Source organism: Octopus bimaculoides, chromosome 16 (genome assembly GCF_046866305.1).
Source record: "Octopus bimaculoides isolate indiv1 chromosome 16, ASM4686630v1, whole genome shotgun sequence".
NCBI lineage: Eukaryota > Metazoa > Mollusca > Cephalopoda > Octopoda > Octopodidae > Octopus > Octopus bimaculoides.
The window spans coordinates 7171548-7229047 of NC_142943.1; the positions used below are offsets into that span (position 1 = coordinate 7171548).

Sequence of the window (57500 nt, forward strand, 5' to 3'; positions counted from 1 at the left end):
AGTTACAGCCCATGTTTCACTGCCATGTAGCATGGCTGTTCGTACGCATGCGTCATACAGTCTGCCTTTTACTCTGAGTGAGAGTCCCTTTGTCGCCAGCAGGGGTAAGAGCTCTCTAAACTTTGCCCAGGCTATTCTTATTCTAGCAGCTACACTTTCAGCGCACCCACCCCCACTACTAACTTGGTCGCCCAGATAGCGGAAGCTATCGACTACCTCTAGTTTTTCACCCTGGAATGAGATGGAAGTTGTTTCCTGTTTGTTTACAGTCTTTATTGCACCTGAACATCTGCCACAAACAAAAACTAACTTGCTAGTTAACCTGCCTTTGATGTTGCTGCACCTCTTATGTGTCCATAGCTTGCACCGGGTACATCTTATAGTGTTACTACCTACTCCTTTTCTACATACTGAGCAGGGCCATCTACCTGAAGGGGTTTGTGTTTTATCTACCTTCCTACTTATTAGGATTTTGGTTTTAGCTAGGTTGACTCTAAGGCCCTTCAATTCTAGACCTTGCTTCCACACCTGAAACTTCTCCTCTAGTTCTGATAGTGACTCCGCAATTAGGGCAAGGTCATCAGCATAGAGGAGCTCCCAGGGGCAACCTGTCTTGAACTCCTCTGTGATTGCCTGGAGGACTATGATAAATAAGAGGGGGCTGAGGACGGAACCTTGGTGGACCCCTACCTCTACCCGGAATTCATTGCTGTACTCATTTCCAACCCTCACCTTACTGGCAGCATCTCTGTACATGGCTTGCACAGCTCTCACTAACCATTCTTCTATCCCAAGTTTCCTCATTGACCACCAGATAAGGGATCGGGGGACCCTGTCAAAGGCTTTCTCCATGTCAACGAAAGCCAGGTACAGAGGTTTATCCTTAGCTAGGTATTTCTCCTGCAACTGTCTCACTAGAAATAAGGCATCAGTAGTGCTTTTACCTGGCACAAACCCAAACTGCATCTCATCTAAATTGATTCACTCCGTAATTAGTTGGGCTATGACCCTCTCTGTAACTTTCATAACCTGATCTAACAGCTTGATGCCTCTGTAATTATTTGTATCTAAAGCGTCACCTTTACCTTTGTAGCAGTTGACTATGATGCTGCTACACCAGTCATTGGGTATGACTCCTTCGTGTATCACCTGGTTCGTAATACGGGTGACTAGGCTATAGCCAACACTGCCAGATATTTTGAGCATCTCTGCAGTGATTCCTGATGGGCAGGGGGCTTTCCCTGTCTTCATACTTTTAATTGCTTTATCTACCCTGGTACTATCAACTCGGATAGCTGGTCCCTCTATTGGGTCGACATACGGCAGGCTCTCTTTCTCCCATTCATTCTCTTTATTAAGCAATCTATCGTAGTGGCATCTCCAGACCTCTTTCTTTGCATCCTCATTTAATGCAAGCGTACCATCATCCATGCGAACACATTTCTCTCCTACAACATCACTATTCTCTCTCCTACACTGTCTTGCAACACGAAATACCTCGAGTCTTTGTTCCTCACGGCGCAGAACATTGGCAAATCTTTCCTTATCTGCTTCCCCTCTGGCTAAATAAACCTGTCGCCTAGCCTCCCTTCTGGCACATTGGTACAATTCCCTGCTACCACCGTTCTTCCAGTCCTTCCAAGCCTGTTTCTTTTGTCTAATAGCCCTGTCTACCTCCTTGTTCCACCACCACGTTACTCTGGGTCTGGAGGGGACCTTACACCACCCACAAATCTGGTCGGTGGCTTTCAACAGGTTGTCCCGCAGAAATCTCCAATTGTCTTCCACGTTGTATGATGCTATATCCCCTTCTATTTCGTTAAATGCTTCAAGTAACTTGTCTCTAAGTCTCTGTCCGTTTGCAGGGTCTTTAAGCTTCCACACCCTTCTCCTCCAAGCCTGTCTAATTCTGGGCACCCATTTTGCCTTGATCCCAAAGTCGCTAACTACTAATCTATGTTGTGGGGTACATTCTTCGCCAGGGTAGGTTTTGGCATTTATAAGCCGCCCTCTTTCCCTATTTCTGGTGAGGATGTAGTCGATTTGGCTAGAGTGTCTGCCGGAGCGGTAGGTGACTAGGTGACTGGCAGGTTTCCTGAAGTTGGTATTGCAGACCATAAGATCGGTTGCATCACAGAACTCCAGCAGTCTGGTTCCCTCCTCGTTGCGGGAACCGAAGCCATAGCCTCCATGTATGCCATGGAAGCCTCCAGCACGACGTCCGACATGACCGTTGAAGTCTCCAGCCACAAAGAGAAGGTCCCTGTCACTCGTCGACGAGGTAGTTTGCAAGAGGGTGTCATAGAATTGGTCTTTCAGACCATCTGGTAGCCCCGGTTGAGGTGCATAGGCTGAGATGACAGTAGCTAATCTATGATGAAGCACTAGTCTGATCTTAAGTACTCTGTCACTTACTCTAACGACCTCGATTACCTTATCCACCCATTTCTCCGCTAGAAGTATTCCTACGCCCCCGACCCCGTCAGTGTTCCCTGCCCAGAAAATCTTGTACCCGTGTTCTTTGCCTGTGAGGAACCTCGCAGAACCTCCTCTCCATCTTACTTCCTGGATGCAGCACATATCTACGCGTCTCCGTTCAAGCATCTCAACAATTTCACCAGATCTACCTTTCAGCGTGCCGACGTTGAGAGTGCCAATCCTAACAGTATGGGTGTTGGGGGTGTGGGCCTGTAGCCTGGGAAGGGGAAAAGCAGTGTTGTGTACCTGAAAAGAAAACTTGCAATTGGAAGAATTCATAAGCAAAACAGTACCTACAACCTGCAAACATTTCTCAAACTTAATGCGCTACCCAAAAGTAGAGGAGAGGATGGCCAAGGCCACTATATGGGTTCCGGGAGACAGCCGAGGATGACAGGATGACAGAGGAATGAACTTCCGTCAGCGAGTAGATAGGGCTCTTAATTGTAGATTTTAAATATTTGAGAGACAACAATGCATAAATCGTAAATATTTAATCATAAATATATTCATTTATTTATATATATATTTAAATTTATTTATATATATTTATTTACTTATATATATATATATTTATTTATATATATATATATATATATATATATATATTTATATAATTTTATATAGATATTCATATATATATATAATTATATATATGTATATTTATTTATTTATATATTTTTATTTATATATATATATATTTATTTATTTATATGTATTTATATATATATATATGTATTTATTTACATATATATGTATATGTATTTATTTATATATATATGCATTTATTTATTTATATATATATATGTATTTATTTATACATATATATCTATTTATTCATATATATATATATTTATATTTATTTATATATATATATATACATATATATATATATTTATATACATATATATATATATATTTATATACATATATATATATAGATATATATTTATATACATATATATATATATTTATATACATATATATATAGATATATATTTATTTATTTATATATATTTATTTATTCATATATATATATATATATAGTTATTTATTTATACATATTTATTTATTTATATATACATATTTATTCATTTATATATATTTATTTATTTATATACATATTTATTTATTTATATATATATATTTATTTATATATGTATTTATTTATTTATATATATTTATTTATTTATATATATATTTATTTATATATATATATATTTATTTATATATATATATATTTATTTATAAATGTTTATTTTATATATATATATTTATTTATAAATGTTTATTTTATATATATATATTTATTTATATACATATATATTTATTTATATACATATATATTTATTTATATACATATTCATTTATTTATATATCTATTCATTTATTTATATATCTATTCATTTATTTATATATCTATTCATTTATTTATATATCTATTCATTTATTTATATATATATTTAATTATATATACATATATTTATTTATATATATATTTAATTATATATACATATATTTATTTATATATACATATATTTATTTATATATATATATATATGTATATGTATATATTTATATATATATTTATATATATTTATATTTATATATATTTATATATATTTATATTTATATATATTTATCTATATATATATATATATATATATATATATATATATATTTATATATATATATATATATATTTATATATATATTTATATATATATATATATATATATATATATATTTATATATATATATATATATTTATATATATATATATATATTTATATATATATATATATATATTTATATATATATATATATATATTTATATATATATATATATATATTTATATATATATATATATATATTTATATATATATATATATATATTTATATATATATATATATATATTTATATATATATATATATATTTATATATATATATATATATATTTATATATATATATATATATTTATATATATATATATATATTTATATATATATATATATATTTATATATATATATATATATATTTATATATATATTTTTATATATATATATATTTTTATATATATATATATTTTTATATATATATATATATTTTTATATATATATATATTTATTTATGTATATATATATTTATTTAGTTATATATATATATTTATTTATATATATATGTATTTATTTATATATATATGTATTTATTTATATATATATGTATTTATTTATATATATATTTATTTATTTATATATATATATATTTATTTATTTATAAAGTGAAGTATATTGCCACTTAAGTGTGGCTGACCCCGAGGGGTGGATGTTACTGTTACTTTTAGCCCCAGGAGGACATCTCCTTCAGCTGGCTTATCGACACACTTCTGTGTCCTGTTTGTTTTGCCAAGGGAAGTTATCCCTCTCATCGTGATCTGTAGCACGAACGGACCCGGCTTTCAGGGCTATCGGACGCTGACGAAGGGAAATAACAGAGTTGGCCTGATTCCAAAATGGCATGATATGTTGAGCTGCAGCCTCTAGGAGTAAAGTTGAAAAAGTGTGACACACTGACATTCGTATTTATTATATTAGATGAAATGAATGAGAAGCACTTAACTTACCTGTGTTTCTCAAAGTTCTTATGAGACAAGAAAGTGAACATCTGTACATTTTTGATGTTTCGTTGAAATGCTCGCTACACTCTATACCTTGTTTGGTTGGGGTGATGGTGTATTGGCAGCTATAACACATTTGACGGCATTCTGTAAAGTAGGTAGACATAGACAAATCAATGTGCACACACACACAAATACTAGCAGTAGATTTGAGGAACCGCTACTACTATTACTACTGCTAAGGAATTAACGAAAGGATTGTCCACAATTAAAAATCTGATTGTAATCCATCCATCTACTCTGCTTGCTTTTCCTGGGAGGGTCTGGGGACAAAGTCCTCAGGCACCTTCATCATAGGGTCCTACCAGAAACAATTGTCATTACAGTTTGTTCGAATTCCCCAACATGACCAACCGAGACTAATGGATATTATCTGACCAATTTGTCATTTGTATGATTTGGAAGCACCAGCTCAGACTACAAAATAAACTGACCACAACAACAAAGACTACGATTAAATTAGAGAGCCAACAAAGCTATTTCTATGTGGTTGCTGACTCTGCTTGAAATAGCAGTCAAGCATCCCTCAAACCACACTTTCCTGCTTTAAGAAAGGAAGGACAGATGGGTTAATGTAGTGCTAGATACATTATTCTTTTATTTGTTTCAGTCATTTGACTGCAGCCATGCTGGAGCACCATCTTTAGTCAATCAAATCAACCCCAGGACTTATTCTTTGTAAGCCCGGTATTTATTCTATCAGTTCCTCTAGCCGAACCGCTAAGTGACGGGGATGTAAACACACCAGCATTGGTTATCAAGCGATGTTGGGGGGACAAACACAGACACACACACACATATAGAACGGGCTTCTTTCAGTTTCCATCTACCAAATCCACTCACAGGGCTTTGGTTGGCCCGAGGCTATAGAAGACACTTGCCCAAGGTACCACACAGTGGGACTGGACCCAGAACCATGTGGTTGGTAAGCAAGCTACTTGCCACACAGCCACTCCTGCGCCTATGCTGAGGAAAAAATCAAAGACAGGATGGTCTTTTCAAATGTTTTATAGTTCTGCTAGACTGTACATGATCTGGATTAAACAACAGTCATTTAGTTATGTGATGACTGTTAAACAATGGTAGGGTGTAATTAGAGTAAATTTGGCTGTCATTTCTTATAAATCAAGCAACTTGGTAGAATTTCCTGCATTGTTTGTGTCTAGGAGGTAGCCGGTCACAGGTCAGTTTGATCCGGACTGCCTAACACAATAATTGCTGCCTCTGACCATTAGAGAAATATGTACGCACTGTAAAACTGAGTAGAATTATCAAGTGCATGAAGATGGTCAAGTACATGTATTCTATCTAGTGAGTACAGTCTAGTACTCTTCCAGGAGTACAATTTATGGTAATCTACCATTTATACCATTATCTGCTATAATGCTACCATTCTATTGCTAACACCTCAATAATAATAATAATAATAATATTTATAGGATTGAGGTTACTCCTCCAGAAAGTATAGAAGCAAAAAAAGAAAAAAAAAAAAAGAGTGCCATTGTTATCAAGTGAACAATATTTCGACATTTCGTGTGTCTTCCACAGGTTCAAAACAATGAACCTGTCAACCTACTTAATTTTGGTTAATAGTTATAGGATTGAGCTTACTCTTCCAGGAAATATAGAAGGGGAAAAAAAAAAAAAGAAGAGTGCCGTTGCTTCTATACTTTCTGGAGGAGTGACCTCAATTCTATAAATAATACCAAAATGAAGTTGATTGACAGGTTTATTTTTTGAACCTGTTGAAATATCTTTCACTTGATAAGAATGTCACTCCTCTTTTTTTTTTTGTTTCTAATAATAATAATGATGATAATAACAATAATAATTTATTTCTTTATTGCCCACAGGGGGCTAAAATAGAGGACAGGCAAAGGGATTAAACGGATTACATTGACCCTAGTGTGTAACTGGTACTTATTTAATCGACCCTGAAAGGATAAAAGGCAAAGTCAACCTCAGTGGAATTTGAACTCAGAATGTAAAGACAGTCAAAATATTGCTAATAATAATAATAACAATAACAATAGGGCCCCACCTGCAAGGTCATGCACTGCTTATCTTGATATGAGATCACCATGTCACTCACATATGGTAGTGATGATGGGTGTACTGGGCTTTGTATATTTTACTCCGGTGTCATATTGATGGCATGCACTGCTCTCTCACTCAATAAAAATGATATTCCAAAAATCTCATTGAAGTAATAAATTCAAGAGCAGTACCCTTAATCAGATATGGAGTTGGAATTATAGACGACCAGAAACTTGACAGAAAAACTAGCAAGTTGTTGATGATGCATTGAGCCTACTATCCGAAAGCTGATACCAACAGGTTGTACTTGAGGAGAGACCAGGGTGGAAGAGGCTTAATAGCAGTAGAAGAATGTGTGTAGGTTGTTAAAGAACAGGTGATGAAGAGCCTAATAGGAGAAAAGGAGAAGAAGGAATACAAAGTGAGCACGTCAGACAGAACGAAGAGAAATCTCTGCATGGTCAGTTTTGGAGAGCCACTGAAGACGTATGTGGAACAAAATCCTGGGCTTGGTTAAAAAAAGGGACAATTATAAAAAGAAACAGAGTCTGATTGAAGCAGCCCAAGACCAAGCGATAAAAACAAACAATTTGAGAAAAAATATATATGGAGAGAATATGCCAGAAAAAATGTAGAGCTTGTGGAACTTGGAATGATGGAATGAGACAGTAGCACACACATTGTGACAGAATGCCCCAAGTTGGTACAGGAAGAATATAAGAAATGGACCCCTTGCAAAGTAAATTGTTATCAAATTTTTATGACTTGTTTACCACTTATGAGGACACTTTCGATTGGTCGCTTGGCAGAAAAGTTATATAATCACCTGGTAAGTAACAATCAACTTCTAGTGGAAAAGAAAGTAGGGCAACAAAAGACCACTTATTAAATAAAGAAGAAGAAGAAGCTTTGTCTTACCTGCTGAAGCCAGAATGAGAAGAAAGAAAGTCAAGAGGACAACCATGGTTGATGGCATCTGCCAGAGTCTCTTGATGTTGTTGGTGGTCAGAGTTTGAATGAAAATTGTTCTCCTGACAGAACGCTGATCCTGCTTTTACCTTACAAGGAGTTGGGTAGAAGACAGAAAGGAAAGCAGAAACAAGTTAGCCTTCTTTTTTTGCTGTGTGAATAGAGACTACGAAATCCAGTTGAGAGCAGCATTCCAACCTATGCTTCCACACACCTTTCTAATCACGATGTGAATAAGGTCTCTAAAGTGCATTCTTGTTCTGCAGGCGTGGTTTTGTTTTGCTTTGGGGTTTCTTTTGTTCATTTTTGCTATTATCATCATTATTATTATTGCTGTTTTTCGCGTTGCCCTGTTTTAAATCCAGTTGAGATGCATCAATAATGAGATTCTGTCGAAGTAGGTGAACTTTGCACATTGATATTATTTCCGCTATTATTAATTCTACTATCAGGCTGCTTATGATCGCTTCGGTTGCTATCCAACTCCATTTCCATCGTGCTATCAGATAGAATCATTCCCACAGCATCAGGCATACTAATATTTTCTATTTCCATGTATGAACTAGACCCATAATTCACATTATCATTAGAGGCGCTAAGCAAATATTGGTATCTCAAGTATTTCAAATTTAGCATATGTAAAACAATACTGATTAATGAAACCTATGAATAAACATTTACTATATCTGTACACAATATAGCAACTTTATTTTATATACTTTCGACCTAGGTGCCTTATGTTAAAACTTCCCCTGCTCCATTATAAACTGGTCTACTAGTAGAGAAATCCCCCCACCTATAGTAGTTTGTCACCAAATCCCCAAAAATTTTATAACCGTATCATCCATGTGTATTGTTTACCCCTTTCCCTTTTCCTATAAATAAAATGCTGGTGCCCTCTTAAGCTTTGAATCCCTAGGTCTGATAAGATGATCCATAAATCAAAAACAAAAAAAAAAAAGAAAATCAGTGACAGTAAAAAATCTGCTTAGAATTAATTACTAGCCTGTATGGTCTAGTTAAGTCAAAATGGTCTTTTGTATTCTTCCTTTCTACTTGGAGAGTTTAAATGTAGTTATAAAAATGTCCTTCTGTTTAAATATAATTTCAGTAAATTTCTATATCTTTCTGCAGCTGAGGATTGCTCTGCATTTTACATTTAATGTAATGCTCACATTGCTTAAATAAATGGAGTTGCATGAAACGATCGTACTGCATTAACTTTGGATATCCTTGTTGCTTATTTTGATATATATATATATATATATATATATCTAGGAGGTGAAAAGGCCTGGCAGTTAGGGCAGTAGACTCATGGTCGTAGGATTGTGATTTCGATTCTCAGACTGGGTGTTGTGAGTGTTTACTCAGCAAAAACACCTAAAGCTCCACGAGGCTCCAGCAGGGGGGGGGGGGTGACCCCTGCTGTACTTTTTCACCACAACTTTCATCCTGATTCTGTTGTACCGGTAATTCAAAGGGCCAGCCTTGTCACACTGAATCTCCCCAAGAACTACATTAAGGCTACACGTGTCTGTGGAGTGCTCAGCCACTTGCACGTTAATTTCATGAGCAGGCTATTCCGTTGATTGGATCAACTGGAACCCTCATTGTCGTAACTGACAGAGTGCCATGATATATGTATGTGTGTATATATATATATATATATATATACATAAAAATATATATATTTATACACACACATATATATATATTTATTTTTATATATATATATACACACACACGCACATATATCTCAGATAAGTTCACCGTCATCGATTCACCACAGGGAAAGTTAACAATTTTTTATCAATAAAATAATTTTTAACTATTAATGGTGAGATACTTTGGATATATTTTCTCAGTAAACTTTCCTCACAGTGAACTGACCTGTAATCAATTCTAATATGGGCCATGGTTAGCCATCTGGTTTCACCAGTCCTCAGTCAAATCGTCCAACCCATGCTAGCATGGAAAGCGGACGTTAAACGATGATGATGATGATGATAAACAACGTTCTAGGCTTGAACAAACAACAATTTAGAGGCGTCTGGAGGGCAGAAGAAAACTGGTTCTTTAACCCTTTAGCATTTAAACTGATCATATCCAGCCTAGATATTGAACCAGTCAGATCCTGCCTTTCACACAGATCCTACAATGTCATTCTAAAAATATATAAGCACGTCATCAGAATCTCTAAGCTATGAAATTATACCTGATTAATTAAAAACAATGGTAGGGGTTCCCTGAAAGGGGTCTCAGAGAATAGCATCCCTGCCTTCCTGAGCTAAGTTTTCCACCACATTTCTTAAAAACCGTGGTAGAGATCCTGGTCTTGGGACCACTCATGTCTAGAAACTGAGGTTGGGGGTAAGCAAAAATCATGCTCCCCATAGAAAATCCAGCTCCAAAAAATCCTCATGATAGCAAAGGAGAATGGGCACCAGCCAGCCCCAAGGTTGGGGTGGGCTGCACCTGCCAGCATGGAAAACAGATAAAAGATGATGATATATATAAATCTGCTTCATTTATTATTATTATTATTATTATTTATTATGTGGTTCTGTGTGGTTAAGAAGTTTGCTCCTCACCATATGGTTTCAAGTTCAGTGCCCGTGTGTGGCACATTGGGCAAGTCTTTGTCTTGACCTTGTTTTAAATGAACGTCATTCATTTCCAGTATGTCTGGCTATGGGGAAATATTATCTCGTTTGGAAACGGGTGAGGTTTAGCGACAGGAAGGGCATCTAGCCATAGAAAATGGATGTTAAAAACGATGAAGATGATATCTGTTTGGTAGTATCTTGGAAGAATGATTATAATAGATACACAAACTCGTTCTATTTCATTTCTTTTATTATTATTAATCTCCTAATCAACTAGGTTCGTCTGTCACCTGAGGTAGAGAGGGCATATCATTGATAAGGTCACAAAAGGCGACTGATCAATTGACAAATATAAAACTGAAATAGCAATTTACAGTTTTGAGAGATTCAAGGGAGATAAGTCCAATAGTTTCGGGTAATCTCCCTTTATGATAAAGCTATTTATGCTGTTAGTTTAAGAAGCTGTAAAGCACTCAGTAGAAAAAGCGAAGTTGTTTACAAATTACTGTCGACCTTAGGACAACGGAAGACATTTTAATCTATATTACGTCTATTTACACTTTGTTCCTTTAAAGACAAGTTTATGCAAACACCACGTCATTAGGTCTCCTTACTCGGACAGTTACTCTTTTACTTGTTTCAGTCATTTGACTGTGGCCATGCTGGAGCACTGCCTTTTAGTCGAGCAAATCGACCCCAGGACTTATTCTTTTGTAAGCCTAGTACTTATTCTATCGGTCTCTTTTTGCCGAACCGCTAAGTTACGGGGACGTAAACACACCAGCATCGGTTGTCAAGCGATGGTGGGGGGAGACAAACACGGACACACAAACATATATATATAAATACATATATACGACGGGCTTCTTTCAGATTCCGTCTACCAAATCCACTCACAAGGCTTTGGTCGGCCTGAGGCTATAGTAGAAGACACTTGCCCAAGGTGCCACGCAGTGGGACTGAACCCGGAACCATGTGGTTGGTAAGCAAGCTACTTACCACACAGCCTACCAATCTGATTCAACTTATTTGATCTGATAAACCTATTCCCATCTTCCTCCGTCCCAACGACAGCTCCCATCCTTACCAACATGGCGTTTGAACTTCATTGCTGCTGTTATATGCCAGAGAGCAATCAGTGGCACATTTCATCCCGACTCACATACCACACTCCTGTGGCTCGGGAGGTACAGTATATTAACTGTTACTTGTTTCGGTCATTGGACTGCAGCCATACTGGAGCAGCGGCTTGAAAAGTTCGCTCGAACGGCTATAAAATGGGGAAGTAAACAAACCAACGTCAGAAATTTAAGTATTGGTGTGTTTCCGTCAGTTTGTAAAATAGGTCTGTTTCGATATTTTCCCCTTCTTTAATAAGGATATCCAGAAATGGTAGTTCCTTTCTATTACACTCCATGGTAAATTATATTGCTTTATGAAGCCTGTTTATAATGGAATGGAATCTTTGCAGGTCTTCTTGGTTTCTTTCTATCCCAGAAGATGAAGCAATTGTCTTACATATGTTGGGGCTACTCTGGTATTTGTAAGTATAGTTCGTTATCAAAGAGGAAGTAGTTGCTCTTCAATATTAATTTGAGCCCTTCCAAAATAAACTCTTTCAGGAATCTCTCTGAAATGGAGTCTGGGTGTTTTTGTAATCCAGAAGTCAATGGCTTCTATTCTTAAGTTGTGTGGGATGTTAGTATATAAGCTTGTATGTATAGTTTTTGTTTGTTTATATGTTGGGAAGTAAATATGTGAGCTAGTATGACCTCTTTCCATCCAAACCAAGATATAAATATAAAAAAATAATCAACAAACATTCCCAGTTTAACCTTGTTTTTTTCTATCTCCTCTGCTATCATCCCCTTTTTATCAAAAGACATGTATCTTACACCCCATTAACACACCTAAACTCAGCTTTAACATAGAAAATTACTGAAGCTTCTCATTATAAAATCAAGATTAATTCAGTCATAAGTGAATTTGAAAAACATCTGACCATTTTATTTTCCACCATAGGTCCACTATTCAAATGGAGCCAACAGGACACTTTTCGCAAGCCCTTCATAAAACACTCCTTAAGCACCCCACCACCTCCCAGCTCCACCCTCAATCACCTTGTTTTTACCGTTCGCTATGATTCATTAACACTCCTTCACTAAGCCCCCATCTCACCCCAGACATACCCAAATCTCTTATATGTAGAACTAGCCGAGGTACCTGGTAATAAATTACCATTAATAAGATGTCTGTTTATAGCCATGAAACATTTTTCGTGAAATTTCGACATTTTCAAAAATTTAAAATCTATATTAATGGGTAGGACCAAGTTGACGAAATAATGAGCAGAGCCTGGGAGCTAACCCATGTCGTCGTCATTTTTGTGAATTTTTATGCTTTGGGGCAGATTTCGTTAAATTGCTGCTATTCTTATACTTTGCAATAGTCTTTACTCTTTTAATTGATTCAACATCAATCAACTGGAGACGTGCTGAGCATCTGCAATACACATATACCTACACTCCATATATTCTGTCAGTTTTCTTACTGTGAAGACTTAAAATTGATTTTATAATATTTAATCACACAGTTATTAATTGGTTATGAAATAACAAACCCACACCACTCCACCTAGTAGATAAAAAGCATTACCAACCCTCTTAGTACAAACCTGCCTGATGCACACCCTGAACTTAGGATATAAAACTGCTTTAGAAAATCTCCATTGAATCTGCAAATATTGTAAGTTTGAATAAAATGTTTTAACCCTTTAGCATTCACCTTATTTTGTCAAAAGTAAGACTTATTTATTCAGTCTTAAATTAATCATGCATTATTTTAACTCTGACAGATTGTATGAGGTGAATTATTTCAATGATAATGCAGGTCTGGTGTAAGGGGCCAGATCTGGCCAGTTTGAATGCTATAGAGTTAAATAAATAAAAAATTTTCTTGTCTCAAATTAGATATTTTAGTATCATCATCATTTAACACGTTTTCCATGCTGGCATGGGTTGGACGGTTTGAATGAAAACTGTTAAGCTGTTCCAGGTTCCATAATCTGATTTGGCAAGGTTTCTACGGCTGGATGCCCTTCCTAACGCCAACCACTCCAGAAGTGTTGTGGGCGATTTTTATGTGCCACTGGCATGGCTGTCATTGACCTGACAGCAACATCGGCCATGACTACAGTCTTGCTTATATATCTTGCTGTATATTGCCAAAGATCTCGAGTATGAAATTTGTTTATGATAAATGAAAACCGATCTGATCCAGGACAACCAGCTGGAAACTGAATGAAGCCTGCAATATTTGTGTATGTATGCATGCTTGTCTCCTCATCTTCACACTGTGTGAAATGAATGACACAAGCAGTGTCATTCATTTCCAGTATTCTGCAAAAGCATGTTTGGTTATAGGGAAATACTAACTTAAAAAAGTGAGGATTGGCACTAGGAAGGGCATCCAGTCCAAGAAAATCTGCCTCAATAAGCATGGAAAACAGGTTAACACAATAGTAACGATAGTTTAAATTGTAGTTATTTTAATTTATGAGTAAAAAGGTGTTGTCAGTCGGACAGCTTGTGAAATATAAAATCGTAAAAACACATACCTCAAGTACATCATTTGTGAAATCTTTCCCAATCTTCATTATAGTTTTAACAATTTTTGAACAGGTCTCAGCCATTGGACCATGGACATGCTGGGGCACCACATTTAAGGGTTTAAGTTGATCATACTGGTGCTTAGAAAAGAAAGTTACTTTATCCACCTCTATTCAAGAAACTAAGTTACAGGTCATTAAAGATAAATACACACACATCATCATTTTTCGACTCTTCCAGGTTTGCATGGGTCAGACGAAATTTGTCAAACAATTTCTTTCTAACCACAAACTGAAGGGCTGAACATGGTTCCACATGCCTGGCCATTTGCATCACACTGACACTTGATACCAATTAGCAACAAGATATTAAGACAAGAGGAAACACAAACACACACAGGGCTTCTTCCAGTTTCCACCAATCAAATTTCTCTCACAAAATATCGACCCACCTATAATGGTAGTAGAAGACACCAGTTGACAGTGTCCCCATGGTGGACTTTTATGATTGTTGCAAACATGACCATGTGTTTAAGGGTTCCTTCATCTTCAACTCTTCCACATTCGTCACCTCCTGTAGCCACGAGATTCTGTAGTTTTCGTACAAGTCTGCTACTTATTCTATCAGTGTCGTTTGCTGAACTGCTAAGTTATGGGGACATTAAGACATCCACACCAGTTGTCAAGTAGACGTGGTGGGAATAAACACGCATTTGCAATGGGTTTCTCTTAGTTTCTGTCTATTAAATCTACTTACAAGACATCAGTCATCCCAAGGTGCCATGCAGTGATTGAACCCAGAATGAGATTGGGAAGCAAGCTTCTTACCAGACCCATTTTTGTATGTATGTATGTACCTAACAGGCTTCCTTAAAGTTCCCAGCAATCCAGTTTTCCTTACCCGGCATTGGGTAATTCAATGTTACAGTAAAAGAAACCACTTGGTTATGAGAGCAAACTTGTGAAGTACACAATCAAGTCTACCTGAGAACCGGCTCATCACCTGACAGGGTGGTCTGCAAATTCTGCCTGACCCATGAGAGAAAGAACTGGACCTTAACACTTCTGGATTGAAATCAGCCTTATCTGGTCTCGTACACCTACCCTACAATGTCATTCTAAAAATAAACAATCACATCATTGAAATCTCGAACCTACAAGATAATGCATGATTAATTTAAAACTGAATAAAGAAGCATTACATTTGAGAGAGTAATCGGAATGTTAAAAGGTTAAAATGAGGATGATGATAAATAACGATAATGAAATTATGGTGTATTATACTCAGGTGCACTACATCTCATCAAAGGTGCATGTACAGTACATAGAATTATGTACAAAATTCAGGAAAGTGAACAGTATATGAGTCATGATATACATGTGTGCATGATAATGAATAATTCACTCAAAAACCAACCAAGATTGATGGATATAAAAACAGGAATATATGTAATAGGAAATTTTTTTTTACCCAAGTAACTGAGTCAGGTGTCACACTGGATATTTGTAGGATTACCTTGAGGTAGGGAGAATACAAGCAAGAAAAAAAAACAAACAAACAGTAAGTCTCAATAAAAGATTAAAAAAACATGTGAGTCTCAGTGAGAGAAATCAAAGTAGACAGGTATCAATAATACATCCAAGCTATGACCAGTTACTACCGTCCATAGCTGTTTATTGTGATCCAAAATGAACCTGAGTCTCACCCACGGCACTCCCTGGAAAGAATTAACTGTGAGAAGCTCTTGTCAAAAAACTTCCACATAACAATGCCTCCACATATTCCAACAAATAACAGTTTTACTTGCTAAAAAGTCACTGGACAGAACAGTTTCTAAGAGTTGATTCCATTGCAAAGAAATGTGGTTTGTCTTTTGGAGTTTTTTTTCCCCCTTTCCTTTTAGAAAAGAAAAAAAGCTCTTTTTCTCTTTTATAAAATTCTAATAATTGTGTGCAAAATTGGCATTTTTTGTTTTGTTTTGTTTTTTTCCCCCCCATTTTGGTGATGTTTGTAAAATATTAGCAAAGATTTGAAAGTTTTTTTGTATGGAATTTTACTGCAAGAAGAAAGGAAGAAAAAAAAAAAAAGGTTCCTTACAGACCTGAATAAAACATAAAAACTAAAAATGAATGTATAAAGAAAGAAGTAGAAATTGTATTTTTTTTTAAATGACCAAAAACGAAAGCAGAGTTTAGGACACACGGATAATGAAAGGACAGCTTCACAAGTTTAGAAATAACGAAACGTCAAATCTATTTAACCAGACCAATTTTCCAGAACTAGGAAGAAGGGGGAAAAAAGATTTATCACAGCAGGTTAATTTTGAGTTAGTAAATATCTCTCGAGGCAAGAGGCGCTGGAGAAACAGCAAAAGATTGGTAATTAATATTTTAAAGCAATTGACAGTTAATTGCTAATCACCAATATGCTTATGTTGTTTGTCAAGCCAGTATATTCTAGCAAAATATATACTTTATCACCACACCCAGATATTCTTAAAACATCAACACCCCTTTTTTGTTTGGTCCTCATTACAAATTCCTCGTATGCGTTTCTTTTGGAAGATATTCTTTAAAGCTAACCATCCCATGAACCAAAATGTATTTTAGGTCAATGCTCTTCTCTCCTGCTTTTCTGTTGGCATCCAAACCGATGAGATGCGCTCACCCAAAGATAAGACACGAGTCTTTTTCTGAGCAACTTTACCCATTTTCCAGCTGAGTAAATAAAGACTAAATTCTCCAAAGATGTCTTATTCAGGTGCAGAAAGCAAAGGAGATACAAATTCCTGGCCAATTTCTTCAGAAGATTGGTTCGTCTGATCTTTTAATCAACTCAACCTTGGTTACCCTTGGAATCATTGTAATTAACAGTTTAATAAGCTATTTATTGAATCCACAAATAAATTTAATTTTTTGGAAGATTTCATGCTTTAATATTGTTTTGTTTCCTCTCCCTTTTTTTTTTTTCCAAATTAAATTTACATTATTTTAAGTGGAACCAAAAAAATTATAAAAATAAAAAAGCTAGTTAAGCTTGAGCCTGTTTCCTGTGACAACTGTTTAATAGCAGTTATATATATATACATATATATATATATATGCATATATATTAAAAAATAAAATGTGTAAAATGGACTAGTATGACAATAAGAAAAAAAAGAAAAGCTTCTTGTCTATGATTTTCCAAGTGACATTTCATTAAAACTACTCAGCTTTTGACATAAATTGTCCACTTTTAGACATTGGGAATCAGAGAGAGAGAGAGAGAGAGAGAAGGAGAGAGAGAGAAAGAGAAATTGACTGCTTTGAACTGGCAATGGTGTGGCAAACCGAACCAGTAGCAAGCAGTCTCTTATATAAAAAAGCTACATGTCCTTTGAACTACAAGCCAGCAGCAAGTAATTTGCTAGAGGCAGATATTCCAGGCCAAGTACAGTTGGTTCATCATCAGTTTATCATCAGTGGACCTTCCCTTCACATTTTTGGATGGCGTCTGCATTCTCAGCCATCATTCGGTCGGCTTTTTTCTTCTTCTTCTTTACACATTTCCGTTCAGCTGAACTTGCTAAAAGAGCCTGAAATGGAAAGATAGAACAACACTCGATGAATGAGTGGTTTGGAAGAGGAAAACAATTCAAGTCTTAGCATGATGCTCTTCCAGTGACCCAAAAACCTCACCCGTTTCCAAGCAAAGTCATAAATCCCCAAGGCCAGACAGGTTCTCACAGAATATTGGAAATGAATAACATTGCTTTTATGGCTGTGACAATCACTTACAACTACCACACAATGTCTAGACAATGAGATACACAAACACACACACATACATTCAAATCCACTCTCAATCTTTGGTTGAACCAGAGGTATATAGTAGAAAACACTTGCCCAAGGTGTCATGCAGTGGAACTGAACCTAGAACCATGTGGTTGGGAAGCAAGCATCTTACCACACAGCGACACCTGAATGAAACAGGCTTGTAACCATGTTGGTAATAACAAAAATATCTTATCTCCACTTCAAACATCGTAACAAAACTATGAGCTGTTGAAAATTTCATCTTTTACAAACATATTTAGGTAGAAATAACTTTATTTTGTTACGGTAATTATTTTTAGAAAGACATTGTCGGGTAGGTATAGATATGGCTCATTTAACCCTTTAGTGTTTAAACGAGCCAAAATATTCTACTTGTTTAATGCTCAAACAGGCCATATCTGGTCTGTTACACCTACCCTACAATGTCATACTAAAAGTATTTCACATCATTGAAATCCCAAAACTACAAGATAATGTATAATTAATTGAAGAAAATGTTAATAAACGAGCATTTCATTTAGAAGAATAATCTGAATACTAAAGGGTGAAATGCTAAACGAGTTAATTAAACAGGTTAGGATCAGGCCAATCATTTGGAAACAGACATCTGAAGTTACATTCTCATTTCACAGTTGGCTAGCTGGATACCTGTTAACGAACTGATTGGGTAGCCTACTTCTTAGCTAGCCAAACATTAACAATGTACCTAAACAGAACAGTAAAAACACAAATACACGACCCAGCTGTAGCTAACTCAGCAGCTGTAACCGTTTTGATATTTACTTGCCTGACATCACCACTACTTCTAATATAAACTTTCAATTGTAACCCTTTACATACAATATAAACCAGATGTATTAAAAAACAACAAACAAACAGCCCCACCACAACAGAGACTGCAGATTACTCACCTTCAACTTTTCATCAGTTACTGAATGTTCTGATTCATAAATAGAGCTATCAAAAGGCGGGTTGGTGATTTTCAATGGTCCGTTTGGCATTAATATTATAGTGAATTTAAACTGGGCAACAAACTCTCCTAACAATAAATGAACAGAAAACAAAAACAATTTCAATTACAAAAGTTAACTTGAAGTTTCCATGTCAGGCAGCGAATGGGGTCAGTCTAAGAAACTGGATGATCTGCAGCAAAGGCAGTATATCAAAATAATCCTGCCCTAATCGTACAATAGAGATATGGCCTCTGGTGCAAGATGCAGAGAGGGCAACCTATATAGGAAAGCAGTAATTTCGAATAAAAACTGTGATAGTGTTGTGCAATGGTAGCAGGGTATTCAGTTGTGAAAATCTGGCTGAGTGGAAGTAACAAATGGAAGAAATGTGATATATTAAGTTATTTAGTCGTGTTAGAGAAAACTTCCCTAATGCCAGAGACATGCTAAGATATAATGCAGTCAAAGTCATAAAATGGGTGGAGACAGGAAGTGCTTACAAGTCTAAAAATCTAATAAAGACACAGGAGGCAGATAGGAATCTTTAGTACCACAAGTAATTTCTCTGGTGTCAGTGGCACCATAAAATGCAGCCGTGATTTACTGTGTGCATAAGAGGACAAGGATGGCAAACAGGAGATGAGACCTAACCAAATTATGCCAGAGTGGAAAAGCCAGTGTTCTACACTATATAACTATAGTATTCAGTTGGATGGTTTCAATGGTTGGATGCCATTCCTAACTCCAACCACTTCGCAGAGTGTATTGGGTGCTCTTTACATGGCCCTGGCACCAACGAGGTCACCAAGGAACTTGCAAGACAAGATTGTTTGACAGAGCAGAGGCTGCAGTTTCAAGGGAGCTGGCTCTGTGTCAGGTGTTGAGAGACCAAAAGTTATTATAGAGAGAGAGAGGGAGGGGGGGGGGGCAGGTGTCTTGCTGCAGGAGATAAATGGCCACTCCAGCTGAATGGTAAAGGTTTAAACCGTTTAGTACCTAAATTACTCTGGTGACTATGCTACCATAATGGTGTCTTGAAAATATTGGTAATTATAGAAGAATCAACCTCCATCTCGAATGTTGAATAAAAAAAATCTAATGTTAAAATTTCACAATATTAAGAATCACAATTAGGTTGGAATGGCTTTATTTCACATTATCTCGAAGCTAAAAGATTTTTCTGGTGTGATACTTGAATATTGTAACGTGGGTTACGGTCAATCTGATCAGAAAACAGGTAGCATCTGGTCCAGATACGAGTGACTTATATACTAAAAGGTTGAAGTAAAATCTGAGTGTTTGTGTTGAATAATACAAATTTTAACCAGTTCTTAACCATTGTCAACTACAGACCATTTTGGCATGAAACATGTTCTGACCGTTTTACTCCCTCAACACCTCTCTCTCTCTCCCATTAGTTTCAGATATTTACAACAACAAGTCCAGAGTTAATTAAATGAAAACACAAAGTCTCTCTCTCTCTGTTCAATGAATCAGTAACAACAAGAACAGAAATATACATACCTTCTTTTTCATATAGAACATTGTAAGGTTGCATCAACTCATGCTTGACACACTCCATTAATCCCATTTTAGCCTTCTTTTCATCTTCAAACAATCTGAAATACAACAACAACAACCAATTAGAGAGATAAAGGGTCAATGAAGCACAGGGTCGCACACAACCCCTTTAACAAATAGGAATTTAATTAAAAAAATACCAGACCCGTGGAATAAAGGAGCAGACCCATTTCATTTCAGTGTTCCACTAATTTAGCTCCTATGCAACCCCCTTTTTACTCTTTTCTTATCCTATTTCGACTGGAACACACTGCATTTGTCCCAGTTAATTTTAAAAATAATGGAACCATGTGGTTGGGAAGCCAGTCTCTTACCACACAGCCACGCCTGTGCCCGTTTGAATTTAATTTAGAAAATGACTAAGAATTTACTAAAATAACTTTGTCGTTATTAAGCTGGTGAATAAAAGATACATTGCAGTGAAAATTTAAATTTAAATAATTTTAAAATAGTTTGTAGCATAAAACCAGGTGGGTTGATCTCAAATAGGTCGAAACCTTTCACTGACTGCCATAATATAAACTGAGTTACTTACCGTACTGTGAAAGGCATCAGCCCATATCTTTTATCAACTTCACTGAAAATTTCTAAAAGAAAAAAAAAAAAAAAAAAAAAAAAAAAGATCAAATTAAATTATATACACAATTTCACCTGAAACTTTTTTTTTTTTTTACAATCCTTTCTATTTATATCAATACCAGTCGAAATAAATACTGTAAGACATTTTGTCCAATGTTCCAATGATTCTAGCAATCCACCACCTTGAAATAATTTCTAACATTGACTAAAAAGTTACCAATTTTGAAAGATGTAAAGGATAGTAAATAAACTGACACCAGTGTGTCATCGATACCTAACCAGTAGCAGTTGACCATTGAGACCGGCACTTATATTTTACCAGCCAGCAGTGATGTTTGGAATACAGAACATAAAGGGATGTAACTAAAAAGCAATCTTATTTCTTTACTGCCCACAAGGGGCTACACACAGCGGGGACAAACGGATTAAGTCGATTATATTGACTCCAGTGCATAACTGGTACTTAGGCGAGGTTGTTTGCTTCTAGTTTTCTGCAAAAAACAGGTCTAGCCATAGGAAAGTGTTAGTTTGCTTGGAAACAGGTGATGGTTGGTGACAGGAAGGGCATCTGGCTATAGAAAATCTACCTATAGATAAGTGGACATTCGGTCACCCCATAGTTATAATAGAAGACACCAACTGACAGTGTCCATCAAGTGGATGGGAAACCAACCTTAAACTGTGTGGTTCTGAAGCAAACTTCTAAGCCACATGGCCATGCCTACCTTTGTCATGAAAGTTTGATGTTCTACTCAATGAAACATGTGGGTAAATTTTTAATTTAAAAACAAAAACTTACGGCGAGAGACTCTCATCTTCAATTGGTAAATCGCATCTTTTTTCTTGTAGATTGTCGTCCTTGTGTCAACTTCTTTTCCCTTTAAAATAAAACGAATATTAAAATTTGTAATTATTGCTTTTTCAATGAAACGGGACTAGACACAACCCTCTTCAGACCTAATCTTGATATATCACCTAAAATAAATTGATCACAAAAATTTGCTCTATAAACAGCACCATTGGTTACTGGTTTCCAATTATTGGTTAACTGCACAAGAGATTTGAAAGCCCAAGTGAATCGGTTTTCATATTTATCACTCTTGATACTCACACATAATCTCTATATCCACTTTCCATGTTGGTATGGACTGGAGTATTGCCATGGTCCCAGTCAGTCAGTCAAATTTACTGTCCATCTTTCAACCTGAGGTTAGGCAAAAAAGGATTGGCCCAAGACACTGCACAATGAGATATGTTACATAGGCACAGTTGTGGTTAAGAAGTATGCTTCCAAACCACATGGTCAGGAGTTCAGTTCCATTGCATGACACCTTCGGCTTTCTAGTATTGTCCTGGGGCAACAAAAACCCTGTACGTGGATTTCGTAGATGGAAAGTAAAAGAAATGTATGTAAGTGTCTCCTTGTCTTGAACTCACATGAAAGTTGTAAATGAGTACCACTGTCATACAAGCAGTGTCAATCATTTCCAATAGTCTACAAAAATCATATCTGACCATAGAAAATCTGTCTCAAACTGTCCAACCCATACAAGCACGAAAAAGTGGACCTTAAAATGATAATGATGATGTTCATAACTCTCTCTCTCTCTCTTTCTCTCTGTGCCCTTCTGCTGATACTGTAGAGTGATCTCCAAACCAGAACCATGGTGAAGATTTACATAATGGAGAATCTTTGACCTGCTCCAGCTGGCCACTTTAACCAGTCTACTTCATATGCTGATAGTCGCATTTGTACTAGAAAAGGCTAAATTTAAACTTAAACTACACACCGTTTTCTCTCACTAAATATATTACAAGGGAAATTGATGATTGCTCAATGCCAACAAGGCTCAGACAGTTATTTCCTTGAAAGAACAGCCAAATCTCTCTCAAAGTGCATCCTAGAGCCTTTATTATAGTAATTATATATATATATATATATATATATATATATAAATAAATAAAGAATGATTCTTAGGAAGGCCATCTAGGTGTAGAAACCATGTCCAAGCAGGCTCTGGAGCCTAATGCAATCTTCTGACTTGCCAGCTCCTGTAGAATTGTTCAACCCATGCCAGCATGGAAAATGGACATTCAATGGTGATGGTGCTGATGATGATAATGGATAATGCAATCTTAGAACACAATGTCCAAATATACAGCAGGAAGGTCATGGCTCAACAGCGATGATGACCATCTTTTGACCTAACAAATCAGTTATTTCCAAGCTTATTCTGTACTTCCTAGGAACAGGATGATAACCTTTAGAACATCACAGAAAACAACACTTCTCTGCACATATATAACTGTAAATCATAATAGCAAGTATTTACCTTTCCTTCACCAGTGCTGACTAAAATATCAATGGCATACACATCGTGCACTTCAAATTCACATTTCTCATGATCTTTCCTACAAAAGAAATTGAAAAAAAAATAAAGAATATATAAAAAAAAAAAGTTACGGATGTAAAAAAAAGGAAATTAAAAGAAACAAAAAGTCTAGTTTAACATTTAAAATCTTCACAAACAGATTAAGTGTTTGTGCAAAATGAAATATCCTACTTATATATGCCTGATATTTATAAGCTTAGAAACAAGACTTTTTATGAACTCTTTTTTTTTTTTTAAACCCTTTTGATATCAACTCATTTGAGTCTGCCCTTGATTCTGGGATGCAAACTTCTCTATTTAAATCAATTTAACCCTTACGTTACCAACCCAGCTGAAACCGGCTCTGGTTCTGTAGTAAGTCTTCTTCTTTCCATAAGTTTTGAATTAAAATCTTCCACCATGGAAGTTTTTTAATTTGATTCAAGTTTGCATTGTAGAACCAGGACAGTCTCAGACAAGGTGCTATCTTACCAACCACATGGTTCTGGGCACCTTGGGCAAGTGTCTTCTACTATTGCCTCAGGCTGACTAAAGCCTTGTGAGTGGATTTGGTAGACGGAAACTGAAAGAAGCCCATCGTATATATGTATGTGTGTGTATATGTTTGTTCCCCCCCACCATCACTTGACAACCAATGGCGGTGTGTTTACATCCCCGTAACTTAGCGGTTCGGCAAAAGAGACCAATAGAATAATGACTAGGTTTACAAAAAACAAGTCCTAGGGTTGATTTGCTCGACTAAAGGTGGTGCTCCAGCATGGCTGCAGTCAAATGACTGAAATAAGTAAAGGAGTGTCATAATTCAAACTGTGTTTTGGCAGTCCATTGCTACCAAGACCCTGCCTAGGAATTCAAGCCTCACCAACAATACTGGTTCTGTATCATAAATTCCTTTCGGAAATGCATCACTTACCTTTGGGCGTCTGTAGGGTTCAAAATGATGGCCTTCTCACCATCAATCACATGCTTCTTTAGCTGATGTGATAACATCCCTGAAATAAAAGGTCACAAAATTAGGGGGATCCAGACATTTTGGGATGATGATATTGTCAAGATTAACATAACATTAAAATATGTGGTTCCATGTGTATGTGAATAGGATCAAGGTGTTTGGAAAGATGAAACAACTACATAGGAAAAAGGATGCAATTAGGATGACATCTACTCTCTGGTAAATTGGGGTTAGTTTACCTTAGCTTGAAAAAAAAAAAAAAAAAAAAGCCTAGCTTCTTCCTTACAACGACTTCCACAATGGGTGAATGGCCTGCTAATGGTTGAAGAGGTTGAAAGGAACTGCAGTTCCATCACACACTTGTCATACTAACCTTGACAAATGGTTAATAACCTATTTATTACTAACTATTACAACGACAATCAGAGACTCTCTGGACCACTGAAGAAGAGAGAGAAGTGCCTCTCTAGCACTCAGTCTAACCCTAACCCTAACCTAGATCAGGTCATTTCACAGCATAAGCTATAGACAGTAGAGTGCATGCTGAAGTAGCACTGACAGAGGACTGTATTAATTTTGAGGAATAGAAGATGACGAATCACACAGGGACTCTTGTAACTGCAATTGTTGAGAGAGAGGAGAGGATGCAGAAGAGGATACTGGAAAGTTGTCTTCTTTTAGTAAAAAGGTTCAGAGATCATCATAGTGGAACATGTTTTTACATTAATAGGCGCAGGAGTGGCTGTGTGGTAAGTAGCTTGCTTTCCTAATCACATGGTTCTGGGTTCAGTCCCACTGAGTGGCACCTTGGGCAAGTGTCTTCTACTATAGCCTCGGGCCGATCAAAGCCTTGTGAGTGGATTTGGTAGACGGAAACTGAAAGAAGCCCATCGTATATATATATATATATATATATATATATGTATGTGTGTGTCTGTGTTTGGTCCCCCCAACATCGCTTGACAACCGATGGTGGGTTGTTTACATCCCCGTAACTTAGCGGTTCGGCAAAAGAGACCGATAGAATAAGTACTAGGCTTACAAAGAATAAGTCCTGGGGTCGATTTGTGCTCGACTAAAGGCAGTGCTCCAGCATGGCCACAGTCAAAATGATTGAAACAAGTAAAAGAGTAAAGAGTAATGATGGACATCCCTAATATATCAATCACTACACACACACACGACCTGAACTATTGTCCAATCACCGAAAAAAAAAAACTGGTTCTCCAAAAAAATATGACAAAATATACGTGAGGGATATCTACCACTTCAAGCCATGAGCAAAGTCAGAAGACCAAATGAATTGAATAACTAAATGGGGGATTTGAAACTGCATCGCTAATGCAGATTTCAGGATATTAGCACCATTCTACAAAAGGATACAGTGGAAGTATCAACATATAAACAGTTTAAAATATTGCCGTTTTTCCCTGATGAAACCAATTAATTGTTGTTAATCCCATATCAGCACTGATTAACATACACCTGCATTGTGACTGAACACCTGGATATTACTGCCTTGAGTCCCAACACACACAGGGCTGGTTATCTGATTTCCACGGCATATAAGTGGATGAGATCACAACATTTCCCCCCTGGATGAGATGCCAGTCCATTGCTGGGTTACTTCTTTACAGCTGAGTGGACTGCAGCAATGTGAAATGAAGTGTCTGGCTCAAGAACACAATGCACCACCCAAGTCCAGGAATTGAAACCACAATCTTCTGGTTGTGAGTGCAACAGCCAAGGCTACACGAGTCTCTGCTCTATTTTTAAACCTATAGCTACATTGTCCAATAAGTACCTTCCCTTTCAAGCCAGACAGGTGCAATTTGAGGAACTCCAGCTCTTATATCTAGCAGATCCAGCAACAGCATCGAGGCTCCCCCAGCTGACCCCTACAGACATAGGAAAGTGAAAGACTGATAAAGTGTCAAAAATCAACAAAATATTTACCTTCAACAGGTTTACACTTGAAAGATTCAGCTACCTTCTGGATGGCATCAGTGACAGTATAATTCTACAACATAAAAGAGGAAATACAAATAAATACCAAACGTATAGCAGAGATTATAGAATCTCTTACATTGATGCAGGCATGGCCAAGTGGTTTTAGGTTCAGCTCCAGACAATGGTAGATTGGGCAAGTGACATGGACCAATCAATACCTTGTCAGTGATTTTGGTAGACAAGTTAATGTGTTGGCACTCCGTCGCTCACGACGTTGAGGGTTTCAGTTGATCCGATCAACGGAACAACCTGCTCGTGAAATTAACGTGCAAGTGGCTGAGCACTCCACAGACACGTGTACCCATAACATAGTTCTCGGGGATATTCAGCGTGACACAGAGTGACAAGGCTGACCCTTTGAATTACAGGCACAAGAGAAACAGGAAGTAAGAGTGAGAGAAAGTTGTGGTGAAAGAGTACAGCAGGGTTCGTCACCATCCTCTGCTGGGGCCTCGTGGAGCTTTAGGTGTTTTCGCTCAATAAACACTCACAATGCCCGGTCTGGGAATCGAAACCGCGATCCTATGACCGCGGGTCCGCTGCCCTAACCACTGGGCCATTGCGCCTCCACATATATGTAATAATAATAAAAAAAAAAACTACTTACAATATTTCCAGGTTTTACAAGGCGGAGTGCAGCTTCACTGGCCAAGTGGGCGGCAAGACAAACATCTGCTTTTCGGCCCTTCACTTTCTTTTCCTGAACAAAAAGGAAGATAAAAAAATTTAAATAAAATTAACCTTTAACATTATCATAATCTCCATCATCATCACTATCTCTTCAATCACCCCCACCGACTGTAATTAATTTAATCAGTTATACTTCGTTTTAGTTTTGCCTGTTTTAAAAACACTAGTGATTGTAGTTGTTTAATGATTAATGAATGAAATGATGGCATTCAAACATTATGTTAAAAAAATATGGGAGTTTCCTATACATGGACAGTATTATAATCCCTTACAAAACCTATTTTCCAAATGTTAAGCCCCCCCAAAATTAGGGGGTTCCTTATATATGTTAAAATACGGTTATACTGTGGCTAGATTTGTCACACATCCATACACAGCAATAACAATGACAGCATCATCATGAAAATGTACTCACAACAGAAGATCCAATAACCAGAGTATGTGCAACCACTGCAATGAAACCATCAACGTGGGCACCTAAATCACTGTAGAGAGAAGAAGAAAAAAAAAACCAATGTAATAGATTTCAAAAATTCCACCAACCAGAGAAATTTAACCCTTTAGCATTTAAACCAACCCTATCTGGCCTCAAACATCTCCCTACAATGTCATTGCAAAAATTAACAATCACATCATCGAAATCTCAAAGTTACAAGATAATGCAGAATTAATTGAAAACTGTATATAAACAAGCATTACATTTGATGAAGTAATCTGAATGCTAAAGGGTTAAAATCATTATTTAACCTCACCATTCAACGACCAGCAGCATTGATGTACTTTTATTATGGTCAGATATGGATATGGCTCTAAAAACTAGAAGACAAGGTTTTAAAGAAGTGATTATATTCATTAATTTTTTTTTTCATGCTAGCTCAGGTTAGATGGAGAATTATTTGAGGCAGGATTTTACAGCTGGATGCTCTTCCTGTCACACAAGAGATTTTATATTCTAGGTGTAACTTATATCAACATTGTCACCACTTAAATGAAGTGGTGACAAGCATGGAATAATCAACATTCACATACACACATACAAGCTTCCTGCAGTTTCCAGCTACCCAAGGCACTGTTCAACCCTGAGTTATAACCAAAGGCACTTACCCAAGGTGCCACACAATGGGAACACTTCTGCACTCGATGCCAGCACAGCCATGCAGTTGCAAAGTGAACTTTTTAACCCCCCACAGCTGTGTAGGCCCCTAGTTTAGAAGTTTAGTCTTAGTCCTTTGAAATACTACTAACCCCACTTCCTAAACACTATCTGAACTGTAAAGAACAAGCTGAGGTATTCACCTGCTACAGGGTCGGAACACAGCAAACAGAATTAGCACTGGGAAATTACTATTTGTAAATCTCACGAGATATATTAAGCAACAGTACTTTGGAGTAAAGATTGTTTGCCAACATAACATGGCAGTCCTGGTTTAGGACGAGTGTCGTTGTAATTTAGCCCCAGGCAGATATTCTATGGCCAGATGCTCTTCCAATGCCAACCGTCGTCTGTTTCTAAGCAAGGTTATAGCTTCCCCTCTAGTCCTTCCAACACCAACAACATAATGGCTGTACACCATTTGTATGACAGTGGCGTCTGTTTATAATCAGCACACAATTTCAAGATAGCACAAACACATTGACTTGCTAGATGTAGTAGCCAAATCTCTCAAATTACTACACCACACTGCTTTATAAGAAGCATACATTGAACAATGTTGTTCAAGGTACACATTTCCGGAAGATAGAAATGGTATGGTCTTGGCCTTTGACCCTAAGCCTGTCCATTCCATGAAGCACAACCTGAGACTAAACAGCAACTAGTGAAACAGGAACAACCTGACTCTACAACCATTTCCTCTACAAATACCTGCCCAAGCCAATGAGAGCCTTTGTATGGTTATTCAACCTGCTAGAAATGGCAGTTAAATCTCCATTTCACACTCCCAATGAAATGGTTATGGCTGAAAGGAAAAGGTGGATAATGATCATGCTCTACAAAAAATACAGTACAACCCTAGGTAAATTCCACAGGCGATAAATTATGGCTATGTAGTAAATATTTTCAGTTTGACAAATCAAATGACTACAATAAAACTTTTAATGGTTGTCTGAGTAGGAATGGTCATGTGGTTGAGAAGTTCACTTCTCAACCACATGGTTCCAGGCTCAGTCCCATTGTGTGGCACCTTGAACAAGTATCTCCTACTATAGCTCCAAACTGTACAAAGCCCTGTGAGTGGATTTGATAGCTGGAAACTGTACAAAGCCCATCTGAACATCGTTTTAATGTTCAGTTTTGTACGCTTGCAAAGGCCAGACAGAATTTGTTGCAGATTTTCTACAGCCAGATGCCCTTCCAGCTCCCAAAGCTCACCTGTTTTCAGGCAAAGTAATATTTCCCCATAGCTAAGCCATGTCTTTACAGAAGACTGGAAACTTCACTTGGATGGCAGTAATACTCACTCACAGCCATTATGTGATGCCTTCACAAGGATACACACACTGAATCCTTTTCAATTAGGCTTTGGTTGACCTGGGACTATAGTAAAAGATATTTGCCCAAGGTGCTGCACCAGGCACTGAACCCAAACCCACATGGTTGGGAAGCAAGCTTCTTAACCACACAGCTACGCCAGTGCCTCTATGTGTCTGTGCAAATGTTTACATCCTAAATGCTTCACATGAAAAAGCAGTGAACTTTGTTGTTTCTCCTGCCCACAAAAAATCATCCACTGGTTCCATACTTCCAATGTGGAATAAAAGATCTCTTTTTTGAAAAACAGATAAGTTTAGCAACCGGGGGGGGGGGGGGGGGGGGGGAGAAAGAGAAATCCAACAGCAAAACAATACTTTGATACTATATCTAACACTTGTAAGATTGGCTAAATGGACATAAAAATCAAATGAAATCAACAATTTGGCCATTAGCCCAGCTCCACCACTAACCCTCTTTTATGTGCCATGGTAACCAGTTTTTTTTTTTTAATGAAAAATACTTACATTTTGACAACATCTCCATCTTTCAATAAAATCTCAGGTTCGCTTTCCAAGGGTGAGAAATGACACACACAGTTGTTGACGGATATGCAAGTAGGAAATGCCAAACCTGAAAAATGAAACAGAATTTTTTATTGCAAAGATCACAAAGTAAAAAACCTTCATCTGTAAAATCATTCTTGAAAATGAAAACTAAAGGAAACGAATAACAAAGATGAAATGGTTACCAAATAAAAAAGAGCTGAGAGCTTCCAAGATGAATGGAAAATTGTTTTAATTAAAAGAGATTCAGACTTCCTTTGACCATCTTTTACTTTTTACTTATTTCAGTCGTTGTATTAGGGCCATGCTGCAGCACTGCCTTGAAGGGTTTAGGTCAGGGGTTCCCAAACTTTTCCAACCAGGTCACATTCCTAGCACCCTCACCCCAACTAACCATCCCAAGCATAGACCTCTTTCTGAAGCAAATTCAAAGCAACTGCATTTCACAAATAAAAATTAAATTAATGAACCCATTATTTTGTTGCTTTTACATAAATCACTACCCCCATTATCACTCCACTTTTCTTCAATGCCCCCTTGGAACTTCCACCCCTCCCCAAGGGGGCAACACCACTCACTTTGGAAACCACTGGTTTAGGTGAATCAATGAATCTCAGTTCTTAAGAATCACAGATGACAGTTCTTAAGTCTCATAGCTGGCTGCCAACCCTTTTTTCGGCAAAGTAGGGGCAGTTTATCCTGTTCAGGCTATATTATTAGCATTATCCTGCATTTGAGAATTTAAAATCACTTCTTTAACTTTCTAAGACATCTCAACGTTTCTAAAAGCAAACTTCGTTTGTTTGTTTACATTCATCGTAATTTGAATTTAAGTATAGTATTTATTCTATCAATCCCTTCTACAGAAATGCTAAGTTATGGTGACTTACAAATCAACACTGGTTACAAAATGAACGAAAGTTTTCCTTAGATTCCGTTTGCCAAATTCACTCACGAGGCATTCATTGGCCCAAGGCTATAGTAGAAGACACTTGCCCAAGGTGTCCATGTACTGCGATTGAACCAGAAACCTGATGATTGCAAAATGAGCTTGCTTTTTAACCACATAATCATGTCTGCACTGTGTCTAACCCTTTAGCATTCAGATTACACTCTCAAAAAAGAAATGCTTTTCTTATTCACATTATTTTGAATTGATCATATACATGATCTTGTAGCTTCAAGATTTGAATGATGTGATTGTTTATATTTAGAATGTCATTGTATGGCAGATGTGAGAGGCTAAACCAGGTCAGTTTAAATATAAAACAGGAAGAATAACTGGGTCAGATATGGCCAGTTTGAATGCCAAAAGGTTAAAATTAAAATAAAATATGAATTTGATCTCTACAACTATTTTCTAGCAACTGCTCGCATCTGCCATTTCTCTGAAGTCACTATATTAACAGTAACTAGAAGCTTTGATCTGGATATGAGCAGACTCAAATCAAAACACCACACACACAATAAGTACAGCACCAACATCCAGTCTGCACTGAATGATAGGAAATCAGTGATTACAAGAATCATGTTTAGATTAACACAAGGCAACAATAAATATCAAGAGATCCTGAAAAGATTGGCTGGACAGTTAGTTATGACCCCTCAGTCACCAAATGACTGAAGAGTAAGTCATGGCCTTATCCACCCAGAGATCATCCCTGGTTGTATGATACAACCTTCCTGGTTTAATCATCATCATCATTTAATATCCGCTTTCCATGCTGGCATGAGTCAGACGATTTGACTGAGGACTGGTGAAACCAGATGGCTACACCAGGCTTCAATCTGGTTTGGCACAGTTTCTACAGCTGGATGCCCTTCCTAATGCCAACCACTCCGAGAGTGTAGTAAAAGTAATCTAAAGTAATTTAAAGTAATCTAAATTAAAACCATCAATGGAAACTTCATATTAATTTGTTTGTTATAAACCCCAGCTTAATTAATACCAACCAAGTTATTTCAACAAAAGCTTTGTTATTAAAATTAATTGAAACAAAGGAAGTGCATTTTAACAAAAATATAGCAACAAAAGGGTTAATCTCAATTAAAAACCTTCTACAAAAATTTTGTGTTAATTTATGTTCCAAACACCAGCTTAATAACGATAAAATCATTTAAATAACGATTAAGTTATTTCACTAATTTTTTTGTTATTTTCAAAATCCATTAAACCAAAAGCAGTATCAAACTGGTAGAAGTGTGATATCCAGAAAGATGCCCGTGTAAAGGACCCCATCCCATTATCTCAAACTGATCAGATGTTTAGTATCTAAATTGCATTTATAGCAACAGATATGGTTGATAGATTATGAGTAACATACTGGAAAAAGATGAAAATGAAAAAACATGGTTTAGTTAGTTTGAAGACGTATCTCAGAGATGATCCGAGATGCATTATCAGTGACGTTTCTGGAGACTTAGACGGCTCTGAATCTTTCGACATCAGACCTCCTCCACCTTTACCCAGTTAAGCTTGACCAAATATCAACTTGTTCCTCAACAACAGAGAACCACATTTATCTGAAGCCATCTAGTGACCATCCCCACAGCTTCAGTGATGGAATGTAGGCTGTCCTTCCCCATTTGCTGCACCAGTAACTACAATCTCAACCAGAGCTATGCAAAGTGGACACCCTACAAGACCCAGACAACTGACTCACAAAGCGCAGCTAGGTTACTTAATGTGGTTTAGTGAATACACAGCCACAACTACCACCAAGACAATGGCTAGTATAGTACGTGTACCATCACAACCAACGTGAGATACTTTAACCCTTCTATCGTATTTCTGAAAACACTTTGTTTCAATTAATTTTGAAAATCTGAAATATTTAGTAAAATAACTGCCATATTTGAACTGATGTAAGGTAGTGCCCTGGCAGAATGGTTAGCACCCTAGACAAAAAGCTTAGAGGCATCCGACTTCAAATTCTGCTGAAGTCAACTTTGCCTTTCATTCATTCAGGGTCAATGTAAACGACTGGCCCCTTTCCCGCCAAATTTCAGATCTTGTGCCTATAACGGAAAGGATAATCAAACTGCTGCTGTTTGGATGAAATTTTGACAGAGGAAAGTTTTAATTTAGATAATGTAAAACAATGGAAGTTTGTAGTAACTTGGGTGAGTTGGTATCAAATAGATCAATCATTTGTTCTCAATATTCCTTGATTTACAACCATTTCCACAGATACAAGAAACAAATTCAATAACTGCTTTTGTTGGGAATTTGGTAAAAACACAAACAAGTTGATTGTGGATCAAATCTTGTTACCCAAACCACCTGTTTTGATATATTACCAATGTATCCAACACCATCTGGATTTATCTATTCACAAATTAAAACTGACATAAATTAAAGATAAAAGTGATATCGTTACCTAAACAATTGTACAATGTCTAACATTGCCCTAACGTGATATTTTGGTGTTCTCAAAATTTTTCCCAAATCCACATTTCCTCCACCATAATTTTGTAACATTTTCAAAAGTTATAGAAATTTCAGATATGGCCAGAAATACTGAATCTTCGAATGAATTTTCAATGCAAATAATAATATTAAAAAAATGCTACAAGTGTAGCGTGGTGGTGGACTTTCAACTTCTGGTAGAGTATAAACAAGATGGCCTACAGTAGTGGAAGTCATGAATTCCAGAAGAGAATGTCGAGGGAACCTTTTAAATATTTCTTCAGCCATAACCATCCCTCATGGGGACATAATTGGTTTCTAGGGTTTATTACCAACATCTCTCAGTTTTAGAACAAACTCAAAGAGCTAATAGTGAAATATTAAAAGTCAAATAGATCCTTCTCTGAGTCATAGACTTATGGGGCCAGTTTCTCGGGTCCTGTGGTGCATGTATTCCCTGCTGGACAGGGACACCTGTCCATTGCAGGACTACTTTCTAACCAGCTGAGAGGATTGGAGCAACATGAAATGAAGTGCCTTGCTCAAGAACACAATGTGCTGTCCAGTCCAGGAATTGAAACTATGATCTTACAATCACAAGTCCAACACCCTAACCACTAGACCACACATGCCTACACAATGTCAAATAGCTATCTATATATTATCTATGTATCTACACTGTTGATAAGCCAAATACTACTGTTTCCGTCTAAGATAAAATTTCTTAGTCAGTATGTTTGTGTTAAAAACAATATAAACGCTGGTTCAATTGCAATCAGTGATTACAAAATAATTTAGTCTAATCCTACCTCTCCCCAGTTTCTTTAATGCCAGGAAGGTAGAAGTTGGATGAAGCAAAACACTAATACTTCCAGTTGGTATAGTTTATATAAAGCGATTGGCAAAGGAGTGAAGAAAGCATTGGGTTGAAGGAGACCCTGTCCAGTGCTAGTGCAACGATAAAATGCACCCAGTGCACACTTTAGAGTGGTTGGCATTAGGAAAGGCATCCAGCTGTACATAATCAATCCAAAAAACAAAACGTACAAATCTGACAGGGCCCATCTCTGAAAGCAGTAACTTCTGATAAGAACAGACTCAAACTGACATACCAGCATGGAAAGCAGACATAAAATGAGGATTATGTTGAAGTGTTGCAAAATAGAGATGTCGTTTAGAAAACCAATAACTGGGAATAAAAGAATAAGCACTACTACAATGATTCTTCTAATCACAATCAGTTTTGGGCAACCACACTAACATGGCTACCAGAACCACACAATACATAACCCATTGTAGCAACTTAACCACTTGTCACAGATCTGGCTGGATCTGTTCACACATGATGCAACTATTAAAACGTGGCCCTAAGTGCATCTTCACCCAGTAACTTAACACACTGGACAGAGAAACTAAGTCTTTCTAGAAATTACCCACCAATTAAAATGGGTTTCAACTCTGAAACCAGCCTCTACCTCAACTACAATGCCCACCTACCACCCTGACAACCAACTACACTCTCTTCACAACCAACTCTAAATAGAACATGGAACTCTTGAATTGAGCATCTCACCTTCAACATCTTATGGAAACACACTGCCTCAGCCCCTGACTTCTCGAGGTTCCAGACAAAACCCAGAAACAAAGGACCTCCATATATGGACCTTTAGACAAAGGGAAACAATTCTGCATCAAGCAATGGAATACCCAACTAGGATGAAATCACTCCCACCATAACCAGTCAATTGGAATTCTTCATCTAACCCACCAGCTAAAAAACGAATACCAACTGGACGAATGTAACTTGAGAGGATTTTCCAATAAAATTTAATCAGTTTTTGTCACTGTAAACAAACTTCCTATCATCTACAAACTCATTCACAGATAATTGCAAACAACAGTTTGTATGATGGTGACATTTGCTTCCAATTAGGGTGCAACATCACCAAAGGTCTCGAAGATTGAAGACCAGAGACATGAACACACACACACACACAATGGGCTTCTTTTATTTTCTGTCAATCAAATCTACTCACAAGGCTTTGAAGTTGAACACCATATCTTCATATCTATCTGGTCGATTTCAGGCTCAAAATCAGAAGAGATCCATTAGTACCAAGTTAAACCCACCAGCAGAGATCTATCTGTGCACTGTAAATCAGCCCCTACCAACCAGGGGCCAGGGTCATCTACATACACAATAGAGTTTTGTATATAGACAGACAAAGCAAAGCAAGAGATAGAACAGTCAATATCAAATACTTTGAAATGGTGATAATGGTTAACAGGTACCCAGCATCATTTACCAGACACTGGGCTGGCAGTAAACCAGAGAAAGTCCACACCCCAGCTACGGTACCCACTTTCTAAATCTGTCGCCCACTGATTATAAAATCAGTTTTATAGAATTGTACTCAACACACTGAGCCTTCACTAAAATACCTGGGTTGGGAGTCGGTCTGTACATGATAACAATGTTTGTATGCTGGCCAAATGCCATATCAACAATATGGATATGTGTGTACATGGGATTATGCAAGGGTACCATGTAGCATGTAATAACTGTGGTAAAACTTACATGTAGCAGTGGTTAGGTGGTTTGAGATAGAGTAACCTGTTCTTTGATTTCACAACCTCAGTCACTCTAGAGCAGTGCTCCGCAACCATTTTTCACTTGCGGTACACTTATATTCTTTTCAAAATTCGGCAGCACACCTGAACTAAAAATATAACTAAAAGTATAGGGAGAAAGATTATATTCAGGTTACACTGCAGCACACCAGAGTGTCACGGCATATCGGTGGTGGAGCACTGCCCTAGAGTGATCTGTAGTCATGCTTATATTTCAAAATAACCCTTCACAATGGAAGGAAAAAAGCAGGTCCTTAAATCTGTTTTGGGGAAGGCATGACTACTGGATCAAATCTCCAACATTTCCATCTCTTAAATCCGATTATAATCTCTGTTGATTATATACCGCCTTTCTTTCAATTAATTTAGAAAACCATGGAGGACCAATTAAAATAACTATCATTATCAAGCTACTATTAAGCAAGAAGTCCACGTTAATTTGAATCCTTTTGGTATTATATTTCTATCGAAATAGACTGCTTTTGTTTCAATTAATTTTGAAAATAATGATGAATTAGTAAAAATAACTTTGTTGTTTTTAAGTTGGTGTTTGGAACATAAACATGAAATTTTGATGGAAGATTTAACTCAGATCAATTTAAAGCAATTTAGTTTGTATCAGAAAAACAGCAGTTTCAGATAAGTTGGTTACAAAAAGTTTAAACAAGTGTTTTTTTTGTTTGTTTTTTTTAAAAATAAAATAAATTCTTTACCTTTTTTCATTTCTTTATCTTTCTTGAATACTTTAGATGTTTCTTCAAGCAATAATTCATCTCCAAATTTGCAAATTTGGATGACAGATTTACCAGCTTTACATTCTCCAATGACAAGTTTTAGGATTCCTGTAGAAGAAAAAGCATTTGGTAAAAGTTAATAATGGAAATGGAGGGAGGGGGGTCTCTAGACCACCTGATCTTGCATATTTGCATATAACACAAGTTTAAAACCCTTTTTGCAGCCATTGCCTTCGTTTCAGTTAATTTTGATAAAATAGCAATTTAATATAACAAATTTGTCATCGTTAAGCTGGTGTTTGGAACATAAATTAGCATAAAACTTGAAAGTTTTAATTTAGATCACTTTAGAACAAGAGGGAACTTATATCACAGAAATAGGGAGTCACAGGTAGGTTGGCATCAAAAGGGTTAAACTTTTTAGCATCTAAACTGGCCACATCTGGCAAAAAATATTGTATTTGTTTTATGCTTAAATTGGACAAACAGTCTCTCATGCCTACCTGACAATGTCATACTAAAAGTAGACAATCCCAACATTGAAATCTCAAAGGTATGAGGTAACGCATGATTGATTCAAATCAATGGGAATAAATAAGCATTACATTTGACAGAATAATCTGGATGCTAAGGGGTAAATATTTTATGCTACATAACTAATAGCAACACAACGGCTTCACCAGTGAATCAGTAACTAAGTCATAAATGTACAACCCTTTACCAATTTATAGCACGGAATACTATTACAAAACAAAAGTGAAAGTGAAGTTTGTGTGTGAAATGTTTTCTGAATGGCTACCTGTATGATGTATGTGATTCGATTACAACACACAATCACAAATCCAGATTATTGCCAAGCCAAAAGCAACTCCAATCTCTATCGTCATAGAGTCAATTCTTGTAAACAGAAAAACTCTCCCTGTATACTATAAAACCTACAACACTACAGAAACATTCAAAACAAAATTCTTCAGTCAAGGAGACAGGAAGAATATAAAGCAGAGACACAAGTCCAGCTTTATCAAGTGGGTCAGTTTATTTCTAAAACCAGATTTCCAGAATTGATATTTTAACTTAGAAATGTCAAATTTCGCATCAGAGATGGCAGCTTCAGGATAACAATATGACATACACACACACACACAGGTACAAGCATGGCTGTGCAGTAAGAAGGCGGTGAGCTGGCAGAGTGGTTAGCACACCGGGCGAAATGATTAGTGGTATTTCGTCTGCCGTTACGTTCTGAGTTCAAATTCCGCCGAGGTTGACTTTGCCTTTCATCCTTTCGGGGTCGATTAAATTAAGTACCAACCACAAACTGAACGAGCTTTGTGAGTGGATTTGGTTGGTGGAATCTAAAAGCCTGTTGTGTGTTTGTGTCTCCTTCTCTTAACATCATGTGACAATTGTAAATGAGTGTCACTGTCATACAAGCAGTGTTGTTCATTTGTTATTCTGCAAGAATATGTCTGGCCATGGGTAAGTATTACCTTACTTGGAAATGGGTGAGGGTTAGCAACAGGAAGGGCATTTAGCCATAGTAAATCTGACCATAATAAACTGTAGATGACAGTATCATGGAAAACTACTATTTTAGTTGAATGTATCAACCCCAGTACTTCTAAGTCAACCCTTAATAAAACGCAAAGTATTTTCTCCACTCCCTATTTTTTTCAAGTCATTTCCCTTCAAGCCACACACCAGGGTGAGAGTAGTTCCACTGAACAGGCTACAAATATCTTATTTACAAAGGAAGCTCACTAAAAGTCAAGCCAGGTATATTTAGTAGAACCAAATGGTCATCTTTCTGAGTCATAACTATTACTTCTCAGCTGTTTGACCATGATCAAAAGTGTACTGCTTAAACCCTGGCCATTCAGTCTGAATTGAATCCAGACTTTGGGCATTACACAAGAATGGTGCAACATGGTTCATTACTCCTAAAAGTCACAAATGAAAGAGAGACATGCTGTTTAGTTTTAACCCTTTTGTTTCAATTAAAAATGATACTTGTTGTTATTATCAAGCTGGTGTTTGGAGGATTTTAATTTGATCACTTTAACTGTTTCATTATATTTCTGTTGAAATACACTGTTTTTGTTTTAATTTTGGAAATAATGAAGTGGGACATTTTAATTTACATAATTTTAAAAACAAAGCTTGTATCACAGGACCAAGGGCAGTATCATATAGGTCAATTTTCAATGGAAATATGTTTGACCACCAAGCTGTTTGTTGTACAAAGGACCAGTGAAAAATATTACCTGACTTGGAAATAGAGAGAGGATTCAGCTATTGAAAGTGTGCCTCAACAAATTCCGTCTGACCCATGTCAGAATGGAAAAGTGAACATTGAAACAATGAATGATGTTCCTTCCACTTGATTTGTTTAACATTTCTTCACCCATCTGTTATCCTCCATACACATCATATATGATCTTCCCACCTGACACACTACAAAGGTTTCCCCCAAAAGCCCTCACACCCAACTTTCAGCTCCTCTATGTTGAGAATACACATCTAACAGCCCATGCTCACCTCATTTCTTTTCAGACAGGTTTCGTTTATTCCAGTTAATTGGAAAACAAAAACCTTTCTAATTAGTTTGATCAGGTTTTTTTTGGCAAATAATACCATTGTTCTTAAAGACAATAATTATTCTAACAGGTCATAATTGACCGGATAGTGAGTTATTTGGTCAGGTGACATTCAGCATAGAGAATATCCTTTAAATGTAATATTTTGATGAAACCCCTCCATGGCCAACCTGCTAGAAACAGCAAACCAAATTTTCCTAAAATCACGGTGATAATGTAGTCCAAGACATTAAAAAAAAACCCAAAAAACACAAAGAATGGTCAGAGAATGTTTCGACTGGAGGTCTGCTTGCTCAGGACTGATTTGGGGTTGGAGAGTTAAGGTAAATGCTTTTGATATAAAGTTACATTTATCAGATTGCTTTCAGGTATATCTTTGAGATTCAGATGTGGCCCTGTTATCTATGACAGTTGGCAGAAATAGCAGTGAACAGAACAAAGATGAAAACGTCCTTGTGTGTGTGTGCGCGCACGTGCATGCAAATGTCATTTTAATAGCCACTTTTCCATGCTAGCATGGTTTAGACAGAGTTTACTGAGGCTGATCTTCTATGGCTGAATGCCCTTCCAGTTTACAAGTAAGGCTATACTTCCCTATGATCAGGCATGTTTTCATAGAAGATTGGAAACAAACGACACAGCTTACATGATGGTGACTATCAAAACTATCACACAATGTCAAGACAGAGATAGTGAAACACACACACACAATATATATTCAAACTCGTTTCAGTTTCCATCTACCAAATTCACTCTCACAAGGGGTTAGAATACAAAAAGACACTAGCCAAAGGTGTTATGTAATGGGATTGAACCTGAATCCAGGCAGTTGGGAAGCAAACTTCTTACCACACAGCCATGCCTGCACTTCATATATATATAAATTCTTGCTTCAGTCATTGGATAGCAGCCATGCTGGGACAAGACTTTGAAGAGTTTTTGCTTGATTAAACTGACCTCAGCATTTATTTTCATGTTTGGCACTTATTCTATCAATCTCATATTTCCAAACCATTAAGTCACAGAGACAAAAAAAACAAAAAACAAAAAAAAACAAAAACTTGTCAAGTGATGAAACACGAACACACACAACAGGCTTCTGTATAGTTCCTGTTGGCCACATACACTTCAAAGTCACTTGTCCGGGGCTATAGTAGAAGACACCAAGATGGTGAGCAATGAGATTGAACCTGAAATCATGGTGGTTCTACAATGAACCACAGAGCCACGCATGCATTATTACACACACACACACACACAAACTTATGTGGAGTTAAAAATCCCAAGGACCATGGATTCTGCTTTTCCTTTCTCTCAGACCGCCACTAGGATAGTAAAATAAAACAGTTCACTGTGGTTCCACGAAGAGTCAAATATAATATTTCCTCTCATTGCAAAAACCTCTGAGGATTGGCAGATTGATGCACTTACGCAATGACAACCAACGAAATTTAATAGGTTAGACAACATTAGTAAAGTTCTACTGTGAAAGAGTCATTATTATGTCTTGCCATCTTATTAAGGGAACCAAGACTGAAACGTGAGTAGCTCCAGGAAGAAATTTTATTTACCATTTTTAAAAAACTGAACATTACCAAAGCTTCACAGAATAGCTGAGTCTCACACACTAATTGCTGTATATTGTCAACATTCACTTGGAAGATTAAATTAACCCAAGTACCTCCACTCTATATCTCCCCAGGTTAATTTGTACTCCTTAACGTTATATTATTCTGGAATCAGTCCAACTAATTCTGCTCTGTTACCCCTACCAAAAAGCAACTATTCAGCCCTTACATACCCCAAGGCGACAACGTTATCTTTAGTTTTACAACTGCCTTAATTTTCTGTATAACAGCCATACAGAATCATCATACATACATACTTATGAACAAGGTACGTTTGGTGGCGGGTCTCTATTTCAACCAGTCACTGTGACCGTAAATATACTGTCAAGGCTCCATCATAGCCCAAGACGTCTCTGGAACAGCAGAATTTAATTACTTATTTACACCGCATTTGGAGCCAAGCTGGGTCGTGTATGCACAGAATAGCGGGACCTGTTCGTTTCCCCACCTAGATTGACATACACGTCTATATATATTATATACTTAGGTAACATTTACGAAAGTGTAGGCAACCCAGGAATGGTCACAAAAAATTATCTAGACAAAGAGCCGCAGTTAATAGCCGTGCGCTGCTAACAGCATTGTGTCACAACTGATTTGACACCAGTGACTAGTGAGGGAGGGGTGGAGTCAGACACTCACCATCGCTATTAACCCCCTCCTAGCGAAGGGAGAAAAGGGGGGAAAAAGTTGTAAAAAAACAGAAAAAATATCGCAAGAAATTTGGTCCACCACGCAAGGGACTTAATCTATTGTGTGTGTGTGTGTGTAGACGGAATAAGTTTACATAGAAAATCTGGGTTATTTTTATATAATTTTTGTTGCTGTTGAAATAATGAAATTGATTAACGATGGTGCTGAGTGGAAATTATTAATATTAATAATAATTAATGACGTCTATTTACAATGAGATATACGAGGTGGCAAAAAGAGAAAAAGACTGTGAGAAGAAAATAGCTGCGGGAAGCATTGCACGTGGAGTATCGACAAATCCTAATGGTAGATTACCGAGCACAACTACATATGCATTACACACACACACTCGGATATACACACATATATATATCTATCTAATATTATTTATATATATATATATATATATACATACATGTGTGTGTGTGCGTGATGCAATGAAAGAACAGAAGCAGAGAAGTGTGGTTTTATGAAAAAAGAAACTGGCCTTATTGCACCACATGGCCTACTTCTTTGTAACTGAAGCTTGCCAAGTAGACACACGCTTATTTCTATTGTCCAGCCGGCGGAGTAGCCACCGGGAGAACCGATGGTTTTCGGGGGGTTTTTTTACACCCCACCACCACCATCTATATATCCCGTTCTTTATAAAATAGTACGAAAGGGGACAGAGGGTAGATCGATCTCTCAACTCTCCAGATTTTATATATATATATTAGATATATTTCAATGATCACCTTAAGGATCTACGTAAAATTAAGTACCATTAGCGAGTCCAGCAATCTTATATCTGTTTTAAAATTATTACTTATTATCAATGGCAAATATTAAAGGTTTAATAGAATATAATTTCACAGAAGTTATGAAATAAAAGGGATCGACTATCGAAATAGAGAGAGACAGGATTAACAAGCACTGTCTGTAGTCATTTTTAGTTTATAACGGGAAAAATGTAAGTACTTTGCGGACTTAGAATATGAACATATAAATATATATACACATACACACATTCACACGTGTATAAATGCGAGAGTACTGGGTTATATTGGATCACCACCACAGATATTTTGAGATAGATATATGTATTTTAATTTTGTAGTCATCTATTCGTTTTAGGCACTGTGAACCACATACAGAGTAATATGACAAGCCGAACACATGAGAAATATATATATATATATACATATTCACACGCACACACAAGGGGAATACTTCTACGTGATAGGATTAGCGGAATCCAAATTTCAACGTTACCACATCAAACAAATGGACTGGTCATGGATAGAACACCTTTACTCATAACAGTACTCGATCAAGATTGGCCCGGTGTTAAACTACTACACCAAGCACACACACACACAATCTGTTTAGACAAACACACGCGTGTAGTTTTTGAGGTGAATTTTTCTTATTTTCAACGTTCCGTTTTTCACCCTCTTCGTACCTATCTCTCCTTATACATACATATATATATATAAATAGCTAGATGTGTGTGTGTGTGTATATATATATATATAAATAGCTAGATGTGTGTCTATATATATACATATATACGGTTACATATATAGGATTCACACGAAGACAGTAAGACCACATACATATAGTGTGTCAAATAAATGACACAAAATTTAAAAACCAACAGAAAAAAAACCCTTCGAATCTATCACAAAATATAAGTTAATATTTCACAATATTAACAAAATGAGACAGAAAAAAAACCTGAGAGAGAGAGAGAAGGCCTTAAAAAAATCAAGATAGAGAGAGAAGGAAATGAAAATATATCGGTGAAGAAAGCATGTGTTCTTGCCGTCCAATTAGTGGGTGACAAAACAAGGAACTGTGCCATATGTAAAGCATGTGGTGTTGCTGCTCGTCTTCTATTATTGTGGATTTGAAGTACTTTCCCACTTAGATTCTTTCGGTTCCATCAACCAAGAACTTTCAATGCTGTTCTTGAAACTAAACAGACGAACGATCGGGGTATATATTTAAAGGAACTATAATATATTTCAGTTATCTACATGTGTATGAACGGGTATATATAAATATAGAGACGGATATATATATATATATATATATATATACGAGTATTATATATATACATGGTTGTGTCAGGCTGACTGCGTGTTGGTTGGGAGACCAGTGTTAATTAATTTTGATTTTATTAATTGGTTAATTTAAATGTATGAAAGTAATTTTAAAAATATATATGGGTATGGTTGTAGTTTGAAATTACTGAACTATAATAATGATTATTATTATTATTATTTAGCGGTGATGGTGATAACGATACATGTGCTGCATATATATAAGGGCATATGAGTGTAGAAGACCACAAATTCATGTCTATATATATATGTGGAGAAATATATACATATTAAGTTATATATGTGTGTATATATACAGTTTATATGGAAAGAAGAGGTACGTTGCTTAAAAAAAGTGAATGGAAAAAACTATAAAGGAAAAAGTGAAAATGATAAAAGCTTTACAGAAAGAAAGAGTAAAGGAGAGACGAGAGAGAGAGGAGAAAGAGGATAGATGATAATAGAGAGGGGGACAAGAGAGAATGAGAGAGGGGATTTGAGAGATAGAATGGTGGATATATATATGTGTGTTATTTCTTTACGAAGAAAGGAATTGTTTTAGGCGAAAAAAGTGAAGATTTAATGAGAAGTGGATTGAAGGTATTTTTTCGTTTGTTTAACGTACCATTGACCATGTCGCCGACCATTTTATATTTGGTGACGACTAAATCCTGGGCAGGAGAATTCTCGGTGTCTTCTTTGTCAGCCATGTTGGAAGTATTGAAGAGTTCCAAGTGAAAGGAAGGCGGGAACGACGACGACCAGCCTCACTCTCACCTTCAAACAACAACACCGCCGCCGCCGCCGCATATACGCATACGTACTTTGACACACACACACACACACATTCATACCTACTCATGCACGCACTCACATGTACAGAAATACGTACTGACGCACGCACATACAGACAGATGCGCGCATACACATAAGTAAAGGTACATACACATAGATACATACGGATGCGCGCACAAACACAGACATGTACTGACACCAGAGCACGCACGCACATACATATCTGTACTAACGCGCACACTTACATACTGACAGACGCATAGTCATACAGACGGCTACAAGGCACACATACGTGCTGATCCCTACATATATATATATATACACAGTCCTACCAACATATATATACACTCTCTCCACGCTTCTATTCTTCGTTCATTTTTATCTTGTTACTCGTTGAAATTTCCCTCCTCCTGCACCTCATTTCATTGTACCCCTATTCACCAACACATTCTCTCTCTCTATCTATCTATCTATCTATCAACCTACCTATTTATATTTTACCTTGCTTCCTCGGTTTTCTATTCTCTCACTTTTACTTTTTTTACATTTTCCCTCTCCTAATTCTCTCTCTCTCTCTCTCTCTTTCTTCCCTTTCTATCTCTCCCTCTGTCTGTCTCTTCCCTTTCTATTCCCCCCTCTCTGTGTGTCACTTTCCCTTCCTATCTCCCCTTCTCTCTACACGGTCTATCTCTCCTACTCTCTCTCTAAATTATATCTTTCTCTTCGTTTTCATTTCTTTCCATACCTCTTCTCTTCTCCTCCTCACGCTTTCCCTTTCTCTCTAACTTTTCTTCTCTCTATTTAATTTTTTCTGTCTCTTTCTCCTCCCCCTCTCTCTTTACTACCACACTTTTATTCTTCCCTCTGTCTCTCATTTACACACGTCCCTATTACTATCCTGTTACCCTTCTTCAATACCCCACTCCCTACTTCTCTCTCCCCAGACACACATGCGTGTCCAAGTCGCCCGTGCGTTCCCTTATTTCATCCAGGACCCGCTTTTATTGTCTACCACTGTTTTCACAAGTCACATTTTGTTTATGATTCCTTATATACCAACCCAAGACCCCTGCAGCCCTCTCTATTTTCCCTATCGCTGTGGCCCTTTTGTCCCCTCCCTACTTCACCCTGTCCTGTCACTCACCCCATCAGATGCAAGATCACTTTTCTATGCCCTCCCCTTTTTATTCTTTAGAATTTAGTTTCACTTTTTCTTTTTCTATTCTCCCCCTCCCCTCCCCTCTCTATATATTCTTTTATTTGTTTCAGTCATTTGACTGCGGCCATGCTGAAGCACCAAGGACTTATTCTTTGTAAGCCTAGTACTTATTTTATTGGTTCTTTATGCCGAACCGCTAAGTTACGAGGAACATAAGCACACCACCATCGGTTGTCAAGCGATGTTGAGGTGGGGGGGGGAGTACAAACACAGACACATAAACACACACACACACACATATATATATACGACGGACTACCAAATCCTCTCACAAGGCTTTGGTCGGCCCGGGGCTATAGTAGAAGACACCTGCCCAAAGTGTCACACTGTGGGACTGAACCCGGAACCATGTGGTTGGTAAGCAAGCTACTTACCACACAGCCACTCCTGCGCCTATATATATACTTATCTATTTATTTCTGTACCTCTCTATCTTCCTATGTGTGTATATACTTTGATAAGTACGGTGAACGAAACTTTCGACCCTTGAGTCACTTCCTAACATCTGTCGAATCAAAATATATTGTACACACAAACACACGTATATGTATAAATATGTGTGTGTGTGTGTAACACGTTTCAGCTGGGGAGTTACAGCCATGCTGGGGCACCGCTGTTAACTTTGAGAGATTATTTCAGCCTGACGAGACAGGTTCGTTTGACAAGCCTTGAAGACTCTGAGTCAAATGGTTATTAATCCTTCAACATTCAAGTTATTCTGTCAAATGTAATGTATATTTATTTACTCTGTTTTGGATATTAATCATACATTATCTTGTAGCTTTGTGATTTAAATGGTGTCATCGTCATCGTCATCATCATCGTTTAACGTCCGTTTTCCATGCTGGCATGGGTTGGACGGTTCGACTGGGGTCTGGGAAGCCAGGAGGCTGCACCATGCTCCAGTCTGATCAGGCAGTGTTTCTACGGCTGGATGCCCTTCCTAACGGCAACCACTCCAAAAGCGTAGTGGGTGCCTTTTACATGCCACCGGCATGGGGGCCAATCAAGGCGGCACTGGCACCGACCACGTTTGGATGGTGCTTTTTATGTGCCACTGGCACAGGAGCCAAGCGTGGCAAGGGGCCTGGCATCGACCACGTTTGGATGGTGCTTTTTAAATGTCACTGGCACAGGAGCCAAGGGGGCTGGCATCGACCATGTTCGGATGGTGCTTTTTACGTGCCACCACAACAGGGAGCCAGAGAAGCGGCGCTGGCATCAACCACAATTTCCATTTAATTGTGGTTTAATGAGAAGCCAAACCTGGCCAATTTGAATGTAAAACAAGTAGAATATTTCAGCTTGATATGGTCAGTTGAAAGGCTAAAGGGTTAAATAATACAGCATGTTTAAAAAGTCTCTCCGCAGTGAATTTTTTCCATCCTGCCCATCACTGTGGCGCTACTCCAAGAGTTTTTCAGTGAACGGATTATTTCAAAGGGACTTTAGCCACCAAGATCAGCTTATTTATCACTGTGAAACTTTTTTTCTGTGGAACAAGTAAAGGATCAGTGTACAAGAATTACCTGAAAACCATTCAATACTTACTGTGGAGAGACTTTTTGAACAGCCTGTATGTGTAACTCCTACCGCATGTATGTGTTAAGCATGAATTTTCTTTTGTTTGTCCATTCACACTCATTCATATTATATATGCGTGTGTGTATAGTGAATATAAGGGGTTATAATCCAAGCTGTGTCTGTATACACACACACACACACATTAATGATATGACTAGGAAGGTCAATCACAATGACCTTTTTGTGTGCAAAGTTTGTGACAGACCACGGCTTTCGTTTGCTGGGCTCAAATCTCATTTGTGGACCCATGAAAAATGAACCTCCACCAACTATTCTGCCTATATGTCTGTGCACATCTTTCAATGCCATGTATACCATTAGGTCTGCAAATCTAATGGAGTCGTCAAAAGACATTTTAAGATCTACAAAGATCGGAACTTAACTGCTGCTCTCAGTGGTCCAAATTGGATATGCAATCTATGTGGATGTCTGTTTCAAAACATGGTCTGCTTTAAAAAGCCACATCAGACGCCATGATGGATCTAAAGTGCAAGAGGTGGTCAGACTCTGCATAAGGAGTACACAACCACCAGGTATATATGACAAGCTTCTTTCAGTCTCTGCCTATGAAATCCGCTCAAAAAGGCTGTAGTTGACCTTCAGCTATAGTAGAAGACACTTGTCCAAGATGCCACACTCTGGGATTGAACCCTGAACCTTCATGGTTGGGAAACAAGCTTCTTAATCAAACAGAAAGTCAGCAATGTTTTTATGAATAAGACAGACATAGATATTTAAGAAGTGCAAGGTTTAGAGTGAAATGAGATTAATATAATCTGCAGGCTGTATAATGTGGGCCAACTTGCAAGGCTGATCACAAAATAGTGTGTGTGTGTGCGCGCGTGTATAATCATGATCTTCATCATCATCACCACTCTTGCTGCTGTCATCATTATCATCATCATCATCCTCATCACCACCATCATCATCAGTATCACCATCATCACCACTGTTATTTTCCCGTCCTTTTTTCCATACTTGCGTGGTTCAATCAGGGGTCCACTGAGGAAGGGGTTTTCTGTGGGTGAGCGCTCTTCCTGTTGCTAACCCTGACTTTTTTTTCCCTAGCAAGATAATATTTCCCTCCCCACCCTGCCATGACCAGTCATGTTTTCATGGAATAGTGCTGCTTGCATAACAGTGACACTCGTTTACAATTATCACAAAATATCAAGACAAGAAGGCACAAACACACACACATACCAATATACATTTTGAATGTTGTCTGGATCTTAAAAACTCCAGATGCAAAGGTCCTGAGGAAATCTGATATCCTGAGTATTGAGGCAATGGTGCACAAGCACCGGTTACATGTAAAAGCACCCAATACACTCTTGGAGTGATTGGCATTAGGAAGGGCATCCAGCCATAGAAAACATGTCAAATCAGACTAAAGTCTGGTGCAGTCCCTCAGTTTGCCAGCCTTGGTCAAACCGTCCAGCCATGCCAGCATGGACAATGGATATTAAATGTTGATGGTGAGGAGAAAATAAAGGAATTTGCAACCACAGGTAGGCTGTGAGGAGAGCTTAGAGAATCAGGTAAATATCCTTTAGAAGAGGGAAAAAAGTGGTACAGGCAGTAGTTAATCACTGTCACAACATGATTGGACAGCTAGAGCAACACACAATGGTCAGCTAACATCATAACAGCAACTACTATCATACCTGGTCCCAGAATAATAAGCTTCGAAGTATCTCACGGTTTGTTGTTCATAGTAACGACATCTTGGTGTTTATAATAAAAAAAATCTCTATTAGATTTCAGTGTTCTTTATTATAACAGGTCTATGATGGGCAAGCAAAATATGTGGTTCACAGGCTGTATGCGAGTTTTTCAAACACATGTAAGGCCCATGAGTGGAGCAACTGGAGGTTTAAAAATGGGGAACGCCCACCCCAAATTTTTAATAATAAAAATAATCAATAACGACTTAATTAATAAAAATAGGATTATTGATGAGCAAATAAAAAGTTTTAAAAGATTTTTGCCAAATAATAAAGAACTGATATGACAGAAATCTTTGTTGTAAATATGTGTTGAAAGATATGTGGCCCCATGACAACATGTATGTGAGCAATGTGACCCACAGACACACTCCTTAGTTGACAACATCAGTTGTTTAGCCCTCGGTCAAGCTTGGTTGAGTAGACTTGTCCTTTAGCCCCTGTCAACCATGACTAAACAGACCAACAACGAAAGCAGCATTTCAGCTGTGAGGGTCTCACCATCTTTTCAGACGCAGTGCATCAAATGTATTCTAATGTATCCTTCCATTTTTATAAAACAACATGTGTGTGTTGAGAGGAATTTGACTGCTGTTTCTAGTATCTTCATGTAGAAGGTTTTTAGTTGACCTATCTAGTAACCACTAATGATTCCATTCCAAAATCTTTCAGTCTCATGTTTTATTTAATGTATATTTTCTTACTGAAACTATTCCATTCATTAGATGCTATTTGTAGCAGATCAAAATGCTTTATATTTTGTTGCTATAAAGGGATTCGGGCCATCTTCATCTTCATCATCACCGCTGCAATTGTCATTACCATTGTGGCACCCCCACCATCATCATTAGTAGTAATAGCCTCCTCCTCCAGGCTATTCTCGTCCTCGTCATCTTCACCCTCATCACCACCACCATTATTACCAGCCTCCTCCTCATCATCATCATCGTCACCATTATCGCAACCTCCATCACCACCATCATCATCCTTTCAATCTTAACCATAATTAGCCTCCTTCTCCTTTCCATCGTCCTAATATTCATTTGTCTTACCTGGAAGGTCCATGGTCCCTCTACATCACCTTCACACCTCTCCTTCCCACAACACCTCATCCGTTCAGGCTCCAAACTTTTTACGTGGCAAATTTAACCCTTTATTCCTATGACTTTTTAGACCTTTTCCCCCTATTCCAGACCCCTTTCCCTACTTTCCTTACATCCAACTTTTACCCCCAAACAGAGTAAATTCCTTGATGAGAGAACCAAAAGCGTTCCTGAACTAATGGGAGGTAATCACGGCTAGTCTTGTGATACTATAATTATCTCCCTTGCAACTAATTTTCGCCAACCAAACGAATCAATCAATCTAGCAGTTCTCTCGCGGATTATCGATGGTTTTTCTTTTCTGTCTGTCTCGTAACGATTAATGAATTGATTTATTGATTGTTATAGAATTGAATTAATTCTTTATAGATATATTTCTATATCTATGATATATACAATATGTTCGTTATATATGCGTATGAAGTGTTATAAAGAATACATTTTATATAAATGCAGATTTTAAGAGTATAATGGGAGTACACAAAATTCTACCCTGTTTTACACTTTACACATATTTAAACATATGGAGGCTTATTTTTATCGCAGGTGCCACTGATTTGTGCGTGTGCGTGCGTCCACTGACTAGTGCGAGTGCACACATTGGGTCCACTCTTCTTAAGTAGTAACAAGCCCTTTACACACACACACACATACATATATACATACATACATACATGTATATATGTATGTATATATATATATATATATATATATATATATATATATATATATTGACTAGCTCCTGTGCTGGTGGCACATAAAAAGCACCATCTGAACGTTGCCAATGCCAGTACCCCCACTGACTGGCTCCTATACTGGTGGCACGTAAAAAGCACCATCCGAATGTGATCGATGCCAGTCCCGCCTGACTGGCTCCTGACCCGGTAGCATGTAAAAAGCATCCACTACACTCTCAAAGTGATTGGCATTAGGAAGGGCATTCATCTGTAGAAACTCTGCCAGATCAGATTGGAGCCTGGTGCAGCCGCTGGCTCTCCAGACCTCAGTCAAACCGTACAACCCATGCCAGCATGGAAAATGGACGTTAAACGACGATGAAATGTCAATTACCTACAATCCACTCTAAATTTGTTCTCTACTGAGGAGTGCAAAGTAATCTTCGTTACAGAGCATGAAATAATACATTTCTCCCCCTTGTAAACATAAATAAATAAATAATAATAACAATATTAATAATAATAATAATAACCCAGAAGTAGTTGTATGCTGTCAACTTAATGTGACAGTCCCCTGAAGGGAATAATACTACTGTTGATTAGACCTAGGAAGGTCTATTATTTATGTAAACATTTATTTAGAAATAATACATGTCTCCCCCTTGTAGTAAACATAAGGACACAGGAAATGTGTCAAGGCTGACAGAAAGCAGTGCTGCTTCCTAGGGCTAAATAGCAGTAGTATTATTCCCTTCAGGGGACTGTCACATTAAGTTGACAGCATACAACTACTTCAGGGTTATTATTATTATTATTATTTATTCATTCATTCATTTATTGACTTTTTATTAGATATGATGCAATCTTATAGCAGGATAACCTCACCTTTTCTAGCATTGACCACTCAATTACAGAGTAGAGGTTCACATATTTAATGTCGGGAGAACCAAAACATCTCAGAAATAATTATGTAATGAGGAGAGGACACTGTAAAGCTCAATGAATAAATATTAATTTAATCCCATCAGCAAATATGGGAGACAACTCCAAACATATTTATGCCTAATGAGACCTCCTCAGTGTCGTATAGTTCACATCATACTTGCTGGTTTTGTGGTGAGGAAGACACTGAATAGAATCATTGTATTCAAATCTCGGGAGAAACACGAAGCTTAAATACATTGGGAAAATCAATTTAATTTTTGATGTTTTGTTATTTAAATAAGGGGATGTAACTTGTTCTGAAACCCTCGTAGTCGAGACAGAGTTATGTACCTTACCATACTCGGGTCCACTGTGATGAAAGTATTAGTGAAACTTTGGCTCCCAGCCTTGCATTTTCTAGAGGACATAGTTACTCTACTTGCGAGAAATAGCAGCTAAATCTCTCACAGATTATACCTTAGCATGTTAAAAAAGATGAAACTTGATGGTGTAGTCTCAATATATTATATACGAATAAAAGACAGGATGGCCACGACTGGAATGTATTTGATCTCACATCTGATGGATTAGTGCTGAGCTAGTCAACTGGAGATACACACACACACATATGTATATGCATATATACATACAGACACGCACACATACATATACGTACATAGATTCAGACACATACACATACATGTATATATGTTCTTTTATTGGTTTCACTCATTTGACTGTGGCCATGCTGGAGAACCGCCTTTAGTCGAACAAATCGACCCCAGGACTTATTCTTTGTAAGCCTAGTACTTTTCTATCGGTCTCTTTTGCTGAACCACTAAGTTACGCACTAGCATCGGTTGTCAAACGATGGTGGGGGGGACAAACACAGACACATACATACATATATATATATATAGGAAGGGCATCCAGCTGTAGAAACTCTGCCAAATCAGATTGGAGGCTGGTGCTGCCATCCGGTTTCACCAGTCCTCAGTCAAATCGTCCAACCCATGCTAGCATGGAAAGCGGACGTTAAACGATGATGATGATGATGATACTACAGGCTTCTTTCAGTTTCCATCTACCAGATCTACACACAAGGCTTTGGTCGGCCTGAGGCCATAGTAGAAGACACTTGCCTAAGGTGCCATGCAGTGGGACTGAACCCGGAACCATGTGGTTGGTAAGCAAGCTATATATATATATGTTTTGGGCAGTCGTGCCAACTTGTCTCTGAGCAGCAGATTTGCAGGTTATATCCCAGCCTCCCTGACAGCTGTGAAGGGTGCTGGTGGCCGAGTTGGCTGCTCAAGCCAAGAGTGGTATGGAAGAGCCAGGGGCATTTATTGCAGGTCAGAGTTGGTGGGAGACGAAGAAGTGCCAGGTATTCTTTGTGCCCTCATCATCTGATCTCTACCCTGCATTTTGACGTCCACCATTTTTCATCAGGTCTGTCTCCTTGACAATGAATATATTAATGGGGGAACTTCATTGTCATCATCATCATCATCTGTCCTTCACTCAGGGAGAGAATGTGTGTGTGTGTGGTTGTGGTGGGTTAGTCTCTCTTTTCCCAATGCATTCTCCTCGTTCAGTAACCTCCTATAGCAACAATCATTCCAAAACATTTTCTTTCATCTTGGCATTAGTGAAGATAAGAGCATTTCTGTCCTTCCATACACGTTTCCTCCAATGACATCTTGACTTTCACAGACACACTGCTCTGTGATCAAGACTACTTTGTGACTCTGACTACCCTCATTGCGAAACATTGGCAAACATCTTGTTTCCAGCCTCTTGTTGAGCTATCTCTTTACCCGATTCCAAGATTCTACTCTAGCTGATGTTATTTCTTGCCTCCTTACTTTCTTCTAATCTTTCCAGGAGTGAAGCCACATGGCATAGTGGTTAGGATATTCAGCTCATGACCATAAGGCTGTGAGTTCAATTCCTGGTGCTGTGTTGTGTCCTTGAGCAAAACACTTTATGTCATATTTCTCTAGTCCACTCAGCTGGCAAAAATGAGTTGTACTTTTAATTCAAATGGGGCCAGCCTTGTCACATTGTGTGCGATGCTGAATCAATCAGAACTACTTTAACCCTTTCGTTACCAACCTGGCTGAAACTGGCTCTGGTTCTGAGTACAAATGTCTTGTTTCCATAAGTTTTGAATTAAAATCTTCCACCAAACCTTAGTCACAATTTATGTTCTTAACACTAGCTGAATGATAACTAAGTTATTTTACTAAATTCTTTGTTATATTTAAAGTAATTGAAAGAAAAACAGAGAGCATTTCAAAATAAATACAGTAACGAAAGGGCTAGAGATACATGTGTCTGTGGAGTGCTCAGCCACTTGAACATTAATTTCCTGAGCAGGCAGTTCCATTGATCAAATCAACTGGAACTCTTGTCGTTGTAACCAATGGAGTGTCAGAGAGAGAAAGAGAGAGGCATTAAAACGTCTGATGTCAAATAAGTCAGCATTGAAATAGTGTTGCCAAGAAAAGGTGGCACCCAAATGGCTGTGCTAAAACATTTCATACCCCCTCTATACACTTGTTTATAGTGAGTGGTACATTCTTCCCTCCAGAGAAAGACTGAATATTCACAACCAATGTGGCAAGCTGGCAAAATCGTTAGCACGCCTGGTGAAATGCCTAGCGCTATGCCAATGTTGATGGCTGAAATCCTGAAGTTTTATACCTGATGGGATGAGAAGAGCTTCCGATGGCATGCGAGTGCTTTTGCAACTGGAACAAAGAAGTTTGTGCAATCATTTTGTATGTGTGCATGTGTGTGTGTGTGTTTATATAATATCATCTGGGTAATAAACTTATAACATGCATTTTAAAGCTCCTCTACAGTTATCGGCTATCATATGCAGTCACACAGCAGGGATAATCCTTTTACTGGATATGCATGTGGAAATCTGTTAGTGTATGCAGAATTCATAAAAAAAAAGAAGATTATAATACAAGAAATTATGATACAAGAAGTCCGTTCATTCCATTATCTTGTATTATAATTTTATACATACATACATACATACATCATCATCATCGTTTAATGTCCGCTTTCCATGCTAGCATGGGTTGGACAATTGGACTGAGGACGGGTGAAACTGGATGGCAACACCAGGCTATATATATTTGTGTAGGTAAATATGCTTGTGTGATTGATTGCTTTGCATTCATGAACCCCACTAAGAAAATGAATACTCACTATGCTAAATGCATTATTATTATTATTATTATTTGCCAGATCATATGGAAGTTAGTGTAACATGTATTCTGAGAAATACCAGTGAAGTCTCCCTCAAACCACATCCTATTGTCAGACAAGAAAGAGGTGGAGAAACAGCAGTAAACGTAGCAGTCTGCCTGTCTCTCCCTGGAATGCTGTCAGTTATGCACACAGCAGAGAAGACAGTAGTGTTGCACAGTATCAAAGCTTCAAATACCTAGCTGAATGCACACTTGGAATTTTTTGGTAGATGCTGTCACTCACAAAAGTATTTATTAAAATTTTGGCAGCATATCATCATCATCATCACCACCAAACTAGATATAAAAAACAAATTAATCTTTCAGCATTTAAACTGGCCATATCCAGCAAAAATATTCTGTTTTATGTTCAAATTGGGCAGATCCAATGTTTCAAACCAACACTACAATACAATATATATAACACTACTAAATAAATAAATACAGATCTATATTTAAGGGATGAGGAATTATGTACATTATTTACATTTGATGGATATAATGACAACATAAAAAAATACCTTAGGAATGAGAACCCAGGTTTGAAATTTCCCCAAGACACCTGATGAAGGCTGGAGGGTATATCAGCCGAAATGTTGCGTTAACAACAAACAAGATGAGGACAAATATCCGTCAAATGTAAATAATGAACACACCACCTAGTCGAAGAATTAAAACCATGATTTTGTAATCGTTAGCGCAACACCTTAAATACTAGGCTATGCATCCTTACACACATATAATGGCTGTAATTTGATTGTAAGCAGTGACATCAATTGATTGTTATCTTAAACATGAGCAGAAGTAGTATATATTATCTTTTACTTGTTTCAGCCATTGGGTTGGATTGAAGCCATGCTGGGGCAACACTTTGTAGGCCTTCAGTCAAATGAATTGACCCTGGGGGACAAAGAAATACACATGTATACAACAGGCTTCTTTCAGTTTACATCAATCAAATCCATTCAAAAAGTTTCGGTTGGTCTGGAGCTATAGTGGAAGACACTTGCCCAAGGTGCCATGGGACTGAACCCAGAACCATATGGCCAAGGAGCAAACTTCTAACCACACCACCATATCAGGAAATTGTCCGTTTGGACAAGCTGCCTTTAATTCCTTTAACTTTGCCAGTCAATGTCATACAAGAGTTATTTTATTTTCATTTTATATTTTTTATAGTGAAGGAACATGGCTCAGTGGTTGAAGCGTTGGGCTCACTATCATGAGGTAGTGAATTCGATAACTAGACTGGGCAGTGTGTTGTGTTCTTGAGCAAGACACTTTATTTCACATTGCTCCACTTCACTCGGCTGTAGAAATGAGTTGCAACATCACTGGTGCCAAGCTATATTCAGCCTTTGTTTTTCCCTTGGATAAGATCATTGGTTAGAAGAGGGGAGGCTGGTATGCATGGGCGACTGCTGGTCTCCCATAAACAACCTTGCCTGGACTTGTGATGACAAATATATGCTGAAGATATGGAGGCCAGCAAAGTCCACTTTACTTCAAGGCATTATCATGACTTGAACTCAGCTCTGCAAGCCAACAAAACACTAGTAAATTATACAGTGTCCCCACTGCTTACAATGATGAGCGTTAGCTAACTGTAGTTCCCATTTACAGTGCAATAAAGCAGAGACAGTTAAATGTCTTAGCTATGGTGTAATGAGAGTGGTGGCTAAAGTACTGTAGATCCTTTGGTTGACTGGTCAATGTGCTTTTTGACTATCAACTACACTTCTATACACACACACACACTCATACATGAAGGAGTGAGCAAACAAATGAAAAAAAAACACAAAGCAGCCCTCAACACATTTAGCTGTTGTTATATATACTTAATTACAGCTTGACTCAGCATCACATTAAAGTTTCATGTGTAGAACAAGTCCACATCATCAGATACTCTGAGTCAGGGTCATGCATAATTAATGACCATTTTATTTTATTTTGGGGTTTTATTTTCGGATAAATTTAGAATACCATCGGTTGTCAAGCGATGTTTTTTTTTTGGGGGGGGGGGGGAACACA

At 37.4% G+C, this 57500-nt stretch overlaps 2 protein-coding genes across 2 annotated transcripts in view; both read right to left on the reverse strand.

Annotated features, from left to right (window-relative positions):
* Nucleotides 1-5240, reverse strand: part of LOC106874799 (uncharacterized) — a 14522-nt gene extending 9282 nt beyond the window's left edge. The window contains exon 1 of the mRNA XM_089364068.1: nt 5107-5240. The gene's annotated coding sequence lies outside the window, so the exon portion shown is untranslated. The remainder of the gene's footprint in view (nt 1-5106) is intronic.
* Nucleotides 5241-16006: 10766 nt separating this feature from the next.
* LOC106881590 (proliferation-associated protein 2G4) lies at nt 16007-44975 on the reverse strand. The gene is made up of 13 exons (XM_089364067.1): nt 44797-44975; nt 37146-37274; nt 30354-30459; nt 27772-27841; nt 27274-27366; nt 26613-26676; nt 24618-24696; nt 23645-23723; nt 22111-22189; nt 21268-21319; nt 20676-20770; nt 19110-19237; nt 16007-17957 (listed from the first exon to the last, which is right to left on the reverse strand). Exons 1-13 carry the CDS (start codon nt 44879-44881, stop codon nt 17841-17843), a joined length of 1176 nt encoding a protein of 391 aa, XP_089220193.1. The 5' UTR covers nt 44882-44975; the 3' UTR covers nt 16007-17840.
* Nucleotides 44976-57500: the final 12525 nt, after the last annotated feature.

Excerpts from the sequence above, each read along its gene's own strand:
- LOC106881590 (XM_089364067.1), bottom strand. The coding sequence starts at position 44,881 with ATGGCTGACAAAGAAGACACCGAGAATTCTCCTGCCCAGGATTTAGTC. Across the intron at positions 27,367-27,771 it reads TGGTTATTGGATCTTCTGTT|GAAAAGAAAGTGAAGGGCCG; the intron begins GTGAGTACATTT and ends CTTTTTGTTCAG. Across the intron at positions 21,320-22,110 it reads GAAGATGAGAGTCTCTCGCC|AAATTTTCAGTGAAGTTGAT; the intron begins GTAAGTTTTTGT and ends TTTTTCTTTTAG.